We start from the raw sequence: 71,459 nt of genomic DNA, 5'->3' as shown, positions 1-71,459 counted from the left end.
AATATTCTACTTTTTGCTCTATATGTTCTCCTCATTAGCATTAGTTACTTTTCCAAATTTTTTATATGAAAAGGTCTTCATGAATCATTTTTCTGTGAAACCAAACAGAAATTTGAAGTACCTGTCTCATATTGTGTACGCGCGCATTTGCTTGAACTTTTGAGGAAAGTAAAAAATAAACATGCGAAATGGTTCCTAATTATGCACATTGTTCTTATACTCTTTTCTTGGCAATGGTAAAACCAGGCGTTCATTGTGGGCGAGCACGGTGACAGCTCGGTGGCATTGTGGTCGAGCATAAGCGTTGGAGGAGTGCCGGTGCTGAGCTTCTTGGATAGGCAGCAAATCCCATACGAGGAGGAAAAACTAGAGAACATTCGCAAAGAAGTTGTACAGAGTGCCTATGAAGTGATTAGTCTCAAAGGTTACACGTCCTGGGCAATCGGGTACTCGGCGGCTAACCTGGCTCGGAGCATACTGAGGGACCAGAGGAAGATCCACCCGGTGTCGGTGCTTGCGAAGGGGTTCTATGGAATTGATGGCGGGGATGTGTTCCTGAGCCTACCAGCACAGATTGGGAGGAGTGGGATTTTGGGTGTCACCAACATACATCTTACTGAGATGGAGGCACAAAAGCTTAGGGACTCGGCTAAGGCTATCCTGGAGGTGCAAAGCCAGTTGGGGTTGTGAATGGACGGTGGATGATTTGGTTTAGAATTCTGCATTTTTTTTCTTTTTCATTTGTCTTTGGATGGTTCGTTAATTTTCAATTACTGGCTCCTTTTTGTAAGTAAACCTTTAAATAACTAATTTATTCTTATGAGTATGAGCCATGAGGATCAAATTTTCACTTAAAATGAACTTATATCCTACATTGTTTTACGGGTTCCAACGTTTTTTTTCTTTTACAATGTTACTCAAGTCATGTAATGGTTTCACGTCTCCACATCAACGTGTATTTTCATTGGCATGTTTTATTTTTATTTGGAATGAAATTGATAGCAAGCAAATTATTTATGTGTGTATGATGTGAGATATAATTTTTGTAATTGGTTAATTTTGGTGTCGAAACAAATTGATGGAGTTATAATTTTTAAGGTACCAAATGATTGATAAACTATGATTTACGAAAAGGGAATGAACAATATTTTAGGAAGTTTTCCACTCAGGACACTATACTTATGGTACGTTTTTCTGAAAGTTTCCAAATGATTGATAAACCATGATTTACGAAAAAGGAATGAACAATATTTTAGGAAGTTTTCCATTTAGGACACTATACTTACATGGTATGTTTTTTCAAAGTTTCTAAAAATAGAATTTTTCTAAACTGAACTGGTACTAACTTTGGCTACCGGTTCCACATGCTATACTGTTGGTACAAAATTTCACTCATCTAAAATAGTTAAAAGAAAAGAATACAACTCACTCAAATAAAATAAATAATAGACAACAATAATTATTTAGAGAAAAGCGTATATTGCTTGATGATCTTTATTGGAGATTTAGGCTTCTATTTATACAAAAAGATGGTGGAATTATGGTAGGACTCGCATTGCTTTCCATCTAATATATTCCATATATAATGTTTCTTTCTATAATGTTGTTCCCTTTTCTACTTCTTTCTATGCCAGATTCTCTTTATGTAGAACTTCCTTGTATGAAGGATCATTTATTTGGTAGGACTGGTTCTGTCTTTAAATAAATTTGGGCCGAATGCAACTTGGTCCAACTGACTTTATTATCGGGCTGGAAGTTTAATATTGGCGATATTGGGCCGTTAGTGATTTTATCTGGGCTTGAACAGGGTTAGGCTTTTGTAACCCACCGAGAGATTAAAAATAAGACTTATGTTGTGGCTATGTGGTTGGCTTTTATTGGAGGGGGATTTTTCCCTTCACACTTTGCCGCGAATTCCCTTTTTAGTTGGACTACGGCTCCTAATTAGAAGGGAATTAAAGTTGAACAGTTGTCAATTTTGTAAGAGGCGGTTTCGAGGAGCGACCATTGACATTCTGACCAAAGAGCTTCTTTGCAACTTGCTTTTGGCCTCACTACGTTCATTATGCTCATTGCTTCAACGCAATTACAAGTTAGTCCCTCATTCACTTTTCTGATTTCATTCGCATCATGAGCTCTTCATCCACTCACGATCACATAGACATTGTAGATTCTGACTCCACACCCTCATCTTCCCCTACTCTCATTAGGGTTCCTCCTCCTAAGGTTTCTAACCCTCTTGAATCTGCGAGCGATTTGGCCAATCGAAAGGATGATTCTTTACCTCAAGCTGAAATATCCACCTCTGGGTCGAGTAGTATCTTCACTAAGGAGGAGAAAGAAATGATTTTGTCTATTCGATGTCTCGATTTCACCATTGACTCTGTAATAGAGGAATTTGAAATCCCCAAGGGGGTAGAAATTGTTGAATACCCAAGGACGGTTGATTTCAGTTCAAGCGAGGGCGTTGGAGAGAATGAATTGCTTTTATCAGTCGGGCACCTTAATGCTCTTCGTTTTCTTCTTCACCCCTTCTACCATTTAATCTTCAATAAGTTAGGTCTTAACCCTCTTCAAGTAGACCCTATCTTTCTTCGGATAGTCTTGGCTCTTCTTGTTCACCGAAGACTAGAGAGTCTTGACTTGACTCTTGCTGACCTACTGATTACTTACCCCATCTCTAGGTATGGGACCGAGCCTGACTGTTTTTATTTTACTTCCTCTCTTCAACAAAGGATATGTAAGGACCTCCCTTCTTTCGAGAAGAAGTAGAAAGAGAAGATGATAATAGTTAAAGGGAACTGGTTTGTACATTAATTGAACAAACTCCCAATCCCTCGCAAATTTGGGAAGTTGGGTACAAAATGTTTTCCCTCCCTTCATAAAAAATGCTCTGGTTGCTTTCCTTGTCAAGTTATACTCTTTCGTTATACTTAAAAATTTCTTGGTGTTTTTTCAGCTACGTTCCCCTCCTCTGTAGCTAGAAAGAGGCTCGGTTTCCTGGAAGAGCAAGTTTGGAGTAATCCCTCTTTAGTTGAGGATCTACTCTCTTCATCCAATCTTAAGGAAATTGTTCTAGTGCTTCAGCTACTGAGCTCATGGATTTGGCAGTTCCTTCTTTCGACAGCTTTCCTCTAACTGAGGAAGAGAAATGGAGAACCAAAGCTCTGAAGAAGAAAGCCAATGAACCTCTTGCAGTTGTGCGCTCGACTGAGCATGAGAAAGAGGTTGATGAACCTCCTCTTAAGAAAACTAAGAAAAACCCTCCTTCTTCTTCCAAAGGCAAATGTGTTGACCTTAGGAAGAAAAAAGGAAACACAAACAAGGAGGTGGCACCTAAAGAGGAGGTTCAGGCCTTTATCTTGGCGGATAAAGGAGAAGCTCGAAAGCCAACCATCTCCAGAGCTGACAAATCTATTCAAGAGATTCGGTAGTCACTGATCCATCTGCTGCATTGGTAGTTGCACGCGGGATGTGGTTACCTAAGGACGAGGAGATTATAAGCAACATGGGGCTAGAGCAGCTTTTCCCTTCTGCCCTTGTTCGAGCTGTGGAGGTTTTTCCTTTTCCGTTCTTTGTTATTTCCTCATCTTTTTTTCCACTCTATTTACACTATCATTGTTATTGTTGACTATGTAGAGCCTGTACCATATTATGACGCCACTGCTAAGGCTCAATCAATTTCTATCCGGAAATTGGAGAGGGATCTTACTTCTGCTGAGAAGAAACTAGTCCATAAGACTGCGGATGCTTAGATGGCTTCTGATGCAAGAGATGTCTACAAGAGTCATCTTGCAGCTGCTGAGGCTAAGATGAAGGAGCTGGAAGCTGAGAACTTGCGCTAGAGGGATGCAGTCAACACTTGCACAACTGCTAGGAAGTAGATGCAGGAGAGCTATTCAGTATTGGTGTGCCTGTCTAGTGCAAAAGCCTTCCGGTATGGCTTCACTTAAGGTTCAGGTAATAAAACAAAGGATCCAGATGCTTTTAATATGGACATAGAGGTGTCCTTCCTTTATGTTGAGGGTCCGAAGGCCCAAGAAGCTGAGGTGTTGTTCGCTGAGATGGTGAAGTCTCATCAAGGGGATCCTCTAGTCTCGAGCTCCTTAGTTTTACCAGTTCCAATCCCTTCAACCCTTCTAGACACAGCTTCCAACCTAAATGCGGTTGATGCGTTTGAATCTTCTCCTTTTGATCCAAAAAGGAAGTGAATTTGTGTAATATTTGCTATGAAACAATTTATTTTTTGCTTGTAGACAGTAGCTATTATAATTTTATATATTTTCTTTTTGAAAATTTGCATGTCTACGAATGTTTCTAAGCTACATATGCTTGCTAAGCAATTTGCATGTCCATGAGAAAGATTCACTTTCTTTAGAGGGTTTGGACTCCTTACGATCCGAAGCAAAAACAAGAAAATGGTAAGAAGGGAGTTCCTATGACAGTTCGGTCACTACCTGAGGAGTGTTCTATCCTTCAGTGATCTAACCGTCAAGGGAACCCTTCTTGCTCTTAACCTACATGGGTCTAACACTATTGTTTCTTATATTATTCTTTCAATACTCATTTTTCTTATATTATTTCGATGTGGGACAAACTTTTGATGGGTCTAACACTATTAGGCCACATACTAGGGCCTGGAAGTGTGACCTCCATGAAGAATGTTTGCCCTCATTCGGGTTCAGACCCATTGGCGTTCTTTCGGACTCCTGAGGTCCGAAGTGTTAAATTCTTTAATAATGGTATATGCCTTAGAGGACTGCGTTAGCGTCTTCAATTTTTTGGGATCTGAAGCATAAAGTTCCTCGGCTATGAGCCAGAGAAGAATTGTATTGGGTCGGACTTTTGAGGTTTGAGGCATAAAGTTCCTCGGCTATGAGCCAGAGAGGAATTGTATTGTGTCGGACTCTTGAGGTCCGAGACATAGAGTTCCTCGGCTATGAGCCAGAGAGGAATTGTATTGTGTCGGACTCTTGAGGTCCAAGGCATAGAGTTCCTCGACAATGAGCTAGAGAGGAATTGTATTGTGTCGGACTCTTGAGGTCCGAGGCATATAGTTCCTCGACAATGAGCCAGAGAGGAATTGTATTGTGTCGGACTCTTTAGGTCCGAGACATAGAGTTCCTCGGCTATGAGCCAGAGAGGAATTGTATTGTGTCGAACTCTTGAGGTCCGAGGCATAGAGTTCCTCTGCTATGAGCTAGAAAGGAATTGTATTGTGTCAGACTCTTAAGGTCCTAGGCATAGAGCTCCTCAGCAACGAGCCAGAGAGGAATTGTATTGTGTCGGACTCTTGAGGTCCGAGGTATAGAGTTCCTCGGCTATGAGCCAGAGAGGAATTCAGTGATGCTGCCGGGTTCATGGGATCTGCAATGGGTAGTATCCTCAGCTTCTTACTTTAGAGGAATATTTGATGATATCTTCAGACTCGTAAGTCCGAAGAATCAAAAACAAGAGAAGGCCAAGGAAAAGTGTGATAGTGACCTAGCCAGACTCCAAACGCTTGGTTGGGACCCTTTATTTCACGGTCACCCCTTGCTTGGCAGTTGTTTCTAATAAAATCCACTTATATTAACCACCCTCACTCCTTATTCTTATTCGATGCGGGAGAAAAGTAGAATTCATATTTTGGGCCAGGAATTCTGGGTTTTAAAAGAGGATTATTGCAAAGAATGCTCGCTGGTACTATTAATTACCAGTGGGCCCTCTTTGCAATGCACCTGAATACTTTCACTATTCTTTATATAAAGGAAAGTTAAAAGTTATTTTTAACCGATGTGGGACCACAATGAAATACATGTTTTAGGCCAAGTTCATTTGGGTTTTGCATCCAATAATGAGGGAAAAATAAAATACTGCAAAGAATGTCTTTTGCATATATGACTTAAGTCTATGCCTTAATTTCCAATGGGCACTCGTTGCTGTACACGTTCATGCTCAAGTATGCCTATATGTAAAAGAACTTGTAGAATAACAGTCGGGATAAAAAGACAACTAAAAAGCCAAAAAATACAGTTTCTTTTACCGTAATATCAATAGTAGGTAGTAGAGGTATATGTGTTGCCCCCTATGACGGGAAAGAAATTAGTAGTATTCGACAACAATGTCATGTATATGACATAGTTTTACATCAGGAGTTTAGATAGAGGGTGCAAAGAGGTATATAAAATAATAATCTTTTATTATGTGGGCATAAACAGCTGTATTTGTAGAAAGATAAATATATTGTCTATTTGTAAAATAAAAATAAGTGGACTATATTGTCTAATGATAGTATCTTTTGAGGTGTATTGTATTTCATGGACGTGCAATTGGACGCCCATCAGCTTCGGCTAACCGGTAAGCTCCTTTCCCTACCACTTCTGTGACTCTGTAGGGTCCGGTCCAATTGGGTTGTAACTTTTTTACGTAGGCTGTTTCCTGCTTCAGCACCCAATCGCCTACCACAAAGCTTCTGAACCTAACGCGCTTGTTATAACTGTTACGTAACTATTGTTGGTACGAAGCAAGCCTAATTGCTGCAGCATCCCTCTTTTCTTCCAAGAGGTCGAGGCTACGCTCAAGCTGTTGATCATTGCTCCCCTCGATCAATAAATGTGTTTAAAGAGTAGGCACTATTGATTCTGTAGGGATGATAGCTTCAGACCCATAGGCCATTGTAAATGGGCTTTCCCCCATTGGCCGTCGTAGGGTGGTTTGATATGCCCAAAGTACTGAGGTAGATTCTCATACCACTTTGATTTGAGCTTCTCCAATTTTTTCTTGAGACAACTGAAGCTGGTTCAAATAGTTATTTCAGCTTGCCTATTTCCTTGTGGATGACTAACTGCGGCTAATTTCTGCCGGATCCCATGCTCGGCGAAGAATTTTCCTGTGCTTCTGTTGTCCAAGTTCTTACCGTTGTCCATCATGATAACCATCGGGACTCTGAATCAGCAGATGATATTGTTCCATATAAAACTCTTCACTTGTTCATTGGTTACACTTGAGTAAGCCTCTGCCTCTATCCATTTAGTTAAATAATCCGTTGCTAGCAACACATATTCCTTTTGCTCCACAGCTTTGGGTAAAGGTCCGACCATATCAATCCCCCATTGTGCGAATGACCATGGATTCGCCATTACGTGCAAATCTTCAGCAGGCTGATGTTTCATTGGGCCGTGTCGCTGGCATTTGTCGTATTTCCTGGCATATTCTTCAGCATTCCGAGCTAGGTATGGACAGAAGAAACCTTGAGTTAAGATCTTATGTGCCAGGGATTTGCCACCGGAGTGGTTGCCACAATCCCCGTCATGGATTTGCTTCAATATCACGAGGGCCTCAAGGGGGCTTAAGCATTTCAAGTAAGGACCTAAGAATGACTTCTGATACAACTGGTTATTGATAATAGAATATTTGGCTACAGTGAACCTGAGTTTCCTTGCCTCGGCTTTCTGGTTCAGAAGAGTTCTATGCTTGAGGTAAGCTTCCAACGGATCCATCCAGCATGGTTCTCGTAGAATATCTGGGATCACTATTATCTCCTGCCAAGGACTTATACTAGGTTCGTCTAGGATGTTTATTGGCACTATCCGAATCAAATCTTCATCTGAGGAAGATGCCGCTATGGCCAATTGATCTGCTTCGGAATTCTCATCACGAGGTACTTGGTGGAATTCGATTTGATCGAATCCATGTATAATACTCTCTATAGGCTCCTTGTATGCTTTTATTCTTTCTTCTTTGGGCTGATATTTGCCTGTCACCTGATTCACAATAAGTTAGGAGTCACTAAAAACCTTTAAACACCTTACCTGGAGCTAGTTTGCCAACCGGAGCCCGACGAGCAAGGCTTCGTACTCGACTTCGTTGTTAGTGGCAAGAAAAGTCAAACGGATTGACTGCTGCAGTTTGGTGCCTTCAGGTTCGTGATAACAATTCCGGCCCTGGTACTAATTAGGTTTGAGGAACCCTCTACCCGAAGCTCCCATTGTGGTTCAGAAGGGTCTGGCTCTTTGGGCTTATCTTCATACTCAAGGATGAAGTCGGCCAATGCCTAGCCTTTGTGTGACACCTTTGGCTCATAAGATTTATCGAAGGAACTGAGTTCGATTGCCCACTTAGTTATTCTTTCGGACAAGTCTGGCTTGGAAAGAATAACTCGCATGGGGTAGTTGGTTAAGACTACGATGCTATGAGACTCAAAATAGTGCCGAAGGTTCCTTTTTGCATACACCAATGCTAGTATGATCTTATCTGCTTTGTTGTACCTCATTTTAGCATCTGTCATTGTTTTACTTGTGTAGAAGACTGGGTATTGATTATTTCTTTCTTCTTTGATCAGTACGGCACTTGTGGCTATGCTGGAGATTGCTAAATACATGATGAGAGTTTCATCAGGCTTTGGAGTGGACAAAATCGGAGGTTTAGCCATATAGCACTTCAATTGATTGAGAGCCATTTGCTACTGAGGTCCCCATATATCTTTGTTCTTGGATCTTATTGCATCAAAGAACGGTTTGCACTTATTGGATAATCGAGATATGAAGTGGCTGAGAGCTGCGATTCGACCAGTTAGAACCTGTACTTCCCTACGAGTTTTTGGTTCCTGATTTTGTATAAGGGCCTAAGCCTGAGCCGGGCTTACTTTTATTCCTCTCTTGTTGACAATATGCCCAAGGAACTGCCCTGAAGAAATTGCAAAAGAACACTTGGAAGGATTCAACTTCATGTTATACCTTCTCAAAGTGTCAAAGACTTCCTGGAAGTGCTTAGGATAATCCTCATTCTTTACACTTTTGACCACCATATCATCGATGTAGGCTTGGACCGTTCTTCCCTACATCTCGTCAAAGATCTTGTTAACGAGACGTTGGTAAGTTGCCCCAGCATTCTTGAGTCCGAAGGGTATGACTTTGTAACAGTAGGTGCCTTTCTTTATTATGAAGGCGATTTTTTCTTCATCCTCCGGATTCATAGGGATCTGATTATACCCCCAAAATATGCATTGAGGAATGTGAGTCTCTCATAGCCAGTGGTAGTATCGACCATCTGGTCTCTCTTGGGTAGTGGAAAGCTGTCCTTTGGGCATGCCTTGTTGAGATTGGTAAAATCTATGTACACTCTCCATTTTTCATTCTTCTTCTGAACTACCACCACATTCGAGAGCCATTGTGGATAGTGAACTTCTCGGATGAAGCCTACTTAAAGTAGTTTGTTTATTTCTTCAGTAATGATTCGATTGCGCTCGGGAGCAAACTTTCTGTGTCTTTGCTTAAGTAGCTTGAATGCCGGATCCACCTTTAGGTTATGGCATGAGATTGAAGGGCTGATTCCTATCGTGTCCGAATGATCCTAGGCAAACGCATTTGCGTTCCGTTGAATGACATCAACTAACACTTCTTTCTCTTCGGCTGTGGGGGAAGAGCCCATATAAGTGACTTTCTGGGGATCGCCGAGGATAACTTCGACGACCTCGAGGGATTCCTCGGTAGGCTTTATAGCTCTAGCTTCATCCTCCGCTTTCAAGTATTTGGGCAGAGGGCTCTGTAATTGCTATTTGGACATACTTTTGGGGGTCGCTACTGGCTGGGACTGCTTGATCAGCTTTTTTGCTTCATTTAGTGTCAGCGTGTAGCATTATTTGGTAGCAACCTAATCTCTCCAAAGATTAATAACCTCCTTAGTCCAGAGACAAGCATCGCATTACCTGATGGAGAGTAGACGGAACCCCATTCATTCGGTGGATCCAACCTCTTCCCATAATAAGATTGTAAGAAGGATGGATTTCTGTTAGAACAAAGTTTTCCTTCAATGTCCTTTTTGCCGCAGTGACTGATAAATCAATCACCCTAAGGGGGTCCACCTTTGTGCCATCGAACCCCATCAAAGGACTAGAGGTGGGCCGAATTAATGATGATGGAATCCCCAGTTGCTCGAAGACTGTCTTTGTGATAATATTGGCGCTGCTACTCGTGTTCACCAGCACTCTTTTCATCATATAATTTACCACCAGAAGACTAATGACTAGCAGATCCTTGTAGGGAAGCTGGACTTTGGATAAATCTCTATTGCCGAATCCAATACTGATATTACTTGAAGTGATAGTATTTATCGAGGACAATTTCCTTAGCTTGTGGGCTATCTGCAGTCTGGATTGGTACACCCCTTCTGACTCTTAGTCGTCCTTTGACCTCTCATGTATTGTATGAATGACTTTTACTTGATTGCCCTCCACTTTCCGAGGGTTGGCCTCCCGAGGCTTCACGTACTCTTTTGGTGTGAGTTAGTCTGCCAACTCACCTCTTGTTATCATGTTTTTCACCTGCCGCCCAAGAGATCTGTAATCATTGGTTGTATGCCCGTAATCTCTATGGTAAGCGCAGTGCTTACTCTTGTCCCTTTGCTCCAAGGGTTGCCTCATTGGCTGAGGGGCTGTGAATCTCACCTTGTTCTCTTAGAATAGCCGAGCCAAGGTGGTACGAAGAGGTGTGAACCTCTCCTCTATCCTTTGCCTCTTCTCAGGTACCTGAGCGACTGGTGCTAAGACATACTGGCTTTTTTGACTTTTCGATCTTGAAACTTTTTCCCGAGGCTTACTTTCCACTATAACGAGGGTGGCATACTGTGCTCAGTGGGCTATATTCTCCTCAAGCCGAATGTAGATCTGTGCCCAAGCATTGAGAGTCTGCTTGTCTGGAGGGAATATTTGACTAAGGAGGTATGGAATTTGGTACCTTGAATCATACTGATCTTGAATGTCTCTATAGTAATCTCAGGATGACAATCTGCTATTTCTGAGGCCTCCATGTTAAATCTGGATAAGTAATCCTATATCGTTTCTCCTCTCTTCTGCCGTATGGTGAAGAGACTAGAGATGGTTTTCTTCTGCTTCTTGTTTCCACAATATTATGCTAGGAACATAGCGCACAAGGTTTTGTGTGGCCTGTTTTTGAACCATTCCAATGCAACTCCCGTTAAGCTAGTAGGGAAAACCTTACACATGAACGTATCATTATGATTGTCCAATGCCATCTTCTGTGAGTAGTGATCTAGATGACGAGAAGGATCTCCTATGCCGTCAAACTGAGTGAAGGAATGCATAGTGAATTTCTTTGGTTTGTCAGTATGGTATATATCATCAATAAACGGAGTCTTTATTAGAGAATTTTTATGCTTTCTGGCTATCTCAGCGGGCGTTTGAACCCATAAGAGCCTCTTTTCATCAAAGGCCTCCTATATGCCAGCACCATCCGAAATACCATTGGTCCATACCGTAAGCTTACGGCTGGACTCGGCCTGCTCGTCCTGCATGCGATGAGGATGATTGCATGAAGCAACCACTTCGGTTCTCATCCTCTGCTCTTGCTGAACTTTATTAAGATGAACCTCGTTAGCCCGACCATCATTGGCTTGAGGTTCGTTGACCGGAGGAATGTTGCAGTTGAGGGGAAGTACTGCCTTGTCACCTGGTGGTGGCTGTGGCGTTACCTGAGCCATAGCTACTTGAAGGGCATCGTTTTTCTGCTGGAGTAGAGCAATATGGGCAGTGCTGACTTCGTTTGCTTAACGAAGTGTTGCGAATTAGTGAAAGAACTCTTCTCGCATCTTTTGCATTAATTCCATCTGTTGATCGGCCGCTGCTGCAGATCCTCCGGTTGACATTCCAGATTGTAATAACATAAACGATTTGAGACAATAGTGGGGGTATATTTCTATACGTTTCCCACAGACAGCGCCAAAGTGTAGGTTCAAAATTTCACTCAACTAAAATAGTTAGAAGAAAAGAATACAACTCACTCAAATAAAATAATAGACATCAATAGTTATTCAGAGAAAAACGTATATTGCTTGATGGTCTTTATTAAAAGTCTAGGCCTCTATTTATATACAAAAAGGTGGTGGAATTATGGTAGGATTCGCATTGCTTGCTCTCTAATATATTCCATATACAATGTTCCTTCCTATAATGTTGTTTCCCTTTATACTTCTTTTCATGCCAGATTTCTCTTTCTGTAGAACTTCCTTGTATGAAGGATCCTTTATTTGGTAGGACTGGTTCTGTCTTTAAATAAATCTGGGCCGAATGCAACTTGGTCCAACTGACTTTATTAACGGCCTAGAAGTTCAATATTGGCGATCTTGGGCCGTTAGTGATTTTATTTGGGCTTGAACAGGGTTGGGCTTTTGTAACCCACCGAGAGATTAAAAATAAGACTTATGTTGTAGCTACGTGGCTTGCTTTTATTGGAAGGGGATTCTTCCCTCCACATATACGAAAATTAACTTTGATTTACATCTAGGTTTATATAGCTTTTGTATTACAACTTATGATTTATTAAAAGTCTATCCGAGAGATATTTTGTAGAAAATCAGATATGATTTTTCTGTTTTTATTTCTAGAATATACACATGAATACAAGAGTGAGTTTAAAGTGTTTGTTCAATTCCTGATCGTGTTCAAAGTTTATTAAATATTACATCGACAATGATCAAAGAAACAGATCTATTTCTTCTACATCAAAGTTCAAAATCAGATATGATTTTTCTGTTTTTATTTCTAGAATATACACATGAATACAAGAGTGAGTTTAAAGTGTTTGTTCAATTCCTGATCGTGTTCAAAGTTTATTAAATATTACATCGACAATGATCAAAGAAACAGATCTATTTCTTCTACATCAAAGTTCAAATATTGAAGAACAGGTGTGAAGCAATCATACTTTGAAAGGGTCAAAGCAGTCGAGAAATGTTGTTTGATCTACCAACAATCTTTCTACAGAGATCAAGAGTAAAAGCTGTTGGACGGGATGTCGCAAAACTAGAAAATTGTCAGCAATTGGTGTTTGGTAAAACGATAGGATGTGAGTCTGAATCAAAATTCATTGTATTTTGTTTCAAACATAGTGCATCAGTTTACTTTGGACTGCACAGTCCACTATGTTTTTCCCACAACAATTGGTTTGTTCTACCAATTGAGATTTACTCGCTAAAAATCGCTAAAAATCCTGGTGTCATCTCTTAAACTATATTTGTTTTACTTTACTTTATTTTCTATGTGATTAATTGCTAAATTAAGCAAAACTAATTAAAATAAAAACACAGATTTTAATATTTTCCTTAAAAATTTAAACTTTCTACATACATCTTCCGTTGCATAATGGTAAAATAGGTAAAATACCTCACCCCGTTCGGCGCTTGTTCCATCCTGCTCCGTTTAGAATTGTTATGGGAGTGGTTAAATGATTATGATTCTAGTCAAATGATTTTGGGACAAAGACGTAGGTTAGGATTGAAAACCCGGTTGGATGGGAAAAGTCACCTCACCCTGTTACATTTATAATGTAAATTATAATTTTTTTCTTTTTCTTTATTTTATATTCAATAATATTAAATATATATTAAGTCTATTCTAATTTTTTAATTATAATCATTAAATATTTTTTTTTGTATTAATTTTATTTGAGAATTTAATAAACGATTTTGACAAATATTAAAATAGTCATACTAAACGGAGACCAAATAACGTAACCCACCCCAATCATCAGGCAGTATTCCCTACATGTGTGGCATTGTATAAACAAAGGAATGGATGGTCTTAGAAGGTTCCTTATAGTTTTCAATTACTGGCTCCTTTTTGTAAGTAAACCTTTAAATATCCCAACCGTGAGGCCACGTTTGTATAGAGAGATTTGAAGAAAAAAGAAAGAAAAGTATAGTGTTAAGTGTGTTTGGATGAAGAGAATAGAAATGATTGGGAAGGATTTGGAGGGATAGCCTATCTCTCCAAATCCCTCCAACTAAATCCTTCCAATTTTCAAAAAATTTGAGGAGAAAGGAAAAAATTTAAGTAAAATTTTCATTAAAGACAAAATTAGCCTTCAAAATTTTTTACATAAAATTTATATTACATTCAAGTCTTAGGTCAATAATATTAGGGCGCAGCGTCTCTATCTCCTCTTCTCTCGCATCTGCAAATTAGAATCGCTACTGCTCTATCTCCTCTTCTCTCGCGTCTGTCACTTCTCCGACTTCGGCAATTCTCCTGCGGCTTCGCATGTGCTACCCTCTCAAATTAGAGAGTTCAAAATTGTTTCCATCTACTACTAAACTGTTTGTAGATGACATCTATTACCCAAACTATTAAGAAATCTCTAATGTTACTAGTTGCTTTGGTTGTCTTGAGTATGCTCTTTGAATTTTAAAAAATATTATTGACTTTTAATCATTCCATAGTAAGTATTCTATATTTGTCATAATATGGGTGCAAATTGCCTCTGATCTCTATAGATTACAGATGGTTTCTGAAAGTTCCAAAGCATATTTAGCAATGGAAACTATAAACTTGATAATCACCTCTCACTACAAAAGGGGTTTATTAAATGCCATAACTAACAACAGATTTTCCTAGCATGTGCTACCCTCTCAAATTCAGCATATAAAATCTTTCACCCAAATGATTATGCAAAAGCTTCGGTACAGGTGTTGACAAATCTACCATCTTTTGAAACACAAGGTATGGTGCTCTACTGAAAGAAGGTGATCTGCATTAAAAATGTATTCATACGTGAGCTACCCCAAAATCAAAAACTAAATAAAAAAACAAAGAAATATGTATATATATATATACATATATATGTATATTTTACTTGATCAGCTTCAAGGCCAAAATATTTATGACTTTCAAAATGCTTGTGTGTGGTATCATCAGTAAATGGGTTAGTCATTATGTACCAATGTATCTAAACTTGCATATAACCCAATAATTAAGAATATGATAGCAGATCTAATGAGGTATAGACTCACAAAAACTGCAAGATGAAACTCACCATCATTTACAGACTGAGCTGCTAATTTTGAACACACAAAATTCGCTTAGCTTGAAGTTAAAACAACGACTTTCGGGATGGAAGGCCAATAAATTAAAAGGATTTTATATAATACAAGTAATTCAAAAGGGTAATTCAAGCTTTTCAAATTACAAGTAATTCAAGTTTTGAAAACAAGCTATTTTATTTACATTAGATACAAAGGGGTAATATAATAATTTGATTATTATCATTTCCTTTCTTTTCTTTCCTCTATTTTATCCAAATAAGAATATTATGCTTTTCTTTTTTTTTTTCTTTCCTATCTATCTAAATATGAAAATAAATTATAGCTATCATTTTTTTTTTTTTTTTCTTTCCACTTCTAATCCTTTACTTTCTTTTCTCTCCTGTATCTAAAGGAAGACAAAAGGAATGGCCGGTGAGGGCCTTCATTTTCCATGAAAATAAAGATGGAAAAAGGAGGTTTGAAATAGTTGCAAGTCTTAAATATACCATTAGCCGCCCATTGTAACGGAGGTTTGAATTAGTTGCAACTCCTTTTCCATTTTTCGTTGCTTTATGAAATTTTTGCAACAAAATTGGTGCGGCATCAGCGGGCCCACATCCCATTAGACATTTGTGTCTATAAAGGTCATCTTTGACACTCTCAAGTAAAATCACTCGTGTGCGTATATATAATATCATCCTTACGAGTGAGCAACAAATTTTATTCCACTAAATATGATGTTAAATTGATATAATTTAAGTGTAAAAAGTGTAATAATTTTAAAAATATAACAATTATATTCAACAATTACCATACTTAGTGGATAAATTTCTTATAGTCGAATTTACATTAGACAGAGTTAGAAATTTATTTTACGCGGGGCCTATTGAATAAATGGTTTCTTCTTCAGGGTGACAGAGTTGGGAACTATTGTTGGACTATATATGTGGGTGTATTGTGTATATATGATGTGTAATGTGTGCTTGAAATTAAGTTAATTAACAATGGTAGAACATAGGAACTGTGGATAAATTCAATGAAAATTGGTGTTCTGTTATTTAGTTAGCAATGGAAAATTTCTTGGATTCTATACAAACAATTCACCATGATTGACAACAGAAAAGTATACCGGCCCTTTGGAAATTGAAGAAACTTAGATGCATATGGAATAGGCAGCATTTTTTGTTGATACCCTTTAGTAATGAACGGTTATAAAAACTCTTAATTTACTTTGATAAATTAAGAATTTTTAAGAAAAATTATGACCGGGGCATTGTAGGCTCTCTCTCTACCTAGTTGTGATGTTGTCTTAGCCACGCAAGGACAAAATCCATACTTCTTTGTTCTCTGGAGGCACAGCGCTGAATCAGTGTGGTTTTGAATTATGAACTCCCTTCCCTCTCTTTTTTGGATCAAATGGAGAGAAGGAAAATGTTTCGTCTTTATTTTATGTAAAATTAGACATTTTAATCATTTAAAATTATAACATAGGGATAAAATAGTCTTTTCAATTTTTTCAAGGACATTACAATTCAGATTTTATTATGCCAGGTAAGGGAATGTGAGTCTTATTCCGGCCAGAAAGTAGGTCAATGTTAATTTTAAAATTAAAAGGGGAGGTCTTATTATTTAAACATTCTTTAAACAAAGTAAATGTAATTATTTTATTTTTTATTTATTACAGTGTGTGAATTTATTATTTGTGGGTGGCAAATCTCCATAACTCTCTGTATTATTATTATATATAAATGGTGCTAATGACTCATATTTATTATTTGTGAGTGACAAATCTCCATAACTCTTGTATTGTTTTTTGGAAGATTATTATATATAAATAATGCTAATGACTTATATTTATTATTTAATGGAGTCAAAGTCTCATTGTTTCGAAAAAATGAAGTTGACAAAAAGACACCGTTTATTCTCACGGAGGTACCACTTTTTATGCATTAGATACTACTTTTATTTTGGGTATAGAGGTACCACTTTTATTCGCATAGGTATTACATTTTGTGCAACACAAAAAGTGATACCTGTATGCACAAAAAGTGGCACCTATGTGACTAAAAGTCGTAAATGGTAAATTGTATTTTTTTATATCTTTATTTTTTTTTAATTATGAAACTTTGACTTCATCAAATAATAAATATAGATTATTAGCACAATTTATATGTAATATACTAATAATTTTTATTTATTTTATTTTATTTTTTAAGCTTGGTTTTCTTCTCCTCTTTTTTTTTAAAAAAAATAAAAAATAAAAATCAAACTAAAAAGTGGAAATTGACTTGATGTGATCATGTGACATGCAACTTTAAAAATTAGGACAGAAAAACAAAGTATAAAATAAAAACCTCAGCGAGAATCGACGACTTGCGAAAAAGAAGTTTGAATTGTGCATCAAGAAAGAAACAATGACCAGGGAATGGAGAAAAGTTTTAGATTTTTGTCAAGGTAACGGAAAGTTCTCTGGAGTCGCATATATACCATGTGAGAAAATAAAGTTGTCGTCCACAAAGAAGCCATCTAGAAGCAAGAAGGCGCTGATCATTTCTTGTCAATTATCAACGATTTGATTTTAAACTATACTAAATATTCGTGGTTTAATAATAAAATTTGGTTGTGCCCAAGGTCAAATATTCACGATATCGGATGTCGGTGCACCAGAGACAACTATTTTTTTTAATTTTTGAAATAAAAATGTAAAACAAAAAGCATACCAAACAGCTTAACTTGTTTTTACATCACTGCTTATCATATGTACGTAAGAATTTATGATTTCCAGAATGTTGACGAAGAAAACCAGAAGGAAAGTATTAGTCTTCCCGAACAAAACTCCCTCTTTCCTGTTTCCTTCTACCTCTGCTCAGTTTCTATATAACCGTAACCACCCCTCCTGTCTCTCCACAACATAGACACAGAAAACTTTTAGAGAGATAGCAAAATGCACAAGACTGGTTCATCATCGTCTCTGGGTCCAGGAGGCCTCGACATTGCCCGAGCCTTCTTCACCCCAATCGACAAAACAGCCCCACCATCACCCACCAAGCGCCACACCAAGATAGCCGTCATCGGCACCGGCAATGTCGGTATGGCCATAGCCCAGACCATCCTCACCCAGGACTTGGCCGACGAACTCGCCCTCGTTGACGCACTTCCCGACAAGCTCCGAGGTGAGATGCTCGATCTCCAGCACGCCGCCGCGTTCCTCCCGCGGACACGGATCCTCGCGTCCGTCGACTACTCGGTCACCGCCGGATCCGACCTCTGCATTGTCACCGCCGGCGCGCGTCAGATCGCCGGCGAGTCGAGGTTGAATCTGATACAGAGGAACCTTTCTCTGTTCTCGAAAATCATTCCGCAGCTCACGAAGTACTCACCGGATACGATCCTGTTGATCGTGTCCAATCCGGTGGACGTGCTGACTTATGTTGCTTGGAAGCTTTCCGGGTTCCCGCCAAATCGGGTGATTGGGTCGGGCACCAACCTGGACTCGTCCCGGTTTCGGTTTCTGCTTGCGGATCATCTTGATGTCAATGCTCAAGATGTGCAGGTAACAATTTTATTTCAAGGACTGATATGTCTGTATGTGTTTTATGTGTCAGTTACCTAATTGTTCTTATTCTCTATTCTTTTGACAATGGTAAAACCAGGCATTCATTGTGGGCGAGCACGGTGACAGCTCGGTGGCACTGTGGTCGAGCATAAGCGTTGGAGGAGTGCCGGTGCTGAGCTTCTTGGACAGGCAGCAAATCCCATACGAGGAGGAAAAACTAGAGAACATTCGCAAAGAAGTGGTACAGAGTGCCTATGAAGTTATCAACCTCAAAGGTTACACGTCCTGGGCAATCGGGTACTCGGCGGCTAACCTGGCTCGGAGCATACTGAGGGACCAGAGGAAGATCCACCCGGTGTCGGTGCTTGCAAAGGGGTTCTATGGAATTGATGGCGGGGATGTGTTCCTGAGCCTACCAGCACAGATTGGTAGGAGTGGGGTTTTGGGTGTCACTAACATACATCTTACTGAGCTGGAGGCACAGAGGCTTAGGGACTCCGCTAAGACTATCCTGGAGGTGCAAAGCCAGTTGGGGCTGTGAAGGACAGTGGATGATTTGGTTTAGAATACTGCATTTTTTTTTTCTTTTTCATTTGTCGTGTTTGGTCCTTAGATGGTTTGTTATAATTTTCAATTACTGGCTCCTTTTTGTAAGTAAACCTTAAATAACTAATTTATTCTTATGAGTATGTGAGCCATGAGGATCAAATTTTCACTTAAAATGAACTTCTATCCTACTTTGTTTTTACGGGTTCCAACCTTTAAATGATTTATGTGTAATGGTTTAACAATGTGTATTTTCATTGGCATGTTTTATTTTTATTTGGAATGAAATTGATAGCATACAAATTATTTATGTGTGTAGGATATGAGATATAATTTTTGTAATTGGCTAATTTTGGTGTCAAAATAAGTTCAATTGAGTTGTTATTTTTCAAGTTACCAAATCAAGATAGAGATCAGCTACCAAATTGAAAAGTTGTTTAAGGTTGATAAACTATGATCTCCGAAAAATGTATGAATAACACTTTAGGAAGTTGTTTTCCTCTTGAGACACTATACCTATATGGTATGTTTCTTCAAAGTTTCCAATAATAGAAATTTTCCAAACTGATAAACTTTTCCTTCAATTATGTCATGTGGGAACCGATACTAACTTTGGCTACAGGTTCAGGAACCTTAACTCTACAGTTTAGGATTATTCTTTTCAAAAGTCCTATGCATAAAAATTACCCTAAATATCTTTGAAAATTCTATACAAACCTTGATTTACATCTAAGTTGATACGGTTTTTGCATTACAACTTATGATGAGATATTTTATAGAAAATCAGATCTGATTTTTCTGTTTTTATTTTTAGAACATACACATAAACACAAGAGTGAGTTTAAAGTGTTTGTTCAAATTCCTGATCGTGTCAAAGTTTCTTGAATATTATATTAACGTACAACGATCAAAGAAGCACATCTATTTTTTCTACATCAAAGTTCTGATCTTGAAGAACAGGGGTGAAGCGATCACACTTTGAAATAGTCAAAGTATTCGAGGAGTGTTGTTTGATCTACCAACAATCCTTCTACATAGATCAAGAGTATGCCTAAGGTCAGAAACTGTTGGACAGGATGTCGCATAGTTAGATGATTGTAGCGATTAGTGTCTGGTAAAACGATAGGGTGTGAGTCTGAATTAAAATACATTGTATTTTGTTTCAAACATAATGGATTGGTTTACTTTGAACTGCACAATCTATTATGTTTTTACCACAACAATTGGTCTGTTTTACTAATTGAGGTTTGTTCGCTAAAAATCCTGATGTCATATCTCAAACTATATTTGTTTTACTTTACTTTATTTTCCATGTGATTAATTGATTAATTGCTAAATTAAGTAAAACTGATTAAAATAAAGACAAAGATTTTAATCTTTTCCTTAAAAAGTTAAACTTTCTACATATATCTTCCCCCACATAAACTCATATAGGGCAAAATACCTTACCCCCATTGGGGGCCATTCCATCGTACTTCGTTTAGAATTGTTATGGGGCTTTTAAATTACTATGATCGTAGTTAAATGATTTTGGGACAGGGATGTAGGTTAAGAGGGATGTAGGTTAAGATTGAAAACCAGTGAGATGGGAAAGGTCACCCCGCCCTGCTACATTTATAATGTAAATTATAATTTTTTTCTTATACTTTATTTTATATTCAATAATATTAAATATATATTAAGTAAATTCTAATTTTTTTAATTATAATCATTAATTTTTTTTTTATTAATTTTATTTGAGAATTTAATAAACGATTTTTGACAAATATTAAAATAGTCATCCTAAACGGAGACCAAATAACGTAACCCGCCCCAACCGTCAGGCAGTATTCCCTACATGTGTGGCATTGTATAAACAAAGGAATGGATGGTCTTAGAAGGTTTCTCATGGTTTTCAATTACTGGCTCTTTTTTTGTAAGTAAACCTTTAAATACCAAAGTGTTGTACTCCCTCTGTATTAATTGCTAGATATTATTTTTGGAGGGGATGAGTTTTTAAGAGTACATTTGAAACATGTTTTGTTTTTTCGCAAAGTTATTAATTTGTTCTTTTAAATTTTGAATATATAAATTTGAAATTTTAAACATGCACCAGATCCCAACTGTGAGGTCGTTGTGTGCCAATGTACACACAAAAGGAATTGACGGTGACGGCGTTCATTTTCGTTGGAAATAAAGATGGAAAAAGGAGGTTTGAAATAGTTGCAAGTCTTAAATATACCATTAGCCGCCCATTGTAACGGAGGTTTGAATTAGTTGCGACTTCTTTTCCATTTTTCTCTGCTTTATGAATTTTTTGCAACAATATTGATGCGGCATCAGCGGGCCCACATGCCATTAGATATTTGTGTCCTATAAAGGTGATCTTTGACACTCTTAATTAAAATCTCTCATTCTTACGAGTGAGCAACAAATTTTATTCCACTAAATATGATGTTAAATGGATATAATTTAAGTGTAAAAATTGTAATAATTTTAAAAATATAATAATTATATTCAACAATTACTATACTTGGTGAATAAATTTCTTGTAGTAGAATCTACATTAGACAGAGTTAGAAATTTATTTTAAGCGGGGCTTATTGAATAAATAATTTCTTCTTCAGGGCGACAGAGTTGGGAACTATTGTTGGATTATATATGTGGGTGTATTGTGTATATATGATGTGCAATGTGTGCTTGAAATTAAGTTAATTAACAATGGTAGAACAGAGGAACTGTGGATAAATTCAATGAAAATTGGAGTTCTATTATTTAGTTAGCAATGGAAAATTTCTTGGATTCTATACAAACAATTCACCATGATTGACAACAGAAAAGTTTACGGTCCCTTTGGAAATTGAAGAAACTTAGATGCATGTGGAATGAATAATACTTAACTACTCACCGGTGAGTAGTTTTACCTTACTCACCCCTCATGTGTTCCAATAACTGCATACCACATCAGTTTTAATAAAAATGTTATTTAATGGTTGATCCGAGAAAATACAGGAGAACATGTATTATTTGGTTATTGAAGCTGGTGTGGTATGTTATTATTGGAACACATGAGGGGTGAGTAGGGTGAAACTACTCACTGATGAGTAATTAAGTATTATCCATATGGAATAGGCTGTATTTTTTGTTGGTACACTTTAATAATGAACGGTGAGAAAAACTTACAATTTATTTTAATAATAGAAAAATTAAAAATTTTAAGAAAAATTATGACTGGGGCGTTGTGGGCTCTTTCTCTATATAATTGTGATGTCTTAACCACGCAAGGACAAAATCCATACTTCTTTGTTATCTGGAGGCACAGTGCTGAATCGGTGGTGACGTTGTGGTTTTGAATTATAGATTCCCTTCCCTCTGTTTTTTTTGGAACAAATGGAGAGAAGGAAAATGTTTAGTCTTTGTTTTAGGTAAAGTAAGACATTTTAGTCATTTTACGGGAAAAAATAGTCTTTTCATGGACTTTTTATTATTATGACAGGATGTGAGTGTTATTCAGGCCAGAAAGTAGGTCAATGTTAATTTTAAAATCAAAAGGGTAGGTTTTATTATTTAAACATTCTTTAAACAAAGTAAATCTAATTATTTTATTTATTTATTTATTACTATGTGTGAATTTATTATTTGTGGGTGGCAAATCTCCACAACTTTCCCTTTATTTTTTTAGGCTTGGTTTCCTCCTGTCTTTTTTTTTTTTTTTTTTTTTTTTAACTCAAAATTAAACTTAAAAGTGGAAATTGACTTGATGTGACATGCAACTTTAAAAATTAAAATATAAAATAAAAACCTCTGCTCCAGCAAGAATCGACGACTTGCGAAAAAGAAGTTTTGAATTGTGCATCAAGAAAGAAACAATGACTAGGGAATGGAGAAAAGTTTTAGATTTTTGTCAAGGTAACGGAAAGTTCCTTAGAGTCGCATATTCACCCATGTGAGAAAATAAAGTTGTCGTCTAGAAAGAAAGAACCGATCGAGAAGCAAGAAGGCGCTACCAGAACTAACAAAATTATTGGACTAAATCTACGATTTAATAAAAAAATTTAAAGTATACTAAATTTACGTGGTATAATAAAAAAAATTTGATTGTCCAATAATACACTCGTGAAAATGAATGGTAGGATGACTAACAGGTTAGTAACTTAAAATTCTAGATTCTCAATTTAAATATAAATTAGGGATTCAAGTCTCAAAAAAAATATGTTCTAATGCACTTGGTAAGGTCCACTGGACATAACAAATTAAAATTTTCTCTTTTAGTGCTATTTTCTTAAATTTTGAAATAAAAAAATAAAACAGAAGGCATACCAAACCGCCTTAACTTGTTTCACAAGTTTTTTAATCACTGCTTATTATAACGTAAGAATTTATCATTTCCAGAATGTTGACGAAGAAAATTAAACCAGAAGGAAAGTTTTGTCTTCCCGAACCAAACTCCCTCTTTCCTGTTTCCTTCTTCCTCTGCTCAGTTTCTATATAACCGTAACCACCCCTCCTGTCTCTCCCCAACACAGAGAGAGAAAACTTTTAGAGAGAGAAACTGAGTGATAGCAAAATGCACAAGACTGGTTCATCATCGTCTCTGGGTCCAGGAGGTCTCGACATTGCCCGAGCCTTCTTTACCCCAATCGACAAAACAGCTCCACCCTCACCCACCAAGCGCCACACTAAGATAGCCGTCATCGGCACCGGCAATGTCGGTATGGCCATAGCCCAGACCATCCTCACCCAGGACTTGGCCGACGAGCTCGCCCTCGTCGACGCACTTCCCGACAAGCTCCGCGGCGAGATGCTCGATCTCCAGCACGCCGCCGCGTTCCTCCCACGGACAAGGATCCTCGCGTCCGTCGACTACTCGGTCACCGCCGGATCGGACCTCTGTATCGTCACCGCCGGCGCGCGTCAGATCGCCGGCGAGTCGAGGTTGAATCTGATACAGAGGAACCTTGCTCTGTTCTCGAAAATCATCCCGCAGCTCACGAAGTACTCCCCGGACACGATCTTGTTGATCGTGTCCAATCCGGTGGACGTGCTGACTTATGTTGCATGGAAGCTTTCCGGGTTCCCGCCGAATCGGGTGATTGGGTCGGGTACCAACCTGGACTCGTCCCGGTTTCGGTTTCTGCTTGCGGATCATCTTGATGTCAATGCTCAAGATGTGCAGGTAACAATTTCATTTCAAGGACTGATATGTCTGTATGTGTTTTTATGTGTCAGTTACCTAATTGTTCTTATTCTCTATTCTTTTGACAATGGTAAAACCAGGCATTCATTGTGGGTGAGCACGGTGACAGCTCGGTGGCACTGTGGTCGAGCATAAGCATTGGAGGAGTGCCGGTGCTGAGCTTCTTGGACAGGCAGCAAATCCCATACGAGGAGGAAAAACTAGAGAACATTCGCAAAGAAGTTGTACAGAGTGCCTATGAAGTGATCAACCTCAAAGGTTACACGTCCTGGGCAATCGGGTACTCGGTGGCTAACCTGGCTCGGAGCATTCTGAGGGACCAGAGGAAGATCCACCCGGTGTCGGTGCTTGCAAAGGGGTTCTATGGCATCCATGGCGGCGATGTGTTCCTGAGCCTGCCGGCACAGATTGGTAGGAATGGGGTTTTGGGTGTCACCAACATACATCTTACTGAGCTGGAGGCACAGAGGCTTAGGGACTCCGCTAAGACTATCCTGGAGGTGCAAAGCCAGCTGGGGCTGTGAAGGGCAGCGGATGATTTGGTTTAAAATTATGCATATATATATATATATATTCATTTGTCATGTTTGGAGTAAGATGGTTTCTTATAATTTTCAATTACTGAGTCGATACTTTATGTAATCATTTAAATAACCTAGTCATTTGTTACAGAGCTGTAAAAAGAAATGTTACTATATTAAATAATTAATTTATAGTCCACGAGTAGCATCAAATTTTCTCTTGCGGTTATCTTTGGGTTGTGAGTTTATTTGAGAGTAATATATCATTGTGACCAAGATTATATGATAAAACGAGATTCGTTGTCATGGTCAAGGGGCTTATTATGTGACATAGATTTTTCATTGAGCAGAAATTCCAACTTGGTGGCTAATGAGTTTGCAGCTCTAGATGCTTTGGCGGGGAGTGGTCTAGTAATTAGGTTACAGACCAGTCAACCTTATGTTTCAATGTATTTAATCTTTTGTTTGTCGGGTTAAAAAAAACAAAAAAAAAAGACATTGGGCCATGTTACATATATATATATAAATTTACTCTGGCTAAAAAAAAATAGTGAAACGACATTTACAAAGCGAAACATCCATGCACACACAAATCACTCAAACAAACAACCACAAACACTAAAAACATTGGGCCATGTTATGTTATAACCAGCAAGACATATTTTCTTGCGAGTGAAGTTATTAACAAGTTGATTGAAGTCTGAAAAGAAGTGATGGATGTTTTTAGTCTTTTAATACACACTGAAATCTCAAACATGTAATACTTTTCTAATGAACTTCGATGAGTCTATCGTGTTAAATGGTGAGAAATAAAATTAGTCTACAGGCCTGCTTGGTTTGTGATTCAGATATAAGGTTAGAAGTTTTTAACCAAATATGCAAGTTTAATGCGTTATAGGCAAAGAATGATGGCGGGAAAATATCTATCACGACGTAAAAAATAAAGTGTCCTGTAATCTTTAAAAGTATCTTGAATTTGAACGATCTCATTTGCTTTTTTGTAAATCATTTTCAATGTAAATTGTAAAAGTTAATGATCTTGAATATTAAGAATTGCAAGGAACTTAACAAGTGACCACTCGATAAAAAATAGGTTGGACTTGGTTCTACTGTTCTAGGTTGAGTTTCATATGGGCTCTGGTTGGCTATTATTTTGGGCTTTTTAGTGCTGTTAGTGGCCTTGTTTTTCTGTGGGCTTACTTCAGACCAATTTTAATTTATTTATTTATTTATATCGTTGCTCTGGATGCTCTTGGAATGGAATTTTATTCAATTTCAAAGCACATCAAATCTGAACAATGTAAATTTATGAAAAATCCACTTTGTTGTTATGGAATTTGAAATCTAGGTATTTCAAAGTGAATGAGGCGAAAATATCACTAGAGTATAGCTCTTGATATTGAAAAGTATACTCAAATTTTCAAAAAACATGGTTGGAATTATTTGCCATGACAAAAGAAAAAAAAATATGTAAAACTTATTTTGTGGTGAGAAAAACCAGAATTCAAAGGAGCCAATATATTAAAAATGGCATTTTCCTTTCGACTTTAGAGAAAAAAAAAGATTATTATTATTACTTTTCCTTTAAAACTTAAAAAAAAGTAAGTGGACACTAAGACGGAAGGAGTTAAGGACCGGGAGAAAACGTGCCCCTGGATTTTCTCCCTTTCTTATATATTTTATAATAATATATATAATATTTTTTATAAAAATATGAAAAATGCCCCTGTAAACATTAATTTATATGCATTTACATTATATTATAAATATATATTATGATATACAATACGCTAATGTGCCCCTTTGAATTCTGCTTCAAAGAAAGTGTGAATTTTCCTTTTTTACTTGACAATCTGAGTAATACTGTAGTAAATAAATGGGGTGTGTAATTTTTATCTTGTTTCGTCAGGGTCCCAGGGAAGGGAAAAAAAAAATTAAATAAATAAAAAGGCGTGTAATTACTACTTTACCCAGAGAGTCATCAGCCAGTTCTGTTCACTGGGCTTTAGTTAAAATTTCATTAGCAAAGTCGAGAACAAAAGAAGAGTCTGGTTTTCAATTGGAAGCTGTGATCGGAAAAATGGCAGGACGGTTAAGCCACGTAGCGTCTCAGATTATGGGCGGAAACAGCGTCGTTTCTCGCTCCGTTGCCTCCTCTCTTCGCCTCCGCTCTGGCATGGGCCTCCCCGTCGGCAAACACATCGTCCCCGACAAACCCGTAAGCCTGCTCCCTTCTCTTAAACTCTAATATCAAACATCGATCTCTCTCTATATATATACACACTGTATTGAATTTTAGAATTCTGTTATTTGTTCTTTTAATTTAATACTGCATTTGTAACCAAGAAATGAAACCCTAGAAACATTTTACTAGTTTACATTAATTTTTTTTTTTTATGTTGCTTCAGCTTTCGGTAAATGACGAGCTGATGTGGGACAATGGGACCGCATTTCCGGAACCCTGTATAGATCGTATCGCCGAGACAGTCGGAAAGGTGAGCTTCTTCGTTTTCTGATCATCTCTAGAAATCTAAAGACTTTTTTTTTGGTGAATTGAATCATGGTTTTTATGTTTCACATCTTTCTTGTTTAATTTACTAATTTATGCATGCATTTGTCTTTCAGTATGAAGCTTTGGCTTGGCTGTGTGGAGGTTTGAGCTTTTTCGCCTCTCTTGGCCTGATGGCTGTGTGGAATGACAAAGCCTCCAAGATACCATTTGTAAGCTAGAAATTTCACCCCTAATTTGATTTTTTTTCAATTCTTGTGAATAACGTTAATTTTGTTGGCATGATTATTATATGACCCTCTTATGTGGTATAATTAGGCTAATTAAGCTGAGTGTTTTATTTATTTATTTATTGATTTTCTAAAGGCTCCAATTTGGGCATGATTTCAATCAATTGATGCTTATGCTTAACTGGAAAATCTTGAACTCTCCCAATGAAAAAGAACGAAACTTGATCAACTGTTTGCACTTTTTTTGTTGGACCAACTACTCTCGAGTTGGGTCATTAGGAATTTGAAATATTTGGAGTAGCATAAATAACTAGGTTTGCAACCACTTGTTGCACTTCTAGTGTTATATTGGAAGGTAATTCTCCATTTTCTACATACTATGAAGTTGCATTTGGTTTTAAGAATGGGAAGTGAACAGATTTGGTTTAAAAGGAGTTTAACTTCCCAGCTGTAAAGGGGTTCATGATTCATGTTTTACCTTATACTTCGTGGCCATAGCTTCAGACTTCAGTCAACCATCTACCACACAGGGATGGTATTTGGCGACCCCCTATAAATAGTGAGTTTCAAAAAAAGATCTAATATTTGGTCCCCAAAATCTTATAAAAAACCTCAACATGTATCCTTTTAGGGCTTAGCTTTGGAAGTACACTTTTTAAAAGAAAGGTCAAAAATTCGAAATATGATCCTTACTAATCTTCTTCATTTTATGCGCCTAGTGAGTTATACAATATTTTTACTTTATAAAGAATCTTTATACATCCACTTTCCAATCTATTGTAAAGACAAATTTCACACTATAAAATTTTTAATTTTATTTTCACACACTAATTTAGTGCCCAAGTTAAAATTCCTCGGTCCACCCTTGATGACTACACATATTTTCTTACGATCTTAATCCATGCCACTTTTTATCTTCACCATCATCTTACATTACCTTCAATGTTGATTGTAATGTTGTGGCCCGAATTTGGTTCCAGCCTGGTTCCCGCTGCATTTAGGGTTTGGAGGGATAACGAGAGAACATTGAAAATTGCAGGAAAGAGAGAGAGAGAGAGTGCGCTAGGGTTTGGGGGTTGAAACTTGTAATCTCTTATTTTTTGTCTGCTAAAATCTTTTACCAGATCTTCACTGTGGAGTAGGCTTACGCCGAACCACGTAAATCTTTGTTGTGATGAAAACTTTATAAATCAATTGTAATAAATTTTCATTATAATATTAGTCTTAGTATATATATAGAGGAAATATAATCTAAAAAATGACAAAAATGAAACCTAAATAATAGAGATGAAAAATTATATGAAAAAAAAACATAGAGAAGAGGAAAAAATAAATTAAATTAAAAGAGAAGTGGTAAAAAAAAAAAAGAGTTAAATGATTAAATTTATTTGATTAAATGTTATATATGTTCGTATCATGTTTATAAGTCAATTTAGTTTTATTTACAAAATAACTTTTTTTGGGGGGGGGGGGTGTTGGGCGGGGGGGTATAAACAAGAATTTGTAAATTTTTCCCCCACCCTGTCCGTCTCTCTCCGCCCCTATTAGTTGCACATGGGCCTACCATCTTTAGTGTAATCAATTTTATTTTCATTCTTTCTTATTTTATTGCATGCTCTTTCAAAATCTGCATTTTTTTGATGACACTCAATTTAAACACATGTTCCTTAACCATCCATCATCTATTCAACACTGTATGACTAGTTAAATAACCCCTTTATAGAACTTGCATTTCATTTCAGAGGTCAATGTTGGTAACAGGATATACATAATCAATACTCCATTTAACCCATCTATGAGTAATACATCTCCAGTCTATCATTTTATGTGAAATTTCTATTTTGGGTAATGGACGTATTAGCTTTATGGTATTTTGTTACTGTCAATCTTCACTGAATTACTCATCTATATTTTTAGTTTTGCGAAAGTTACATTCTATATATTTAGTTGTACTCTTATTTGGATGACATTCTATATATCTAGTTGTTCTCTTACTTATTTGATGTCCTCATCTCATCACCAAGTTTCTTTAGATAATGACCCTTTCCTATTTGACTTTCTTTCAATACATTCGACCATCTTATTTTATTATCAAATTAGTTTAATTGTTTGATTTCGTGTTGCTTTCTTTAGCATCTTATTTGAATTTTTTTTTTTCCTGTCCCACTCACTGCCATTTTAAATTTCACCTAGTTCTCGAGCTACCAATTTCATTTCTTTTCCTTTTCCCATGCGGCCATGCTAGTCGATGTACTTTGAAAAATTATTCTTGTTTAAGCATTCTTATATGTTCATCTCTTTTTAAAATGTGTGTATTTGTAAGATTATATCCGCTGCTAAGTCTAGGATAGCCTCTTTAGTGTCGTTTCTGTCTACAAGTCATTGTCCGCCACATGCAATCCCATACCTCCACCATTTTCCTAATATAATTAATTTATATCTTTCAGGTAATTCTTGAATTAAATTCATCTATATGCCTTAAAAATTGCGCTTTAAAAATGGTAGTCTGTACATAATGAGTGCATATGCTCAATTATATTAACTATATTTTTTCTCAACGCAAATTTCATTCAAGATTGGTGCAATGACCAAGAACCCAAAAGTTATTAGAATTACACCAGTCTTGAATGTGTTCTATTCTATGTTCTTTAACAACATATTTGGTTGCATAAGAATGTAGACCATTTTAATGTATAAAGATTAAATCTTTGAAAGAAAATGAGAGTTTTGAGTTAAACTTATTCGAGTTCCCTTAGACATCACGAAGGCTTAGCTAGCCCTTGCTAGAACATTCTAACAAGCTATTTGCTTGCCCATTTTGGGTAAGATATCAAGATGAAACCATATATTGCCTTTTTGAGACACGGCTGAGAATTGAATTGATAAGTTCTCCTGCACCTTCATTTTCTCTGATAATAATTTTACCATCCACATTTAAAAATACCACCTGAACAATATACATATATATATTGCTGTAGTGTTACTAAATTGAAACTTTGAATGCACAAAAGACAATATATCACAAATTCTGTGCTACCATTTTGTGGAGCTTATTTCAGAGACTACAATGATGGAATGATCCCATTGGTTATCACACATGGTCTGAAGAGTCTTTGAAATGACGTATTTAATTTTTTCTCCTCTCTAGTCTCTACCAGTCTTGAGACCTTGACCTGTGGATTGGAAGTTAAGACCCAAAGCCACCAGAGGTCCAAGACAATGGTAGACCGGTGAATGAAATTGCTATAGCTATAGATATTTGCAAGCAGCAATAGGGGCGATGTGTGCTAATTCTCATCCACATTTAGAACTGCTGCATGAACATTACATACTTTTCTTTAGCTTAAATTTTACTAAAATTGAAACTTTGAACTGACAGAAGATGATATCACAAAGTCTACACTACCGCTCCTGTGGAGCTTATTTCAGACTCTACAATGAATCCCATCAATTAAAATATGTGGTTATAAAAGTAATTGGAATGAAGTTGTGATAGTTTTAGATATTTGCAAGCTGCGATAGGTTGATGTGTTCTAACTCACACTACATTAGCAAAATGTTAAAATGAATATTTGTTATCCATCCCATCATGTAAATTCTCGAACCCTGAATTTATATTTATACTTGTCAATTGGGTAACGTCATTCTCTTTTTAAATATTCAGTTGTAAAACGTTTGCAAATGTGTGGCTAAATGTTTTTGGTTTTAGCATCAGCTTCAAACTTTATCTTCCTTTGTACCTGCAATCTACTCTTTCAGGCTGATTATCATTCCTGATTTTCTTTTGTTTCATCGTACCAACTCTTTTATGTTCTTATTTTCACTCTTTACAACAAAACAACTTTTCCTCAGCTCCCTATTGGGCGTTTAATCAAATACTCTAGGTTCTTAGGCTTTTACGCCTGCTGAACTAAAGATTATTATTATTACTTTTTTTACCTTCCAAAAAAAAGGTTCCCAAGTCCTGTTCTCATTTTGATATGATCAGGAGTTGCCAATTACTATTGGGCGTTTAATCAAACACTCTAGTTCTTAGGCTTGCCCAATAGTAATTGGCACCTCTTGATCATATCAAAATTTGGGAATTCTAATGTATCCAGGTTGTCATACTCTAGATATGTTTAGATAAATCTGGAATTGGGCTGGGAATGAGGAATGCTTCAAAGGTGTGATGTGCTACAATGGAAATTAAGAAATTAGCAACTGAGATTAATTTGTATGTGATGATTGAACTGGTGGTTTTTGTTTAAAGGAAGATATGTAGATGTGGGTTAAACCATTGGTGAATTTGTGTTAAATGAACTTTGGCATGTGTTGAAGGTGCAGATTGGATTGTTTAATTGCCAAATTAAGTAGGGACACGACTAGGTTCTTACTGGTGTCCAGTTTTTCTTCCTCTATATGTTGGGGGTAAAATAAAATGCCTATTACAAATATCATATTTCCAAAATGTGCATTATATATATATATTTATCTTTTCAAATATCCTAGTAATGTGGGCAATTGCTTGATGCAATAGTGATGTATCAGATTATGAAGCGTGAGAATGTAGGTTCCAGTACAAGAACAGACATTTCCTGCATAAAAATGACAAATGTTACTGTTTATATCCAGTTTATCCATTCCAATACCCTATATGGGCAGGACAACATTTTTTAATAACATTTCAAATATTCATATTTAACGAAGCAGTAGACTGATAAAAGCAAAATGTGTTCCTTCTTCTGTTCGCAGAATGTACCTTGTTGCGTATGTGCTGATCATACAATTTTTGCCTACTCTCTCAGCTTGCTTGGCTTTTTAAGCAATATGAGGTGTCCATGCTTGATGTAACTTGGTAGTTGGTACTAGACTACTAGTAATATTGACTAAGCATTGGATGATAAATTGTGATATACAAGATTCTTGTTAAGTAGTATATACACAAAGATCACAAAGAAATTGGGATTGGATGGGACACTAATGCTGTGTTTGGTGGGAGGGAAGGAAGAGTGTGGGAGGAAAGAGAGGAGGGACGGGCAAGTTTCCATCATTTGGTACAAGGGTAAGTTGGAGGAAAATGAAGGATGGATGGATGAGACACCCTTCTTGCCTTCTTGGTCCACCATTTTTAATCCCTCTAGAAGTGAACCGAAGAGGGGAGCAAAGACAATGATAAGTATGGTATATTATTTTTAGTGACGATATTAGTTATTACCCCTCAACAATTATTTTAAATTATATAGTGAGGGTATAGTGGTAAAAGAAAATATAAAACACCTCCTTCCCTTCCCTCTTAACAAACAATGGAAAGTGTTACCTCATTCTACTTCCTTCCACTCAACAAAACAAAAAGAGAGGACACATTCCCTCCCTTACGTTGTCTCATCCATCCTTCCTATCTTCCTTTCCTCCCATTTTTCCGTCCCTACCAAACAAAGCATAAATGTTTCAATGTACTAAAAGAACAAAATAATTTTTTTCTTCAATATTCACGAGTATCTTCAGTTATTTGTTACTGTTTGTTGTTTCTAGTTGATCTAAGATTTTCTGGAGCACTGGATTTCTATTCTTTTGAAGAATCCAAGTACTTTTTTCTTCAATGTTCTTTGAAAGTAGACAAAACATGTTCATATATCCAGAAACTGATTTGTTAGGGTCTGCATTCAATTCTTCTTCATGCTAGTGCTACTTGTCTTTATACACCAGCTGATGTATATCATTACCATGAGACATATCTTGATCATTGAAGGAAGTGGTCAGGGGCGGCTCAATATAATTTGAGGCCTTAGGCGAAAGATATAAAAGTGGCATTTTAATATATAATATATATATAGTCAATCTAGTTAATCTTTCTTGTCACATAATTGATCTTAGAGTTATACAACTTATACTTAATGAAAAATGAGGAAAAATATGTCAGAAATAAGAAGCGAAAAAAAAAAAAAAAAAAAAAAAAAAAAAAAAAAAAAAAAGAGAAAAAATATGGAAAGTTTTACAAATTTTGGGAAAAAAAAAAAAAAAACGTGAACGAGGATCTGAGAGAGAAAAAAAAAGGTGAGATAAAGATAAAAGTCTTTTGGCCCCCATTAAATCTCTATTGGTTAGGGTCTAATAATCGATACAAATAAAATTTTTAATGAGGTTATAATATAAGGGGAAAAAAAAAAAAATTTGAGGCTTTCCTATTGGCTGGGGCCTTAGGCAATCGCCTAAGTTGCCTAAGGGTCCAGCCGCCCTTGAGTGGTGCATGCTTGAGGAACTCCAAGATATGGATATAACCTTTCACAGACTTTGCTTTCACAGACTTCGTGTAGCAGCCTATAAATGTAGATTGGAGTGGATACCAATAGGAGCCCTGTTCATTTTAATGAAGTGAATAACAATAGGAACTAGGATAATTTTATCTAGTTCTTAAAATCAATTTTTTTTTTTTTTTTTTTTTACTTTTTTTTCTTTTCTTTTCTTTTTATGTTATGTTATTTATTTTTATTTCTATGAAGAAGTTTTGAGAATTGAGATCATGTCAAACACATAGATGGTGGGGTTCAAAGAATATTAGTGAAAAATGATACATCAAGATGGATGGATGAGTCAGTTTCTTGGTTATTTACGAAAGTTCTTAAAGAATTTAGTTTATGGAGTAGGTATTAATTATCATAAGTTTTAAAAAGTACGAGTCTTTTTTTTGAAGGATATTAATCAAACCCTGATAATGGTGGAAATCCCACTAGGCACTAAGGAGAAGAGAACTAATATATAAAGTAAGATAAAAGTCCGAGCTATCTCAATGTTTGGCAAAAAGACCAAGAAGTGAAAGACTTCACAACACGGGTCTTTTCTGATTTTGAGTCTGGATTAATCGTTTCTCTGGTGCAGGCTTTTTAACCTCTTCAAGAACCTCTGTATTGGTCCAGTCAGCACTGATATTGATGTGCACCACTCAATCTATTTACTAGTCCTTGAGAAATGCATGTCTGTCTTGAAATGATTGTACTTGCACAATCAATTAAAATTTTTAATAGACCGTCTTTATCTTTTGAAAATGGTGGCCATCTTAATTTTCAATTAACATAATATTACTTTCATCTCTTCTTATATTGTTAAAGATCAATATAATTTGTATAAATCTGCAGTAAATTTATTTATTTTTTTAGATTTTTGGAAGTACCCCTGTTTCTGAAAGCCCAGTATTCTAATAGTTGCAAAAATGCCTTTATGGCCAAAGTTGCCGGAGAATAGTATCCATCACACTGCATGCTTCTAGTTAGCTCCACCTCCTAGCCTTGTTTTTTACTATGCTGTTTGCTGTACTTCTGCTGTTTTACTTTGTTTTGTATAATTGTATTACCCATTAAAACCAGAAGGGAGGGGGGAGGGGAAAAAATATTGTTTGGGGACAGTTGAACTGCCCCTGTAGAAATTGTTAATGTTTTGTCATATTTTTTTACTCACCTATTCTCATCAACCATTGACTTGTGTTTATGTGAATTTTGATTTTTAAAATGTTTTTTTCTCGATCCATATCTAAAATCTGCTGCTGATTGAAAATATATTTCTACTCTGAACAGACCCCTAAGGTCTATCCATATGACAACTTGCGAGTGGAGCTTGGTGGAGAACCATAGGTATCTGGTTGCAACACATTGCAAGCTAATGTTGTTTGATGTTCATGTTCATGTTCATGTTGTCTCCTTTTTATTTGTTTACTTTTTGGGAAGATCAGATCACTAAGAAATAATGTATTATCATCGCCTGTTGCTGAAACTAAAATATTCAAACAAATAACTGAAGTTGGTTTTGTTTAAAGCACTAAGAAGGTTCCCATGATAAGATTCATAATTTGTTTACCTATTCTGGTTATTGCTGGTTATCATTGATAAGATGTGCGATATATTGCATCAAAGAAAAGGCATTTGGTTACTTTTTGTGATCTGACTCTTGGTTACTTTCTGTGATCTGACTATTGGGCATTCACATGGAAGAAGGTTGAAATTTGAGTTTTAATTAGGAAAATAGAGGGTGTTTGTGTGTCTTATCTGGTCCAGAAGAGAAAATTAGAAAATAAAAAATAAGTGGAAAAAATCCTTCACTCTATTGGGTGGTCTGTATCTTGCCAAGATAGAAGAAAGAAAAGAAAAGAAATATTATAATGCATCTCGGGCCTTCTAAAAATCAAGAACAATAATGGACAGGAAAGAATGATAGTAGGGGAAAGTCATGTAGACCATTATGCTTGTGCTATTGGATTTAACCGGTATTCAGAGAATTTGGTGGGGGCATAGTAGCTGCTGTAGCATAAGAAAGTCGATACATGCATTGGCTTTTAAAATGGACCCTTTGAAAGCTGGTGCTGCTGTAAGAGTCGTCGTGTCACATGTCAAATGAGTTGTCAACCTCTCATGACTCACATGGCTTTATATGTAAGAGGTCATACTATGATTTGATTATGCTATTGACAATTGGTCTTTGTGTGCGTGTTGTAGTTGTGTGGCATAGAAAGGAGCTTCTAGATTAGGAACTTATTGGAATTTCTGATGAGTCTATGCTTGCAATTTGTTCTTCAGTGTAATTCTCATTGTCTTCATTTTATATGTAAGGTTTGATATTATTTTCCTATTTTGCTATTTTTGGATACTCAATTTGAATCTGAATAGCTGGAAAAGAAAATTGTTATATGCAAGAATTGTCCAATTCAGTTGTATTGTAGTGTAGTTCAGATTCTCCTATGTGCTCCAATCACGGGGATCCATGGAAGTCAAATATAGCTGCCTTACGTCGTCGTATTCGTTAGAGATATTTAATTTTGGAGATATATTAACTGCTGATTAGATGATGAGATACTTCTGGTAAAGACGATCTTATTCAGATAACAAAACGTTAATCGATTGGTAATCTCATATCTCATTCATATCACGGATATGTTGATTGATTTTGGTGGGTTTGAGTCAAAACCTATTGTGTTGTCATTGTCAATTTGTATGGACAAGCCTATAGCTTTGCACATTGTCATATTGGCTGAACAGAGACGATGCATTGTGGGGCTGGTCACAGAAAAAACGCGTAGTAGAATTTAGATTCTGTGTGCTGGAATTATGTAAATGTATTAAGTATTTGATTTTTTACTTTGTTTCTCTTACTGGATTTTTGCTTCCTTGTCATGGTAAATTGAGGCGATACACGATACACTGTTAAAATTTACTACAGGTTTCATGTGCATCCTTGCATGATTTTTGGTGACATGGCAAAGAAAAATTGGTATTTTTACGATGTAGGTGTGATTGCTAAAAGACATATATAATTGTACTTGTTTATTCATCCATGTGACTGCCCTGAATTCAGATATATGTTGAACTTGTACTCAATCCCACAATGGTTTTGACTTTACATTATTCACGACTCATGGTTTCTTTCATAGCAGTAATTTGCTCTGAAATTGTCACGCCGACACCGAACTCCTCCCCTCATCCCCTCATTTTTGAGAACGGGGAGGTTATACAATCAATACATGCCCTTTTGTAATCCAAACGCAGTAATTTGCTAAATAATTTGTGTTTTTTTTTTTTTTTTTTTTTCGTATGAAGCTCTGAGCTTTTCTGGTGGATAGATTATGTTAATGTAAAACTGTGATGTATAGTAAACCAAAGCATTAGATGCATGACAAAGTATATAACTTGACCATTCCACTTTTTAGATGAAGTATTCTTGATGGTTATTTATTTAGGAATTTTTATTTTTGGAAATTGATGGTTAATTTTTCGTTTATCAATAGTTAATGTGGGAAAAGATCTTCTCGATCATGTCCGGATGACTTATTGCGAATTAATTAAATGTATTATGAATTCATTTACTTTCTATTTATTTTTTTTCCTTAGTTGAAACTCTGACGCACCTACTTTGTCTATATGACCGATGGATTCCCAATCTTTTACTTCGAAAGGTTAAAAAATATCACTAAACTATAGTGTTTGAAATATGAAAAATCATATTTATTAAATTATTTTTTTTACCGGTACATCACTTTTATTCCTCACCATCTTTTTCTAATCTTTCATTTTTATTTATTTATTATTTTGGTTTGGGTAAAGTTAAAGTGTATATAAAGAACAGGGATAATACACAAAAATCTGGGGACGACCACCCAAGAACATGGCCTTCCCGGGCCAACGAGAAACAGGATCAAACAAGACATTGACAAAGAATCTGAAAACAACCCAACAACCAGAGAGAGCCACCTTTACAACAATGAAAGAAGAAAACACAGAGCGCGTAGGAAGCACTAAGATGGGCCATTGATGTACGAACTAGTAAGGTGCCAAGAATCAACTACATTACAAGCTTTATATCAACTGTTATTTTCTGTTACACTGCCAAAACAGTTGCAGTTGAAATTAGGGTGAGACGGATTCCCTCCCGAGGTTGACGGATTCCCTCCAGATCCTGGGTGGTGTTCTTCAAAATTAAGTCGTTTTGGTGCACATCATATAGTCTAAAGCGGGCTGCATGGAGTCCCGCTGTTTTGGTGCACATAACGTAGTCTAAAGCGGGTTGTGTGGAGCCCCAACATCGGGCTTGCTTTGGGCTCCATGCTTGTGCATCAAACAGGAGGAGATCCACTTCCGAGACGGTCAAACTTTCCTTTTAAAGCTTTATTTAGGGCAAATGAGAATCCAAAATAGTTAGTCTAATAAATATTAAGGGATGAGTCATCTTTTCTCTTTTATAAATTTTTATCTTTCCAAATATGTGCGGAAGAAAGAAGGTAATATAAGTGAGGTTATTATACAAGTTTTAAATTACTAATATCCTAAATTAGACAAACACATTAAATTTCTAATATCCTAAATTAGAATTCTCTTCCATTTTTCCTGACGAATACACTGAACCAAAAAAGAGAATGATACAATCTCTTTTCTAGGATTGTCTTATCCATCATTTTCTCTGGGTTTAGGGCTAGAGCGAGGCACAATTACGATTCCATTTAAACAAGCATTCATACCAATTACATTTACCGGGATAGCAGGAGATCCTTACATTATAAATCAATCTAGTAGGTCCAAGACAGACATCAAGAGCGGGCGAGGAAGACACCCATCTCGTTAGGGCCATCCAGCGGTAAAGAAGGATTGTTTTACCTGACAATCTCTTCTCTAGGAACGTCTCATCCATCCTTCCTTTCCCCTCTCCTTTCCATCCAAAATTTTTCTTTCGCATCGAACAGAGTATTAGAGTTTTTGTTTCTACGGAAAGAAAAACACATTGGATTCTGTATAGACAGTAAAAGCACAACTCTGTTAGAATTTGTTTTTTATTTTCGCCACAACAACACAAAGATCCAAATGCCAAATGATAGAGATCTGGAAACCTTGAGATCTCATAATTCATATACAGATTATAGAATATTATCAAGCAATAATAACCTATTAAACCCACCATGTTCATTCCAAAAAATAAAAAGTCTCTATATACCCCACCCTTGCATGAAAGTATGAACCACTTGAATATTGTTAGATCAGTCAGACATTATTTTCTCTCTCTCTGCATGTGAGAGAAATTGACAACTAATCAATTCACAAAACTCCAAACTCTTTAATCCTTGAAAGCTTATCCCTCCAAGTTGGCCTCTCCAACTTGTCTTGGACATTCCACATTTTGATACCAATGTGCCCACACGGTTCTCTGTATTTTCTTCATATATTCCACAAAATAAAAAATACAAAATAAATCAATATTTCTATCTATAAAACCCTAGCCCACTTCACCATTTCCATATCACCAAACACACCCTCTAAACACAAAGTTTCACACACCACAAGTGTTTTTGCGTCTAGCTAGCTTTGAAGCAATGACATCAACTACACTTTTTCTCATACTCAACCTCCTCTTCTTCACTTTGGTGAGCTCAACCTATGTCCCATGCCCACCACCACCAAAGAGTCCCAAGCACCCCCACCCCAAGCCCCCAAAGAGCCCACCGGCAGTACCGGCACCGGCTAAGGCCACTTGCCCTAAGGACACACTCAAGTTGGGTGTGTGCGCCAACTTGTTGAATGATTTGGTGCACCTTGTGGTTGGAACCCCACCCAAGACTCCATGCTGCAGCCTCATTGAGGGTCTTGCTGATCTCGAGGCCGCAGTGTGCCTTTGCACCGCCATTAAAGCTAACATCCTCGGAATCAACCTCAACGTTCCGGTTTCGTTGAGCTTGCTGCTCAACTACTGTGGAAAGAAGGTCCCAAGTGGCTTCCAATGTGCTTAGAGTTGATCACTCTATGTTCCACAATTTCTCTACTTCATAAGCTTTTCTTTCTCTTTTCTTTCTTGGTGTGTTTGGTATTTGGATTATTATTGTTTGAAGCACTTATAATTAGTGCATGTCATTGCTGTTTTTATTAATGTTGTTTGGCCAAAACTGTTGATTTCAAGAAGGCTATATATGATCATTTTCTTTCTCATATATACTATTTTCTATATTCTAGCAATAAAGGTCTTTTAACAAAGATGTGAGATGTTATTTTTGGGTTAAATTTTTTTTTTTTTCTTTTATTTATTTATTTATTTTTTACTTCTTGATGGAAAAAGATTAACAAGTGCTACTAACCAAGGCCCAGCAAATAGGGCCAAGTCAAATTCTACAATATTTTAGGCTTTAGATTCATCCCTTGTCTATTTTTCTGTTTAATGGTAAAGAAGAAAGATCAATAATTTAAACAACTTACTTTCACAGTGATCAATACACAATTAAGTCTTTTCTTAATTATTTGGAGTCGTGATTCTTATATTTTTTCATTATGCTCTATTTATGGTCTTTGTATCTGTGTACCATACAAAACTGAATTTCTTTCGATTCTAATTCTATGACACTTGCTCTATGCTCCCAAATCTAATATAGAGCCGGGATAATCTAGTGTGTTAAACCTTTTTTAAATCTGTTTTCAACACATTAAATTTATCTATTTTAGCTAGAGTTAACGTGTAGAAAAATAGAATTAATATATTGAGAAATAAATAGGTGGATTGAAAAATGAAATTAATGTGTTAAAAAATTACAGTACTACTAGGATGGGACGCTATGACATTTATAACCGTTTTTTTTGGTAAATGTAACTATCCTCAACTCATTTGTCCTTATTAAGAACCGAGCCTTCACCTTTTATATTTATATTGGACGGTAGAATAAATATCACTAAGTTACAGTAACATTTTTTCAGATTCAATTACTATATTTTTTTGTGGCTTTGATTTTGTGGAACTCCAAATAATATATATATATATTATTTGGAGTTCCACAAAATCAAAGCCACAAAAAAATATAGTAATTGAATCTGAAAAAATGTTACTGTAACTTAGTATATATATATATTATTTGGAGTTCCACAAAATCAAAGCCACAAAAAAATATAGTAATTGAATCTGAAAAAATGTTACTGTAACTTAGTGATATTTATTCTACCGTGCAATATAAATATATATATATATATATATATATATATATATATATATATATATATATATAGATCATTAAAACGATGGACTACATTTTTGTTATGTTACTCAAGTCTTGTTCCGCATCTTTGGTTTTCGAGTAATAAAACTTATCCTATCAAAAAGGGAATAAATACAAAAAAAATCTTATAGAGTGAACAGATCACACGACCAATTTCGGAATTCATATAATTATTAATAGGTGTTGTTAATTAGCCATCACTGACTTGAGATGATGTTTTTTAGTACAGAATTGACGACCGAAGAGAATAAACAAATGAATGTGAAATTGAGGTTTATTTTAGCAATTCCAGAAAACCCAGCAATGATTCAATTTTTAAAAATAGAATTAAAAAATTGAGGTTTTACAATTCTCATTTTAATGCATGTGTATGTCAATAAGTCATTTATGGACTGCATAAATTGAAAAAGACTATAATAAATGATAAGTTTAAAATATAAGGTGAAATGTATACCACGCAAAGAAATTAAATTTATGTTAATTCGGATGCTTTCTTGTGTCATGTCATCTGTGTGGCATTTTATTTCATTTAAATTGCTAAGGCTCCATTTGGTTTGATGAAAATAAGCAAGAAAATAAAAAATAAAAAAAAGAAAAAAAAAAGTGAAGTGAATGAAAATAAAAATTATTTTCTAGCATGTATTTGGTTTGAATAAAAATTTATTTAAGAAAATTGTAGGAAAATATTAATTTGTTATTTTGAATAGTATGAAAGTAAGAGAAAAGTGACTGATCATACCAAAATTACTTTTATGATTTCAAGTACTAAAAAAATAAATGAATTTGTATTTTATAATGTCTATTTTTAGCAAAGAAATAGTAAAATGTTGAATTATTAAATTTAATAATATAATTATTTATATTTAAAATAAAACTTCATTCTATTTTCTTAGGAAAAAGTATAACTAATTATTAGTTTAAGAGAAACGAAACTTTGAAAAAAAAAAAAAAAAACACAACAACAACAACGGAGATGACAATACTAATTTTTGAGAGGGATTTGATTGTATGTTGTTGTTGCCAATTATATATAAACTTGTGAAAAAACAAAGAAAAAGTTGTTTTGCAAGAAAAAAAGTTTTGCACGATTAAGTTAATGGGTTAAGACACAAGATCCCCTTCACAGAGCTGATCTGAATTCGCCGTGAAAACATGGTCTACATATGCTAAAATTCAAAATTGTATGATTTAGAAATTAATTTTCTAAGTGCATAGAATACGGATTAAAATCCTCTTTTGAGTTATAGTATATTTGTTCCAATTAGTGAAGAGAATTAATGATATACATTATCAAAATATTATAACGTTTAACTTTACATTTTAATATTTTTGTAACGTCCACATGAGTGAATTTTGATGCTATAGAATACACATAAATTATTAACTTTAGATGTTGTGGATGTGCATGTTTCACTCTGGAGAACAAATTTTGAGCTGAGATGAGTGGTTTGACCCATCTTCAACGGTGCTACAAAATCTTTGTGCTGAGAGATATAGTCTCAAGCTGGTCATGGATTTTAACTCCATACACAAATCGAATGTACGAACCCTTGGGCATATGTGAGGTGGTTTTATGACATTTTCTCATACAAGAAAACTATATCACATCAACATTCATGATGTTTAGTATTGTCTGCGGAGGAAGGTCAGTATATTATTATTTCCGAACTATTTTTGTGCTTACCCTTCTTTAAATAAGATGCACAAAAATAATTGATTCCACTCTTTCCATCTCTACTTTGCTTCCCACAAATGTCATTATCAAACAAATAAGGTACCCACACATCTCTTTCTTTCGCTTTCAGAGGTCGGCATAAATATATTTATATTTATTTATTCAATTTTTATTTAAGTAAGAAACTCACACATTTACTCTTATTCGTAGAAAAATTATCTTTACTAATTATATTTGAAGGATAGTACTTAGACCTTCACTGTTGAAGTGAATCAACAATAAATAGACATATCCTTTCTATATTTGAATAATAATTTAACGACCGAATTAATCATGTGATAAAACCCACCATCCTTCGCACTTAAATTGAATTCAATTCAATTCCAAAATCACTACTTATAATATTTCCATGTAATATGATATAGAATTCATGGTATGGTCCTCTCACAATCGTTGTTCGGTTGGTCTTTATTTATTTATTTGTTTTGTGTTTTGGCTGTTTATGATTTCTTGGGCTTCTTACGTTTAGCCAATATAGGCTTTGAGCCTTTTTGTTATTTTGATCCTAGTGAGTTCATCAAGAACTTTTTAATTTAGTGGTATTTTCTTGTCTGCTGAACTTTTTTATTCTAGCTTAGTGATATTTTCTCACATTCTGAACTTAAAGAAAGTTAAAGTAAGAAGGTTTAAGTCCTCTGAATAAAAAAGTTAAAGCTAGAAGTTTCAAGTCCTTGTAGGAGCAAAAGTTGATGTGTGAGTTTTTCTTACATAAAAAAAGCCTAGCGAATTAGCTGAATCTAATCGATCTCTTCATAATTTTAGTGAGACTTTAAGAAGCTAGTGAAATAAGAAACTAAGAAAAGGGTTACTGCCAAAGTTTTGACTTGAGAGATATATAAATCAGGTTTCATGTCATCCTATGTCGCGTTTTATTCCATTTAAATTGCTAATGCAATAATAATTCATATGGCTTATGCAATAACTTTATATCATTTATGTAATAATTTTATATCACTTACGTAATAATAACAACTTTTTCACGTATCTTTACGATTTAATGTGTTACACTAATAATTTATATCAACACAGGACTAAGATACATGATCCCCTCCACAGGAGTCTATCTGAATTCGTTGTGAAAACAAGGTCTCCATACGCTAAAATTCAAAATTTATTTCATGCGCTATAGTATATCTATCCCAACCAATGAAGAGAATTAGTTATATATGTTACGAAAATATTGTGACGTTTAGCATTGTATTCCAATATTTTTCTAACATACATCTCAACATTTCTCTAGTCAATTTTGATGCCACAGAATACACACAAATTAGTAACTTTTACATGTTTGTGGATGTGCAAGTTCCACTCTGGAGACTAAATTTTGAGCTGAGATGAGTGGTTTGGCTCATCTTCAATGTCGCTATAAAATCTTTGAGCTGAGAGATATAGCGCATGAACATTGACGGTCCAACATCTCAAGCTGGTTATGGATTTTAACTACATACACAAATCGAATGTCCGAACCATTGGCCATATGTGAGGTTTTATGACATTTTCTCATACATGAAAACATATATCACATCAACATTCATGATGTTTGGCATTGTATTCCGAGTAACGTCAATATATTCTTATTTCCCAACTATTTTTGTACATATTTAAATAAGATGCACAAAAATAGTTGATTCCACTCTATCTATCTCTACTTAGCTTCGCCCAAATGTCATTATCAAACAAATAAGGTACATATCTCTCTCTTTGTCGCTTTCAGATGTCGGCAGAAGTATATTTATGCATACAAATTATATATATATTATCGTAAAAAAAAAAAACTCACACTAAATGATCATCGTTATAAGAGTTATATACACATCTCTTTCTCTTAGCAGCTGTTGCATATCAGTTCATAGAAAAATTATCTGTACCAATATGATATAGAATGATCCCTATATCACATATACGAAGACACTTTATGAGATCAATGACTTAAAAGACAGATGTTGAGAAAAAGTTGACTTCTTTATTGCGTTGCGAAGAGAGATTGAATACGAAGATTTTCTGATGCAGTAAAAAAAATGTCTCCTCACCATGGTTAATTAATTCCATATATAATGAGAGAGACACTTTTTATGCATTTCATTAAGTTATAGTGAAAATTTGGCTTTTGATCCTAGTGAGTTGGACGAATTTTAGTGAGACTTTAACAAGCTAGTGTAAGAAGAAACTAAGAAAAGGGTTTGTGCATTACCTTCCACGCTATTTAAAATTGGGATTTTTACAAAAAAGTGTATTTATGGACCCATATTCACTATATCATGCAGTCAAAGTATTGAAGTCTCAGAAAAATGAAGTTGACTGAATTAGTGACGTGGCAATTCAATGTTCATTATATTTTGTTGCCTAAAGTACCCTTGTTCTGGTTGAATCAATTTACCTTATTATCCCCATTTCATTTATTTATCAACACAAATCCCATAAACCACTTTCTGGCCATTACATCCGCATCCAAAATATCCCAAAAGGAACCACTTTGTTCTCTCTCTAAAGTCTTTCTGCACAGAACTTTGAAGACCAAAATGTTCCCAAAACTTCACAAACCCAGAAGAAAATATTTAAGCTTCAATATTCAGCTAGCTGTGTGGTGAGATGCAGCAGGGGAGAGAGTTAATTTGTGTGCCTGATAAATGAAGGGGGTAATGAAGTAATTTGATTTAAACAGTATAAAGGGTATTTTAGGTAACAAAGTATAATGAGTAGTAAAAGTTCATTGCCACATCAACAATTCAGTAAACTTCATTTTTAAGAAACTTCAATACTTTGACTTCATCATATAGTTAATATGGGTCCATAAATACATTTATGTGTAAAAATTCCTAAAATTAATTTTACTCATAAGAATGTGCACTTGACCATATTTACATTATATATATATAAATCAGGTTTATTTGACATAACCCCTTAGTACTGTCATTTTATGCTGACATGGCAAATATAATCCCAATGTATAATAAAAAGTGGTACATTATCGTAACATTTTTTTTAGAAGTTAAAGCAATTCACCTATGCACTCTGCATCCACTTAAATACGAACCCATGACTCCTTTTTGAAAAGTTAGAATCTACACTGCTTAATCATTGGCCTGTGTAATTCTTCTTTTTCTATTTATTTTTTTGATGAACAGATAGCTGAATGTCAATAGATCCTAGCAGCAAGGCCATGCACTCTACCACTTACAACTTGTGTAGGTTGATTTTTGGTGCCAAACATTTCCTAATTGGGGTTTCTTTCTTTCTCTGCTAAATTCTAACGGTTAGATATGAAAGATTATCAGAAACTCTCGATTTCTGTCAACAAACAATCCCAGATTTGAGAGTTCCTTTCTATATATTACAGATGGATCCCCACTTTTACCATCCACAGCTGCTACAACCCTACAATAAAAAAATCAATATATTTTGTAACCTTTCCAATATACCTTTATTACTACATTGAAAGGATAAAAGTAAAAAATAACAACACTACCTTCATACAGAGATAAATTTAAAATTTTCATTATTACCAATGCAATATAAAGATATTAAAAATTCATCTCTTAAAAAGTTTAGAGTTTTAAAAGTGGACATCTCACGTGAATTGGGACAGCCAGAGTATGTAGTAATAGTAGAAGGGTTAAGTGCAATTAAGACCATAAACTAAGAAGATCGAAGAACAAGGCTGCATGTACTTTCTTGCATCTATATTCCAAATGCCACTAATCCTACTGCCTACAAGTACTTGTACAACTTAGCCATTGTAGTATATCCCATTACATGTCAAACCATGAATTTACAAACAACAAAGCTATAATTATCATCACCATTACCTCCTGAAAAATTGAAACCCTAAACAACATCTCCTCATCTTCAAGCATGTGAATGGAACATCTCCGCCCCCCTTGCCTGTGGCACCGGTGACCGCCGATTCTCTCTGAAGTTGCCAAATTGATCATTATTTTCACTCGAAAGACTGTCCGGAGTCCCAAGTCCGTCCCCTTGTCCGATCCCCATGTACTGTTGCACCACCAACACCGAAAACGTGGCTGCAAAATCCGAAGAGGCTAATAAATCTCCGATAGCCCCGAGCTCCGGGCACTCGCTCCAGTCTGTCAACCCCGCCGTCAACGGCGATATTACCCCTTGGCCTCTACCAACGATGAATAAATCATGTATGTTGTCTATAGACCTTATTGCAGCAACTGTCTCCTCCCCATTGTTCACCACTTTTTCAACAAAATCAATGCATTCATCACTTGCAATCCTAACCCTAAAATCATTTATGAAGTCCTCATCTATCTGCTTCTCTCTGTCACTGTCCGTCAGCACTGTTAAAACCCTAGGGTTGAGAGTGCTATTATCACTAGCCTGCATGGTTGGTTCCATGGCCTCTTCTCCGGGAATGAACCTCATTACAGTGAGACTAATTCCGGGATGCTCACACATTCTCCATGCATACGATAACGCCTCCCTACAGTCCTGTCCCCCGAAAAACAACACTGCTACATGGTGGGACACCTGGTTCGCCGCCAGGCGTGTTGAGCCGTTCAGTCCCCGGTCCACCAATATGCCCACCGAGCATGGCGCGTTAGCTAGCACGTTTTGGTTGATAGTCCTAAATGCAGGGTTTGTAGCCTCCATTCCACCATCAACTGTTTGTTGTTTGTGAAATGGGATGATTATGAGAGCCACGCGCTTGTCCTCAGCCACACTGCAAATGTCCTCGTGCATGGTGGAGTATGGGGAAATGGCGGTGAGTGGCTGAATAGAGACGCATCCGACGTGCTGCTCGAAGTTCTCGAAGGCATTTATGATGTGGTCGGACTGGGCTTGGGTCCGGTTGAGGGCGGGGCGGCCGGATTTGCGGGTGTTGTGGACAATGAGCATGGCAGAAGCGCGGCCGGTGAGCTCGACGAGGTGGAGGACGTAGATGCAGATTGGGGATTTCTTGGTGGGGTGGGAGGCTTCGATGAGGTTGATGATGGTGGGGACGTTTCGAGGGGTGTGGACACAGACTAGGACTCGAAGCTCACTGTCTGGTTTGGATCTTTGAATTGTTCTGCGTTTGTATGGGACGAATCTTCTGGCTGGTCTGTAGATTATGGTTACAATGGGAGTGATGATTCCGGTCATGACCACGGCTACAATCACCATGATTGCAAATGATTGATCATCTAAGACCTGTATGCACAACAACAAATTTCAATGTTTGAGCATTGTCATATAGATCAAAAATCTTTTCCCCCTCAACACGTTGAAATGAAAATTTTACATTAATTAAGAGAAACAGAGGATTTCTTCAGTTGGCTCAGGAAGTTAGACTATATATATATATATATATATATATTGGTATTTTGGCAAAAGTGCACTAACACCCCTCAATTATATGCAATGTGAGCTTTTTGAAAATTGCAACAATTAATATATAGTTGAAGAGCTTATTTTACAAGAAGTAGTTGGGTGTTTAGTATAATTTCTTCTTTATATTATAAATATATATACTAGATTCTAATTGTGACACCATCTTAACCTCGAAGAGGATGGTTTGCCCATTTGAGGTATAGTCCTCACAAATAGAGTGAATCTCACCTCATATGGTGTGATTCACTCTCTACTCACCGTGCCGTGCACAGGAAATGATTTGGATCCTTTTGAGCATAGAAAGTATATAATATCTCATGACTACTTACACGTGGGTACCTGCGCCCAATACACAATCATTTAACTTTTAAATTACACGAGAAATGAATAGTTTTCATGAAAAAACATGACTGTGTATTAGACGGGATGCCATGTGTAAAATACCTGTGTTGTTGTATATTTTCATCTTTGGCATATCAGAGTGTTCCATACATGATACATGAGAGAGAGAGTACCTTTTGGTCCTTGCCCACATTGAGCACAATCATTTCCACAAGGCCTTTGGTGTTCATTAGCAAACCAAGTGTAACCCCTTCATGAAAAGGCATTTGGTAGTAGAGAGCAACAAGAAGAGTCCCAGCAACTTTGCCTGCACAAGAAAGAATAATGACAACACCTAGAATTGCCCAAGTAGAAGCACCATTTATTGTAGTAATATCAGTCTTAAGCCCACTCATTGCAAAGAACAAAGGCAACAAAAGCCCTGAAACAAAGTCTTCAAGCTTCTCTATAAGAGTCACACCAAGTGGTCCATTTGGGATTATTAGCCCAAACACAAATGCTCCAAACACAGAATGTGTTCCAATGGCATCAGTAATAAAACCAGCTATCATAACCCCCGTCAGAATCAGACATATATAGAATTCACTGACCGTTTCGCCTTCCGGGGTTCGCCGGATCATCCATGAGATCATCGGCCGGACAACGAAGATGCAGAATACGACGAAAGCCCCGCTCGAAAGGATCACCCAGAGAGAAGCCAAGGTAGTGAACTGGTTCTCGGCCAAGGCTATGGCAAAGGCTAAAAGAACCCATGCACACATGTCGTTGACGAGGGCGGACGACATGGCAATCCGGCCTATCTCGGTGTTGAGGAGCTTGAGCTCGGCGAGGATCCGGGCGAGGACCGGGAAGGCGGTGACGGAGAGGGCCACGCCGAGGAAGAGGATGAAGGTGCCTTGTTTCATGACCTGCGTTCTTTGGTGCAGAATGAAGGAGAAGGAAATTCCGATGATGAATGGCAAGACCATGCCGGCAATGGCTATGGCCATGGCCTTTTTGCCGGTGCGACGGACGACGGAGAGGTCCATTTCGACGCCGACGAGGAAGAGGAAGTAGAGGAGGCCCACGTTTGCCATTGTCTCAAGCACCATCACACTTCTTAGAGGGAATACTGTGTTGGCAAAGCCCTTGCTTTGCCCTAATATTGATGGGCCTAATATTACTCCACCCTGTCACCATTTGCACATATCATAAATGACCATTTGGTTTATTTATTATTTAAATCTAAATTTGTTACTTTGATATAGGAAATTAATATATATATATATATATATATTTTACGATTGTCATCATTTATGCATTGGTCTTCTTCCAATTTGTGATTAAAATTTGACATGCTTTGGAAACACATTTTGTCATATATATATATATATATATATATATATATATATATTGTCATGATATTAATTAGATAGAAAGAAAATTATACTTACAATGATCTCAGAGATGACCCGAGGCTGTCGAAAGGGTTTCAATAAAAAAACAAGAACATGAGTGGTAACAACAACCAAAGTTAATTGCAGGATGAAGAGAGGGAGAGAATAATCTAAAGGATTGTCACCCTGCCATATCCCATTTGTTGTTATCATCGTCGGTGCATAGCAAACTATGGTGTTATCCGTTTTGTTTCCCGTTGTATTTATCAGCTCCTGCCCTGACATTTTTGTCCGCCACCTTTTGCACCACCACCACTGCTGTGACAACCACCAACACCACCACAAACCTTCAAAATATAAAGAACTTACACAATTAGTGTTTTTTTATAATATTTGCCGGCAAATATTGCAGAAGGAATTTGTATAACTCTTGGAAAAGGAGTGAGATTTGAGAAAAGAAAGAAAGAAATTTTGTTAGTGATTTTTTAATTTTTTGTTTAGTTAATTTGGAATTGCGGAATAAAGGAGGAAGAGTGATGGAAGCAAGTTAAGTTAGTTTAGGTGGTTGCCCGACCCATTTGGGGCCTTTTCTATTCTTGTGTGGTCTTTAGTTACCCAAGAGTTTCCTATTTTTAACAAACCAAAACTGCTCCTCTCGTCACCGAGAGTTGACCACAATATTCCATGTGGCAAGTTCCAAATTAAAGTTATTTAATCTCGAGATAAAGTTTAAAAAACTTCACTGAATTATTGCACAAAAAAATTATAAGATGCCCTGCGGGGACTATCAAAAAAGTGTATTTAACGACAAAGTAACAATTTGCCCTCACTGAAAATGTTAATTACAAAATTACCTTTTAGTGAAATACTGTCATTTTATGTGTCAAATGCAATATGAACAACATTGCAACAACACATCACCTTATTATATTAACTACTTAGTACTTAACACTATTGCCAAACACGACCTAATTACACTACTTATTTTAGAGCCAAACACGACCTTACACATACGGCTCTCTCTCTATGCTCTCGTGTTCATTACTTGACCATCCCCGACGGTAATCTGGTTGTGTTTGTGTGAGAAAAAATACAGAGGAGGAGGAAGAGATGACCAAGAAGCCTAGTGGACCTCGCGTTCCTTAAGTAACAATCACATAGTACCAACAGCGAAGCAGCGATGAGGACGACGACCACCTCCATCGTCCGTCCATGGCCACCACTGCCACCGTCATCGTTCTCTCTACCCCACAAAGATTCTTCTTCTCCCAAAACAAAAAACAATAAAAATTGTTTTGGTTGCAAAGATATGTGTTTAAATTAGGGGATTTGATTGAAAGAATTAACACAAATATTCGGGGAGTTGTGATTGGGTTGGTTTGGTGATAGGCGACAATAGATTTTTTGGACTTTTGTGATTGAATTTTTAGCATTTGTGATTGGGTCTTGTTGCTAGAATTTAGGGTCTTGTGATTGGATTGCCGACGATTGTGATCGGTCACCCACAATGATATTTTTGGTTGATCAAACAGCAAAACAAAGATCCGCATAATAATGTTTGTGGTTGATCATCAAGCCGCAAAACAAAGATATTTTCTTCTTTGGGGTTATGCGTTTGACTCTTTAATTTTGTAGGAAAGTTCGGTTCCAATAGCTCGAAAACATAGAGAATGGGGGTGTTGTTGCTTGTTGCAACTTTAAATTTTTGGTTGGGTTCCAAAGGTTCAAAAATAGAGAGAGTGGGAGTCTTAAGGACGAATCCAGGAATTGTCAATGGATAGGCTAGTATTAAGAATTTAGGGTTTGTTTGGCTTGGGTCTTGTTTAAAAACTGTGGCTTAACTCTTGGGCTTGTTTGGATCGGCTAATTTTTTTTTTTTTTTTTTGGGCAAATACTACTACTAATTTTTTAATTTTTTTTATTGGGCTAAATTTATCTATAGTAATTAATTAATTAATTAATTAATTAATTTATTTATTTATTTATTTTTTTTGGGGGGGGGGGGGAAGGGGGGTCGAATGATCAGGCCCACCTGATTGCCTCCCCTACATCCGCCCTATGGAGTCTTGTTGCTTGTTGTAACTTTAAAAAATTTTTTCTCACTATCTTCAATTTCTTGTTGGAGTTGGAGGTGGATTAGAGAGAGATAGAGGTGTATTGTAGAGAAAGGGAGAGGCGGTGGTGGCGTCCATGGATGCCGGAGGTGGCTGGTTGGGGAAGAATAAAAATTAGGGTTTGTGTTGGTGAAGAGAGATGACGATTTGGTGTTGCATGAGGTCGAGAGAGAGGGAGAGATGGTGGTGGCATCCATGGATGTTGGAGGTGGCTGAATGGGAAAGAATAAAAATTAGGGTTTGTGATGGTGGAGAGAGATGACGATTTGGTGTTGAATTTTGTATTCTCGATAAGATGTATATGTATTACGTTATACGTATATATGTGTGTACGTGTACTACAACATATGTATTTGTATATAAGGGTATGATTGTCATTTTTAATTTATAGAATATAGTCATGACCAAAATTTAACGGAACGGTGCCACTTGTATGTTGTTTTTTTTTTTAAAGTGGGGATAGTTTAGGTGGTTTTCTGTAATTAAAAAAAAAAGAAAAAGAAAAAGAAATTGTTAATGGTGTTTCTTGGGGAGAGCAAAGTTTAGGTTTTATTTTTTGAACTTTACCCTTTAATCTCTAGATACACCAATATAAAGAGCAGGGAGGTCAATGGTCACGTCCAGCCAGGCACAAACCATAGTCTAGCTCCGATGTGCACCTTATTTGATTTGGATAAATAGATATTACAAAAACAAAAAAAGAAAGAAATAAAAAAGAAGTGGGTGTACGAATATTTTGCAAATTAAAAGTAATTAAAAATAAAAAGTTGATATGTTCCCTTTCTGAAGTGAACCCGATTAGACATCATCGCATGTGCTCTTTGTGGGTCTTTTTCCTCTATCAATCACATGGCTCTTGGTGTTTGAAGTCTCCCCTGTTTCCTCTGCTTGAGTTGTGGGCTCTCTGGCTGCCTTTTTAATTTTTTTAGGAAAATAAAAAAAACTCAAATAATTAACCACCCATTGTCTATCTTTAATGTATATGCTCTTATTTATTTATTTTTGCATCTGTGCGTGCAAAAATTCATGTGCGTGTATAATGGGCATTGTGACTTCAAAATTGATGCAATAAGTCTTTCCACCGAAGGACTTCCAAGTCAAGTCAATGAAGTCACCGTTACTGTAGAATCGGTGCAATAAGTCGTTCCAAAGTTAAAAGAATACAAGTCAAGTCATTAGTGATCCAAAATGTATTGCTAAAAGTTTCTTTCTTGACAGTACTAAAGCCTAGAAATTTGAAAAAAAAAAAATGGGCAGCCATGATCCCCTAAAACATGACATATTATTATTATAAACCAGTAATTATTACTTTTTTTTTTTTTTTTTTTCTATATTGGAAACTGATATAGCTTGTTTTTAATAGTGTAGGAAATGAAATTTGAAAATATCTGAAATCGGATTGTGATAAAATAAGAAGAAATTAAATTTAGGTGAACACAAACACTCCTTAACTTAGGCCTTTTCTTTTTCTTTACACCTACTAAATACGATGAAAAAGTATGAAATAATGAATTGGATTGTATTTCAATCATGATTTACGAGTAGTTAGTGAATAAAGAAATACTCACTAGTTCTATACTTATTAGTGGGTAGAACGTTCAGTTCTTCAATGTGTCCTTGTTCAAGTTTTCCTTCTTCCTATTTTGCTAAAACACAGAGAGAAATAAATACTCTTTATGTTGTGTTCGGTAAGGTAAGAATGAAAGAAAATGTATTGAAAGAAAATAGGAAGGGAGGAATGAATACGAAGAATGACCCATTATTTTTTCTTTACAAATTCTCATCCGTAAAAAAATGGTAGAAAAAATAAAAAGAAGATAAGTGGACTATTATAAAAGTTTTAATTTAAATACTATCTTAAATTATATAAGTTTTAAATTACAATACTATCCTCTATAAATTACCATATATATATAAATATTATTGAATATAATGATAAAAGTAATTAAAACATTCTTCTTTCTTTTCTCTTTTCTAGTGATGTCACATCTTCTTTATTTCCTATCAAACGTGACATTTTCTTCCCTAGGATTTTAGGACAATATTCAAAATGCACTCTAATGACATTTTATGATCACCCTGGTGTGAATAGCATTATCCTAATGTAAAATTCAGTGAAAATATCATCTGGTCTAAAACTAGCATTCCTAAAGAGAGAGAGAGAAAAAAAAAAAAAATAAAAAAATAAAAAAATGATTTAATTAATCCAAGAAAATGACCTGCGATTAATCACTCCAAACTTCACCGTGCTTTCATCAGACTACCATCTCTCTGTCACTGTCAACAGAAAATGAGGACAAAAAGGAGACCTCAGACTTGGCTGTAAATTCAGAGTCACTGCTCAAACCCATACAAGATCAATCTCGAAGACTGACTAAAATAATTGAAAGAAACCCTAGAAAAACACAAGCTCTACGTCCTTCAAAGCACCAGGAATAAATAAATATTAAAATAAATTAAAAAATGTAGCAACAAAACAAAGAGTTCGTGCCACATAAGTCCGTGCAAACTGTTTCTTCACGGATTGAATTGTAGGAGTCACGGATTGTGTATTGAAATTCGCAAAGCACCAACAACATTCCAAACAATCCAGTTTGTGTTAATCGATCCCTTTGGGATTCTTTAGACGGACTTGACGAGTTCGGATTCTGTGCTATAGTAGTCCTTGCTGAATCCTGTTATAACGTTTCTTAATTTATTTAAATAATATTATAATACATTAATAAATGTATTGAAATATAATTTAATATTCAAAAATGATTTTAACACACCTGTTTTAACGCTATTGGTTCTTAATTTCAAAATCTGATAAAATTTAAAACAGAAATAAAGAAGAAATGTGTTAAAAATAAATCGAAGTGTGTTGAAAAATTATGTAACATGTATTAGTTACAGCAGAGGATTCATTCAGACACTATATGTACTACATTCTTCTTTCTTTTATCTTTATTTCATTTATGAAATTAACCATTCACGGGTTGCCCATAAATTTCAGCTATAAATCTTAGAATCAAAGCCATCAAAACCCAAGAGAGGAAGAGAATATAGTACTAGTTGTAGTAGTCCTTTAGGAACCCAAAGTAGGCATGGGTTCATTAAAGCTCACAGCAATGTTTTTCATATGCATGATCTTCATGCTAGTGTCATTGCCACCCATCTATGCTTGTGGCTACTGTACACCACCACAACCACCCCACCGCCGTCCTCATCCGCCCAAGACTCCCCGGAAGCATCCACCGTCCACCAAGCACCCACCGCACCACGGAGGAGGGCGTCCTCCGAAGGTGTCACCGCCTTCAGTCAACCCGCCAATAATTGTCCCACCAATCATCATGCCACCTCCGGTCATATCGCCACCAGTTATAGTGCCTCCTATAATAAATCCTCCGGTTATAATTAAGCCACCTACTACTCCGTACCCACCTTATACCGGTCCTCCTGGAGGCGGCGGTGGTGGACCACCACCGGGTGTAAGTCCACCGCCTACAACTCAACCGAAGTGTCCGATTAACGCGCTGAAGCTAGGGCTTTGTGTGGATGTGCTTGGAGGTTTGGTGCATATTGGGCTAGGGAATCCAGTTGAGAATGTGTGCTGCCCAGTGCTTAAAGGGTTGTTGGAGCTTGAAGCAGCTGTTTGTCTATGCACTACCATAAGGCTTAAACTACTTAATCTCAACATTTTCATTCCTCTTGCACTTCAAGCACTAATCACTTGTGGGAAGACTCCTCCACCTGGTTTTGTGTGCCCTCCTCTCTAAGTGTACTTCAATGTTGTCATCCTGGAATTTTAGGTTCTTTAGTGTCTTTGCTTTTTTTCTTTTTTTTTTTTATTTTTTTTATTGTGGTTTTTTTTTTTTTTTTTTTTAACTGTAATTTGTATTAGGGTTTGGATCATTTGCTGTTTTCAAAAGTAGGATTTTAAGGGTATGTGTGAATTGAGGGGGCACATTTTGAATTTCATGTGCTGCATATCTTTTTTCCCAACTCTCACCTACTTTCGCACCCAAATTGTAGGTCCTAAATCAGTACAAATAACATTACTTTAAGTTATGTTTGGGAATATCAAATTGACGTCTTAAAAATAAAATTGAAAAAAATTTAATTTAAACGTACTGTATTTGCGCTCCAAAGAGATATTCTAGCACTCCATTTATATTTTTATTAAATTAAAATAATAAAAACGTCCCTCTCTCTTCTCTCCTCCGATCGCTTATCTCATCTACAAACCCTAAACTGTCTTCTCCTCATGGCCTCCACCACCACTTACAACTCAATCAAAATAGTGACCCATCAGTACCATACTGTAGGTAAGTAAGTTCAAAATAAACAATTATGGTGACTCACACTCAGTGGGTTTGTATCTTATTATATATAAAAAGCTGATTGTGACAAAGATTGTTCACGAGAGCATAGATGGTGGATAAAGGGACTATTATATTTCAAATGGTCACCCTCAATGTCACTCCTTAAAAGTAGATTGCATCTCGTGACATATGATTCAGAATTAAGAGACGGGTGGTAAAATATTTAGATAGATCAATAATAGAGGACATGACAACAAAATTATTAGCATCGATATATATATATATAGATATATATATATATATATATAATGATAATAATAATAATAAATGGAATATTAATTTGTTGGTGATACTATATCATCCATATTGCTCAAACATTAAAGTATTTTATTAGTAAATACTTTATGATCGATATATATACATAGGATCAAACATTGTGAGAAGGAATGAGAAACAAAAATTATGACACACCATTGATTGCAAGAAGTTAATTAGCAAAATTAACGAAAATTCTGGTATGATCATGTTCTTCTGGGATTTTTATCTAGGTGCGACGGTGCGAAACTAGTGGTACTACATAATATGTAGGGTAGGACCAGCTTGTGTTTTGTATGTGGGGGTCACATAACCATTTTTCTAGCATCTAAAAGTAGGGCTATGAAGAGGAAAGGCCAGAAAAATTAGCTTATATTTTAAGTTTATGACCAAGCTAGTTACCCTCCAAATTTGCGAGCGGTGGGATCACTAGCTTGTGGAAGATAATACACCGTTTGAACCGCGAACGGTTAAACTGACCGACACAGTTTCCAAAGAATTTTGACGAGTTTGTTTTTACTGAATTTTTTTTTTATTTTCAATCGAAATTGGGCGAACAATTAATGCTGGTGACATACCTTTGACACCCATTTTGGTATTTGGGCCTTGAATGATATTTGGGCTGAATTTAGTCTGGATTAGTTATCAGGTTGGACTGAAGGTTGGGCTGAGAGTCATCTACATCGACATGGATTACCATCATGGGAGAAATGATGTGGCAGATGTTGCAAAGTTACATGCAACATGCGAGAGCACTAATCGGATAGAAAATTTTTGAACAATGAGATGATGGATAGGATTTAGGATTTATGTGTAATATTTATCGTGTATTTGGTTTTAGTTAAGAAGTAGTGTTTATCTATGACAGTCAATTTTGAATTTATTTGCAGTTATGATATAGAGTAGTATCGCATTTAGAAAACTTATATATAGGATTTGTCTACGAATTATTTTATAAATAAAAAAAAACGAGTAATAGTGGTCCAGCATTCTTAGAATTTTTAATTTATTTATTTGCTTTCTCAAGCTCTTTCCCATAATAACATTCCTCTAAATCTCTCTCCATGTCTTTCTTTCTATATCTATTTCTCCCATTTTTTAATTTTCTCAAACGTTACTATAATTATTCATTGATAAAGATCTTTTAATTAAGCCATTTCTTGAACTCAAAAAAGGGAGGCACGCCCGCATCATATCAATCCCGAATCGGATCTTAAGAGCCGATTTTAGCGTCAACACATGCACTTTTGTTTTTTGTTGCGAAATTCAATCGGTGTCCCAACACTGCATCTTGTAGTTCCTTAGAAAACTGTTGAATCGGTGTCCCAACACTACAAGGACAAAATCATTCATTCATTATCCTGTGTGAATGTTTATAGTTTCCATTTTGTCAAAGAATGTATTCAAAATTGTAGATGATTGCCATATATATATATATATATATATATATATATATATATATATATATATATATTCTCGGTAAATAAACTTTATTGAAAAGAAATATATAAGATAACCAGGGTTTGAAGAACCTCACAAAAAAAGACCAGGATCCTCTCTTTGTTCCTCTTTTTGTCCCGTCATTATTATGTGCATTTAAATCGATTCCGTAATAATTTTAAATCGTTAATGTAATTACTTGAAATTGACAACTTAATAACTACATAAATTAAGGTGTTGATTTCTAGCTTTAATGGTTTTGACATTGTTGTTATACAAGTGTTGTATATGTGATTACAATGTTGCTAGTGTGTTGTAATGGTGATTTAATAGTGATGGGTGAGAATTGGAGAAGATCGGGATCCCACGAACAAAGCGATTGCCACGATTAATCACATACCAGATTAATCACATACCACCCACGATTAATATAATCAACCACCATTCACGTAACACATACACGTTAACATGAACAACATACCCATACCCATGTACTAAACGCGTATTTTTGCATTATTCTCAAGTCTCAACACTCTCCCCTTAATGCAGAAATACCCCACTCTTAATTTTTCTCTTAAATAAACAAAATTCTCCAATGGTAATGGCTTTGTGAATATGTTTGCAAGAAGTATAGTACTTCATTTGGATGTCTTGATTGGTGATCAATTCTCTGATGAAGCGATGACGTATCTCTATATGCTTTGTGCATCCATGATGAACATGATTCTTCGTCATTGCAATGGTAGATTGATTGTCACAGTAAAGTGTAGTTGCTCCATCTTGTAATTGTTTCATGTCTCAGGAAATCCTTCGTAGCCAAACAGCTTGGCATGCCGTTGTAGTAACTGCTATATATTCTGCCTCTGATGAAGAGAGAGCGGTTGATTGTTGCTTCTTTGAACACCATGAAATTGCGCCTGAACCAAGGCTAAAAATATAGCTAGAGGTGCTCCTCCGGTCTTCAATTGAACCTGGCCAATCACTGTCAGAAAAATCACGTAACTCAAATTTGTAGTGTAGTTATAATAAATACCATAAGAGGAAGTTCCCCTTAGGTATCGTAACACCCGCTTTGCTGCTCCCAAGTGAATCTTGTTTGGACTTGACATGAATCTTGATAACAGGCTTGTTGCAAACATAATATTTGGCCGACTGTTGGTGAGGTATAACATACTGCCAACCAAACTTTTATATGCCATGATATGAGCTTAAGATATCAGGATCAGTGATTAGGAAGTGTATATTGCCTTAGGATGCATAACTGGATATAGTGGATAGTTGTGTGCCTTGGTAGATCATGATACTCATGCCTACTATATGTGTGTTTTGCATGTTACCTACTATCCAGTTGAAGCTGCCTTATGGTGAAAGGTGGTGGCGGTGGTGGTGGTGGCGGTGGTAACGGTGGAGAAAGGCGGGTGGCGGTAGAGAAAGACGGTGGCGGTGATGAAAAATAGTAGTGGTGGGAAGTGGTGGTTATGGTGAAAGGCGGTGGTGGAAGGTAGTGGTCGTTGTTGCGACAAATGAAGGCAGTGTCGGTGGTTAAAGACGGTGACGGTGGAAAGCGGTGGGTGGTGGTGAAATTCGGTGGCAGTGGTGGTGGTGGAAGGCAATGGTAATGGCGGAAGTCGGTGGTGGTGGTGAAAGGTGAAGGTGATTTGTGGTGGAAGATAATGGCATGCAGTTTTTGGACTTAGAACATAAGGGTATTTTTGGGAAGTTACTTTTTTTTTTAGAAAAATAAAAATTACTCGGGATTAGAATGGCCATTAGGTTTTGTTATGAAATGGGTTTTTATTCTTAGGAATGGATTTCATTCCAACTTTAAATTGCATACCAAACAAAAAAAATAGTTAAAATGGACATTCCATTCCATTCATGCATACCAAACATGGCATTAATTTTTCTCCCCATCCCTACCTTTTTCTTTTATAACTCCAATATTTTCCCTTCTCTCTCTCTCTCTCTCTCTCTATATATATATATATATATATATATATATAGTGATCTCTCCTCATTATTTTTTCCCCTTTACAGTAGAGAAAATGGATTTACATTAGCTATTAAAAAATAAATAAATCATCCTTAGAGAAAATGGATTTAAATAAGCTATTATTTCATCTAATGAAGTGGGCAAAAATATATGTTTAAGTGTGAGTGTTTTTTGCCAAAGACAAAAAAAAAAAAAAAAAAAAAAAAAAATAATAAATCAACCTTACAAGATATAGAGAAAATTAAATTGCATTAGCTATTATTTCACCTAATGAAATGGGATTAGAACTTGTATTAAATCAGCTAAAGAATTTTTCGGAATTAATTATTTCTTATGTATACGACCAAAACAATCAATTCATATATAGTAGGTTCAAATAATTCAAACGATATGAAAATAATTTTGTTTTTTTCTTTTTTGTTTAATTTCAAGAAGTTAAAATAATTAGATGACGATAATTTGAGAAAATATTTAATTTGAAACTCTTTCTAAAACATGATGTGTCTCATCATATTAATGATTTAAATTTATTTTCACTATTAAAAGTTAAAAAAAAAATACAAATAGAAACAAATATTATAATTGAAACATTAAATTACATAAATTGTCTAGATAATAGAGAATAGTTTAAACAATACATGTAAGCTATCGCTGCAAAAAAAGTTTATAAAATATTAAAGATGATAAAATTGTACCTAAGATCAACTATATCAAAAAAGGAAAAAAAAAAGAAAAAGACTAGAGATTTAATTTATTGTAAAAAATCAAAGTATATCGAGTGGTCCCTAAATTAGAAGAGGGCTGGTTCAATGAACTTTAAAAAGGCATTTAAAGTCTTGGTCCGCTAGTAGTCCAAACGAACTTTAAAGAGGCATTTAAAGTCTTGGTCCACTAATAGTCCAAATGCTTCAAGGAAACTTCAAAAGTTAGACCAAATGCAGCACCAATAAATTCTAAAATATAAATATATATTCTAGATTCGTTAGCTACTGTGCCATAATTCCATGATTAGGAGAGAGTATGGCTAGTTCATAAATCACACAATCTCCATTACTGAACATTGCATACAGTTCCTGTAATACCTTACTTATATTAGTTGAAACTGTGACGGTATTGGTTGATTCATAAATTGTATATTTCTTTAACAATGTTTGGTCGATCAGGCCGGAATGAATTCTACAATAAGGAAATAGATTTTAAAATGAAAATGATATCTAAAAGCAACAAATGTGTCACTAATTAGCCTTAAATTTTGTAATAACAGAAGACATTAAAAACGTTTACCATTGATGTCTAAATGAGTATTTAGCAATTTATTGATTGAATAAATTATATTCCATGGGGGTTCTTTCTCTATTTGAATTGGGAATTTGATAGACATTACATTCTCTGAGATTCTAGGAAAAATAGTATTTAGCAATTTATTAATTGAATATAGTTTCTAGATAAATACTACTAGTCAACATGAAAAAAAAAGAAAAAGAAAAAAAAAAAAGTAGAATGCGTGTGTTGCTGAAACTTCTAGTACCGGAAGGTGAAACAGCAAGAACAATTCAAAGTATCAATTCTACATCTATATACGTCAGATTTCATATATATAATTTATATATTCAAAAGTAAAGACTAATTGAAGAGCAATTGTGACAGAGTTAGGTCCGAGTAAATGAACTAGCTAGTTCAATGAAAGTTCCAAAAGCCACAATTCCACGTCTCTCTGACTTGTGAACATGCCATGCTCCCCATTCTCCACAGCTGCGTGGAAAAATAGTGGAGAAGTAGCCGGGCATGCCTTTGATAATCCCCGGAACCTTCACATTCGGAAAAAAAAAACTCTAACGTTATGTTTGGGAGCACTGAATCAACGGTTTGGAAGAAATCTAGTTAATCCTTTGAACTAAATTTCCTCCGATCCTAAATCCAAAGCAACAATTGGGTACTCCCAAAGAATAATCAACAAGGAAGCTTTTCTAACTTATAAATAGCAGTATCAGTAGATGAGGAGGCCCCGGATGACATGGGCCAGATCCGACTCGCAAACATAGCATTCAGTCCGTACAGCTGGGCCAGCCCATAGAAGGACACTGCCGTATGGGCCGAACGAGAGTAAGCCCATCAAAGGTGACCAAGGCTTACGAAGGAATAGGCCCAGATCCAGCAATTAGTAAATATCTTGTAAATATCTTGTAAATATCTATAAATAGGAGATGGAATGAAATGGAGGAGGATCTTTTTGGGGTTGAGGTGTAAGAATTCTAGAGAGAGAAAGTGGAGAAGGAATTTCTTGCATCTTCAATTGGCGCCGTCTGTGGGAAAGGCATGGAAGTTTGGTTGATCAATGAGGAATATCGAATGGATTCAAACCAATTCGGTTGATCGAGACTCGATCTTTGGGATTTGAATCCAGAGCTGAGCGATTGTGACCTGCTCTGGAGGAATTACAATTCTTGAAGCTTTGGAGTGACTTCAGATCTACGAGTTGTTCGATTGTGGCAGGATCTGACGGATTTAGAGTTCAGACAATTCAGATCTCGTGAACAGTGAGCATAATTCGAAAAATTAGAAGCCAGATCTAAAAATTCCTACTCACGAAGCTCAGATCTACTCGCGAACTTGAGATTAATGCCTTTACTCCGTTCGGGAATAATGATAGGTGAAAGCTCCAATCCGATGGAGGCTGTCCAGCAAACAAAGCTTGAAGAGTTGATGAACTTGATTGAAGCTCTCAAAAAAGAAAATGCAGAATTGAAAGCTGGACTGCAGCATCGGCAGATACCTGCGGTTTCGCATCCACTTCCGGTCGGAGAAGGAGGTGTTCCATCTAATATCGCGCATCAAGGCGATCAGGACGAGAACAATCAGTCAGCTCACCACCGTGATGAAAGGATGATGGACAATTTGCCGCCAAATGTTCGTCGAGTTGAAGATCACGAAGGATCGACTCACGTTGATCCGCAGCGGGAAAGGTTTGACCGAGAGGAAGTGATGGAGGTTGATCGCCGTCGAGTAGCGTCGCCTTGGCAAAGAGAGTTCATAGAGGAACGGTCGTTCGATCCTTCTTACCGGCCCTCCATGGTTACTGTCACTCATCACGGTTCGGAGGGCAGAACCGTAACTCACAGAGCTACCGCTGGACTCCAGAGAGAGAATGAAGCTCTCCGATCCGCAGCTCGGACGGTGGATTCACCATTCACCGACGAGATCTTGAATGCGCCACATCTAAGGAAGTTTGCTATGCCAGTCTTTATTCTGTTTGACGGAACAACCGATCCGATCGATCATGTGTATCATATCCAGTTGAAAATGGCCCTGAATACGGAAAACGACTCTTTAATGTGCAAATGTTTCCCTACAAGCCTGGCCGGACCGGCGCTCAGCTGGTTCAAAAACTTGCCTAGGAGCTCCATTGGCAGTTTCAGAGACCTGTGCGATCGGTTCATAAGCCAGTACTATGGGAACAAACGCCCGCCGAAGGACATCTCGAGCCTATTCACGATGCGGCAGCACAAGGATGAACGTCTCCAGGCCTTTCTTACCAGCTTTAATCTCACTAAGAGTATGGTGATCGAATGCCACCCTTCTACGGCAGTTCAAGCCTTCAAGTTAGCCATGACACGCGGAACTCCATTTCACACCAGTCTGGTAGTGAACACGCCGGCTACCATGGATGAACTCAATGAGAGAGCCGATGGCTTTGTGCGCCTAGAAGAAGAGGAGGCAGCTAATGCTCGGACAACGTCGCTTGTGTCAACCGAGGAAAAGTCCAAGGCAAAGATCAGGCAGAAGCAGGCTCAGCCGCAACGTCAGACCACCTGGAAGGCCGAAAAAAGGTCCAGGGAGGAAGAGTTGATTACTCCGCTGAAGGTCACTCTGGCGAGGCTGTATCAGGAGAACAAAGACAAGTTTCATCCACCACTGCCAATTAGGCAACCCCTCGAACAGAGGGATCAAACTAAACATTGTGCTTTTCATTCTGATTTCGGTCATCAGACTAACGAATGCAGGAACCTGAGGAGGCAAGTGGAGATGTTGATAGCTAGAGGGGAGTTTGCGAGTTATGTTCAAGGTTCGGCGATGGAGCAGAATCGACCGGTGGAACAAATAAAAAGGAGCCATAAGCAAAGCTCCCACAATTCGCAACCGGTTCGTATAATCAATGCTATCCATGGTCGACCCGAGCCTAGTGAAGAGTCAGATGAGCTGCTCCGGGTGCGCCTGCGGCAGGCGCAGATGAAGAAAAGGGTCGGCAATGTGACTACTCTACACCAGTAGAGCCCGTCAATGCAAATAAAGTTCGACTGGACAGACCTGCAGCGTGTTCAACTGCCTCATGATGACCTGTTGGTAGTCAGTTTGACAGTGGCAGATTGCTTGGTGCGCAGAGTTCTGATCGATCCTGGGAGCAGTGCGAATGTCATGCCGAGGGACACATTTGACAGGCTCGACATTAAACCAGAGAGGCTCAAGCCCACCGGAAATCCCTTACTAGGGTTCGATGGGAAGAGGGTGGAACCCGTCGGGATGGTGGAAGTGGAAGTTCAAGCTGCAGAACGAGCTCTTATGGAAACTTTTGTGGTTGTGGAAATTCACCCCTCGTATAATCTCCTGATGGGAAGAGGATGGATTCACAGAGTCCGAGGTGTACCCTCAACTCTGTATCAGGTCATGAGGTGCCTCGGGCCCGATGGAGATAAAGTAATAGACATTCGGGGGGATCAGGTCGCAGCCAAAGAGTGTTATTCCGTCACACTAAAGCATGCTGGGAAAGGAAAGGCGCCCGTCCGTTCGACAAGCCCCAGATAGCAATTACAGGAACCTCCGCTCGAGCAGAATAGGGTGGAGGAGTCAGTCGACTTGACCGAGGAGCCCCTTCTGGATGTGCAGATCGATCAGTCCAGGCCAGAACGAACTACCAGAGTAGGTATAAGACTGACCAGAGAAGAGCAGCAAGAGCTAGTGGATTTCTTGTCCCACAATGTCGACGTATTTGCATGGAGTCACCTAGACATGCCTGGAATTAGTCCTTCCGTATCCTGTCATTCCCTGAATGTCAATCCTAATTTCAAACCAGTGAAACAGAAGCAGCGAAGATTTGCTCCAGAACGTAATCAGATCATAGCGGAAGAAGTCGATAGGCTGCTTGATGCGGGATTTATCAGAGAAGTGCACTACCCTGAGTGGTTGTCCAACGTCGTTGTGGTGCAGAAGAAAAATGGAAAATGGCGAGTATGCATTGATTTCACCAATTTGAACAAAGCCTGTCCGAAGGACAGCTTCCCGTTGCCTAAGATTGATCAAATGGTGGATGCCACCACTGGGTATGAGCGTTTAACCTTTCTGGACGCATATTCAGGTTATAATCCGATTCCTATGGACCCCGCAGATGAAGAAAAAACTTCTTTTGTCACCGAGCGAGGAACATACTGCTACAAAGTTATGCCTTTCGGGCTCAAGAATGCGGGAGCAACCTATCAACGACTTGTTAGCAAAGTTTTTAAGAATCAAATGGGTAAGATTGTCGAAGCCTATATTGATGATATGGTGGTAAAGAGTAGGAAAAAGGATGATCATCTGAAGCATCTGCAAGAGGTATTTGATGTACTAAAGCGATATGGGATGAGGCTCAATCCGACCAAGTGCTCGTTCGGTGTGAGTTCCGGGCAGTTTCTGGGACATGTGGTCAACCGCAGGGGCATCGAAGTTAGCCCCGCTCAAGCAGAGGCTTTGATTAAGAATGTCGAGCCAAAGACGATCAGAGAGGTGCAAGCCCTAACCGGACGAATAGCTGCATTAAGTCGATTTATTTCAAAATTGTCAGATCACTGCAAACCATTCTTTGACACGATTCGGAGCCATGGAAGGCAGACCTGGGGGGATGAGCAACGACAGGCATTGACTCATTTGAAGCAATATATGCAGAATCCACCAGTCCTGTCAGCCCCAAAACCGGAAGAAAAATTATTTCTATATCTTGGAGTATCTGGTGTCGCGACGAGTGCCGTTCTGATTCGTTGCAAGGAAGGGGTGCAATACCCGGTATTTTATGTAAGCAAAACACTGATGGAGGCAGAAAAAAGATACTCAAAGGCCGAACGGGTGGTACTTGCACTTGTAAATGCAAAAAGAAAGTTGAGGCATTATTTCGAATCCCACCCCATAGCTGTTCTAACAACTTTCCCAATCAGAACGCTTATGCACAAGCCAGAGCTCTCGGGCAGAATGACAAAGTGGGCCATAGAGTTGAGTTCATTTGACATAACGTATGAGCCGAGAACAGCTGTTAAAGGGCAAGCGGTAGCCGATTTCCTACTAGAATGTGACGCCGAAGATACGGAAGAGGACCTTAGAAGCGGCTCTTGGAAACTTTTTGTGGATGGCTCCTCTAACCAGATGGGGGCTGGGATTGGGATCAAACTGCAAACCCCAGAGGGTACTTCCTTGAGCCAAGCGCTCAGACTTGAGTTCCGAGCCACCAATAATGAAGCGGAATACGAGGCGTTGCTAAATGGATTAAAGTTGGCCAGAGAGCTACAGATCAAAAGTTTGACAGTGTATAGTGACTCGCAGCTGATTGTTCGGCAGGTAAATGGTGAGTACGCGACCAAGGATGACACGATGGGGGCATATCGTTCTGCCGTTCTGCATAGAGCCAAGGACTTTGCAAAGATTGAATTCATACAGCTGCCGAGGGAACAGAATGCAGATGCAGACCGTTTAGCATGCAGTGCTTCGTGTTGCGGTGAAACATTGGCGAGGGTGATTCCAGTAGGGATAGTGACCCAGCCATCTATTTTCGAAGAACCGTTGGACTCTGACCCTTGGCAAGTCAACGTCATACCGTATGAACCGAGTTGGATTGACCCAATCATTGCCTATATTCGAGATGGCGTTTTGCCTATGCAAAGGGATGAAGCTAGGAGACTCAAAAAGAATGCTGCCAAGTACGCCATCGTGCGGAACCAGCTGTATAGAAGGTCCTATTCTGGCCCGTACTTGAAATGTGTCACCCCCGCGGAGTCGCAGCAGGTATTGCGAGCTATTCATGAGGGTGTGTGTGGCAATCATTCTGGGGGAAGATCGTTAGCGCATAAAGCAATGACACAAGGGTATTTCTGGCCAAACATGTCAAGAGATGCGGAGGAGTTCTCTCGAAGGTGCGATAAGTGCCAACGATATGGACCATTGATCCACCAACCACCTGAGGAATTGCACGTAATGGCCTCGCCGTGGCCTTTCGCGCAATGGGGGATGGATGTGGTCGGTCCTCTGCCAACTGCAAGAGCTCAGAACAAGTATGTGTTACTGGCCACGGATTACTTCACTAAATGGGTGGAGGCAGAACCGTATCCTAGCGTGACTCAGACTCAGGTGAGACGATTTATTTGGAACAACATTATCTGCCGTTTCGGTGTTCCCAGATCGATAGTCATGGACAATGGCGCAAACCTCGACAGCAGGCAAGTAAGAAAGCTGCTGGAGGAGTATGGAATCAACCAGAAGTTGGCTGCAGTAAGTCATCCTCAGGCCAACGGACAAGCAGAAATCACAAACAGAACCATTTTCGCCTGCATTAAGAAGAGGCTGGAAGATCATAAGGGGAAGTGGTTGGATGAACTCCCGAACGTTCTATGGGCTTACAGAACCACCCCAAGGCGGCCGACTGGGGAGAGCCCGTTCGCAATGGCATATGGTACCGAAGCAGTTATACCGGTTGAGCATTTAGTCCCCACTATCAGAAGCTTAGCATGGAGTCAGGATCAGAACGACAAGATGTTAAGATTGAACCTCGACATGATAGACGAAAGGAGAGACGCAGCGGCTATAAGGCTAGCATCGTATCAGCAAGTGCTGGCGAATAGTCACAACAAGAGAGTAAAACACAGGGATTTTGCCCCTGGCGATCTGGTTCTGAAAAGAAAGGTGGGGATGGTCAAAAAAATGATGCCACCCTGGGAAGGCCCATACAGAATTGCAGAAGTCATTGGCAAGGGGGCATATACGTTGGAAACCATGGTGGGAAGGTTGGTCAGCAAGCCCTGGAACGCCACGTCTCTGAAGAGGTACTACCAATAAAAGCTAAGTTCTGGCTTTAATTGGATGTTATTTGTTGTCAATCAAATACGTATGAATGAGCAAGTTACTGGAATTTACAAAAAGAATTTTCTTTTCCAACGGTCTATTATAAAAGCTTAAAGCCAAGTGGCAAGTGGCATTCTAGCCGAGCGCCAGGCACTTAAGCAAGATAAGTGGCAGCTGGCACTATAAGCCGAACGCCAGACACTTGCTAAAAATTTAAAGCCAAGTGGCAAGTGGCATTCTAGCCGAGCGCCAGACACTTAAGCAAGATAAGTGGCAGCTGGCACTATAAGCCGAACGCCAGACACTTGCTAAAAATTTAAAGCCAAGTGGCAAGTGGCATTCTAGCCGAGCGCCAGGCACTTAAGCAAGATAAGTGGCAGCTGGCACTATAAGCCGAACGCCAGACACTTGCTAAAAATTTAAAGCCAAGTGGCAAGTGGCATTCTAGCCGAGCGTCAGGCACTTAAGCAAGATAAGTGGCAGCTGGCACTATAAGCCGAACGCCAGACACTTGCTAAAAATTTAAAGCCAAGTGACAGCTGGCACTATAAGCCGAACGCCAGACACTTGCTAAAAATTTAAAGCCAAGTGGCAAGTGGCATTCTAGCCGAGCGCCAGGCACTTGAGCAAGATAAGTGGCAGCTGGCACTATAAGCCGAACGCCAGACACTTGCTAAAAGCTTAAAGCCAAGTGGCAAGTGGCATCCTAACCAAGCGCCAGGCACTTGCCGTAAACAAACACACGGCAAAGCTAATATAAAAGAAAAAGAGAGAAAAGATATGTATGTACTGAAGATAAGTTGAATAGAGCACAACACATAGGGAAAAAGAGTTCTGTCATTTCATTAATATTGAACATTGAGTTTACAAAAGAGAGATGTCCATCATTACAAGAAGATATGAAATAGAAGGATTCGAAGGAGCCCTAGCTAGACGCCTCATTACCAACAGCATCCTGGTCGTGCCGACTCGCCTCCTCGGCCCCATCAGCCGCCTCACCTTCATGAGGTGGGGAATCAAGGTGAATGACTGAATCGTTCGGCTGGGGTTCAGCGTCAGCAGTGGCTATAGAAGGAACCACGGTTGACGATTGGGGAGCGGTCAGTGGCAGAGCGGTAGGAGGAGCTGTGATGATCCTTGAGGATGCGATGTCCTGGCACTCATCGAATATACGCTCCGCTTCGGTAGGTTCTGGGTCGACATAGACCCCCAGAGGTTCGATCCCCAGATCCTTGTCTACCTCATCCGGAGTGGAGCTGGTCTGTCCCTCATCCGGAACCCGGTCGGCGAAACCTTCCCGGAATCCTTGAGCATACCTAAGAGCACCGACCCTTGAGAACCGGGCGTGAAGGGCCAGCATCCCACCACCCACTCTGCTGATCGCGTCGATCAGAGAGGTACGCTCGTCCAGAGCTCTTCTTTCAAAGGCCATTCGAGCAGATTGTTCATCAGCTAGAAGGCGTTGGAGTTCTGCCTTCTCTTCTCTAATTGATTCCCGCTCGGTCTGCCAGACGCTCTTCTCAAGCTGGAGGGCGTCCTTCTCATCCTGAAGGGAATCATTCTCCTTCTTCAGGGCATCTCTCTCTTGCTCGGTTTTGTCAAGCCGAACCAGCACCTCGGTATTCTTCATGGCAAGGAGGTCGTTTTCTTTATTAGCCACCTCCAGGCTGTCAGAATACTTACGGGCCCTGGCGTTCCCCATCTCCACCTGCTTCTGCATGGCCATCATCCCGAACAATGTCTGCATAGGTGCACATTAAAAACGGTTAAACCAATAGTCAGAACGGGCGAAGGCAAGACCAAGTAATATGAGAGAATTCATGAGTTAGAAAATAAAAGTCACCTCCATAGCAGATTGGGGAAAGCGACTGAACACGTCCTTCTGGGAAAGGCCCTTTGCCGCCTCAAGGTCCTTCGGAGTCCACATGCTCCTGTAGTAGGCCATAGCGGTCTGGCCATCCTTCAGCATGGTCTCGTTCGGTTTCACGAACGTCCCATCCGTTTGGGTGTACCGAGGGGCCCACGGCGGTAAGCTGGGGATAGAAGGGGGGCCTGAAGCGGAAGCAGAGCCACCAGCTGCAGGAGGCCCAGAGGGAGAAGGAGCTCTGATCGCTCGGTGCAGGAGAGTACCCGGCCCAGAGACCCGGGTCCTTCTAATGAGAGGCTCCTCCTCAGGATCGATTTCACTGTCAGGATGAGGCCTTTTGCCTCGTTCTTTGTCCCGACCGCCCCCCGCAGCAGCAGGAGCTATGGTAGCTGGGGAGGGCGCGTTCTGGTTGGCAGCAGGGGCGCTGGCAACAGGGTTAGTAGCCACTGCGCTCGGGACAGTGTCAGATATGGTGGCTGAAGAAGAAGCTGACGCTGGAGAGGAGGTCGCCCCAGTAGCAGGAGTGGCTGGGGGAGTATTTTTCCTCCTGCCAAAAGAGGGAATCTGAAGTCTGCTCATGTTGTAGCCGAGTGATGAGAGCGCTAAGAGGTTGTCTGAAGTGAGGAGATTTGAGCAGGAAGGAATATCGTTCAGAACGTATCTCTTCAAGTAGTTACTCCTATCCCTGCAAACACTATAGCTCAAGTCATCACAAGGTATTCCCAAGGAGCGGCATAAGTAAGTGCAAAAACGAGGAACGCATGTTTCACAGGGGCAGTCATGTTTATGGGATTTGAATTTTTTATAGGAGGAGACAGAGCAGACACCAAAGGGGCTCGGGATTGGGTAACCCTCTGCAGCCGGCGAAGACCAAGCCCCACTAATTCCCACTATGCTATCCCTCCAACCCTTTTCAGATTTTATTGTGTCAGTACATATGGACATCTTCTCGAACGGGTAGAGGTGGTAGAAGGGCTCGTTAGTACGGATCTTACTCACCTTATAGCACAGAAGGAGGTCTATGAGGTCGAGGTCCAGATTTCTGTCACGCATCAACAAGAGCATAACAGATATGATTCTAAAGAAGTTGGGGTTGACCTGCAGAGGGGATATCCCCAATCTATTGAAGACATAACTAAAGAAAGGGTGCAGAGGGAACCTAACAACATTCAATTGAAGGTTCGTGAATAAGACTTCGCCAGGCAGGAGGCCGGCGCCGGTCGTAATATTAACGTCTTGGGGGCAAACCCTAACTTCGATGTTGTCAGGAAGTCTAAGTCTCATACGAAGAACATCCAGATCTACAACCATGGTGGAAGTGATAGAAGAATCTACAAGAGGGTAAATGGAAGCCTGCCGAAAGTAAAAAGAACGAAACTAACCTCGGAGGACTGCAAGATCGCTGGAAGAATGACTCTTGAAGAATTTCACCAAGGAAAGCTTAGCACTGTTCTAGAAAAGAGAGAGACTTGGCTGATGATGGAGACGGTAAAGGGAAGTGAAGTGGAATTCTAGAGCATTATAAAGGCGAGGGGGCCCGAGGGCCGAAGCGTCGGGAAGGCGAGAAATCCCTCGAGCCCCGGAACATTGATTCTGGATCTGACCGTCCGCTCCCCCACGTGGTTATCTCGAGCCGTCAACATCATGATGAGACGCCATCAATAATTACCCCTTATTAAATAAGGGGCAATTATGGGGGCAGTTGAGGAGGCCCCGGATGACATGGGCCAGATCCGACTC

At 37.8% G+C, this 71,459-nt stretch overlaps 7 protein-coding genes across 7 annotated transcripts in view; 6 read left to right on the top strand and 1 right to left on the bottom strand.

Moving 5' to 3' along the window:
- The window catches only part of LOC132304027 (L-lactate dehydrogenase B-like), a 2,161-nt gene extending 1,304 nt beyond the window's left edge, over window positions 1–857 (top strand). The window contains exon 2 of the mRNA XM_059801521.1: window positions 247–857. Within this exon, the coding sequence (XP_059657504.1) occupies window positions 247–690 (444 nt within the window). The 3' untranslated portion in view covers window positions 691–857. The remainder of the gene's footprint in view (window positions 1–246) is intronic.
- A 16,850-nt stretch (window positions 858–17,707) lies between these two features.
- On the top strand, window positions 17,708–19,183 carry LOC132302343 (L-lactate dehydrogenase B-like). The gene is made up of 2 exons (XM_059799179.1): window positions 17,708–18,349; window positions 18,450–19,183. The coding sequence occupies exons 1-2, from the start codon at window positions 17,741–17,743 to the stop codon at window positions 18,891–18,893; spliced, it is 1,053 nt and encodes a 350-aa protein (XP_059655162.1). The 5' UTR covers window positions 17,708–17,740; the 3' UTR covers window positions 18,894–19,183.
- A 4,208-nt stretch (window positions 19,184–23,391) lies between these two features.
- Window positions 23,392–24,752, top strand: LOC132302342 (L-lactate dehydrogenase B-like). The gene is made up of 2 exons (XM_059799178.1): window positions 23,392–24,053; window positions 24,155–24,752. Exons 1-2 carry the CDS (start codon window positions 23,445–23,447, stop codon window positions 24,596–24,598), a joined length of 1,053 nt encoding a protein of 350 aa, XP_059655161.1. The 5' UTR covers window positions 23,392–23,444; the 3' UTR covers window positions 24,599–24,752.
- Window positions 24,753–26,597: 1,845 nt separating this feature from the next.
- LOC132304026 (NADH dehydrogenase [ubiquinone] 1 beta subcomplex subunit 8, mitochondrial) lies at window positions 26,598–35,167 on the top strand. The gene is made up of 4 exons (XM_059801520.1): window positions 26,598–26,813; window positions 27,004–27,090; window positions 27,221–27,316; window positions 34,885–35,167. Exons 1-4 carry the CDS (start codon window positions 26,676–26,678, stop codon window positions 34,939–34,941), a joined length of 378 nt encoding a protein of 125 aa, XP_059657503.1. The 5' UTR covers window positions 26,598–26,675; the 3' UTR covers window positions 34,942–35,167.
- A 477-nt stretch (window positions 35,168–35,644) lies between these two features.
- On the top strand, window positions 35,645–39,813 carry LOC132305398 (14 kDa proline-rich protein DC2.15-like). The gene is made up of 2 exons (XM_059803040.1): window positions 35,645–35,671; window positions 39,066–39,813. The coding sequence occupies exons 1-2, from the start codon at window positions 35,645–35,647 to the stop codon at window positions 39,570–39,572; spliced, it is 534 nt and encodes a 177-aa protein (XP_059659023.1). The 3' UTR covers window positions 39,573–39,813.
- A 6,502-nt stretch (window positions 39,814–46,315) lies between these two features.
- On the bottom strand, window positions 46,316–49,895 carry LOC132305396 (cation/H(+) antiporter 15). Its single transcript, XM_059803039.1, has 3 exons — window positions 49,668–49,895; window positions 48,408–49,403; window positions 46,316–47,712 (listed from the first exon to the last, which is right to left on the bottom strand). Exons 1-3 carry the CDS (start codon window positions 49,893–49,895, stop codon window positions 46,402–46,404), a joined length of 2,535 nt encoding a protein of 844 aa, XP_059659022.1. The 3' UTR covers window positions 46,316–46,401.
- Window positions 49,896–54,691: 4,796 nt separating this feature from the next.
- Window positions 54,692–55,708, top strand: LOC132302341 (36.4 kDa proline-rich protein). The gene has a single exon (XM_059799177.1). The coding sequence runs from the start codon at window positions 54,811–54,813 to the stop codon at window positions 55,480–55,482; it is 672 nt and encodes a 223-aa protein (XP_059655160.1). The 5' UTR covers window positions 54,692–54,810; the 3' UTR covers window positions 55,483–55,708.
- The last annotated feature ends 15,751 nt before the right edge of the window (window positions 55,709–71,459 follow it).

The sequence above is a fragment of the Cornus florida genome, unplaced genomic scaffold, assembly GCF_030987335.1.
Source record: "Cornus florida cultivar Cherokee Brave unplaced genomic scaffold, ASM3098733v1 CherokeeBrave_3.0.0_Hap2_Chr04, whole genome shotgun sequence".
Classification (NCBI taxonomy): Eukaryota; Viridiplantae; Streptophyta; class Magnoliopsida; order Cornales; family Cornaceae; genus Cornus; species Cornus florida.
Note: the sequence above shows the minus strand (reverse complement) of the source record. Positions and strands in the feature narration are given on the sequence as shown.

Bases quoted from the DNA above. Each gene is read 5' to 3' on its own strand.
- LOC132302343 (XM_059799179.1), top strand. From the start codon at position 17,741: ATGCACAAGACTGGTTCATCATCGTCTCTGGGTCCAGGAGGCCTCGAC. The intron at 18,350-18,449 runs GTAACAATTTTA...TGGTAAAACCAG, and splicing joins TCAATGCTCAAGATGTGCAG to GCATTCATTGTGGGCGAGCA.
- LOC132302342 (XM_059799178.1), top strand. From the start codon at position 23,445: ATGCACAAGACTGGTTCATCATCGTCTCTGGGTCCAGGAGGTCTCGAC. The intron at 24,054-24,154 runs GTAACAATTTCA...TGGTAAAACCAG, and splicing joins TCAATGCTCAAGATGTGCAG to GCATTCATTGTGGGTGAGCA.
- LOC132304026 (XM_059801520.1), top strand. From the start codon at position 26,676: ATGGCAGGACGGTTAAGCCACGTAGCGTCTCAGATTATGGGCGGAAAC. The intron at 26,814-27,003 runs GTAAGCCTGCTC...ATGTTGCTTCAG, and splicing joins ACATCGTCCCCGACAAACCC to CTTTCGGTAAATGACGAGCT. The intron at 27,317-34,884 runs GTAAGCTAGAAA...TACTCTGAACAG, and splicing joins AAGCCTCCAAGATACCATTT to ACCCCTAAGGTCTATCCATA.
- LOC132305398 (XM_059803040.1), top strand. From the start codon at position 35,645: ATGGACCCTTTGAAAGCTGGTGCTGCT. The intron at 35,672-39,065 runs GTAAGAGTCGTC...ATAAAACCCTAG, and splicing joins CTTTGAAAGCTGGTGCTGCT to CCCACTTCACCATTTCCATA.
- LOC132305396 (XM_059803039.1), bottom strand. From the start codon at position 49,895: ATGTCAGGGCAGGAGCTGATAAATACAACGGGAAACAAAACGGATAAC. The intron at 49,404-49,667 runs GTAAGTATAATT...AAATGGTGACAG, and splicing joins GGGTCATCTCTGAGATCATT to GGTGGAGTAATATTAGGCCC. The intron at 47,713-48,407 runs GTACTCTCTCTC...TTGTGCATACAG, and splicing joins ATGTGGGCAAGGACCAAAAG to GTCTTAGATGATCAATCATT.
- LOC132302341 (XM_059799177.1), top strand. From the start codon at position 54,811: ATGGGTTCATTAAAGCTCACAGCAATGTTTTTCATATGCATGATCTTC.